This window comes from Sceloporus occidentalis, unplaced genomic scaffold (genome assembly GCF_023333645.1).
Source record: "Sceloporus occidentalis isolate IW3139 unplaced genomic scaffold, rSceOcc1.0.p SCAF_80, whole genome shotgun sequence".
NCBI classification, from domain to species: Eukaryota; Metazoa; Chordata; class Lepidosauria; order Squamata; family Phrynosomatidae; genus Sceloporus; species Sceloporus occidentalis.
Window position 1 is genome coordinate 2,215,090 of NW_028317060.1, and position 72,089 is coordinate 2,287,178.

At 38.9% G+C, this 72,089-nt stretch overlaps 1 protein-coding gene and 1 non-coding gene across 2 annotated transcripts; both read left to right on the top strand.

The window, feature by feature from the left end:
• The first annotated feature begins 6,704 nt into the window (after positions 1-6,704).
• Positions 6,705-39,199, top strand: LOC149285336 (tetratricopeptide repeat protein 39B). Its single transcript, XM_089495499.1, has 18 exons — positions 6,705-6,736; positions 16,363-16,467; positions 16,591-16,722; positions 17,079-17,155; positions 18,372-18,439; positions 28,512-28,576; positions 28,715-28,823; positions 29,215-29,280; positions 30,028-30,136; positions 30,224-30,291; positions 30,379-30,438; positions 31,331-31,492; positions 32,802-32,893; positions 33,383-33,503; positions 33,983-34,094; positions 34,619-34,736; positions 34,884-35,000; positions 39,100-39,199. The coding sequence occupies exons 2-18, from the start codon at positions 16,373-16,375 to the stop codon at positions 39,197-39,199; spliced, it is 1,671 nt and encodes a 556-aa protein (XP_089351625.1). The 5' UTR covers positions 6,705-6,736; positions 16,363-16,372.
• Positions 39,200-46,475: 7,276 nt separating this feature from the next.
• LOC149285337 (small nucleolar RNA SNORA35) lies at positions 46,476-46,605 on the top strand. Its single transcript, XR_016277773.1, has one exon. It is a non-coding gene; the product is annotated as a small nucleolar RNA SNORA35 (small nucleolar RNA).
• Positions 46,606-72,089: the final 25,484 nt, after the last annotated feature.

Below are 72,089 nucleotides of genomic sequence, written 5' to 3' on the forward strand. Positions count from 1 at the left end.
CATGGTATACTGCCATGGTTGAATCATAACAATAAGCACGACTGATTGCATTTGTTGAAAAAGTTTCAACTAGAGTGGGGTCCTTTTTTTTAAAATTAGATTTTGTCCATGTTTCATAATTTTTTTTTTTTCCCGAGACTTTGAATTGCACGTGTTCCCTGCCCTTGGGACAACCCTGACATACTTTGTACTCTTTGATTGAACTATTTTATTTTATCTGTAAGCAACTCTGCAAATTTCATATAAGATATGTTTCATTAATGTTTAATTGTTAAAAAGTTTATTTTAACAAAAAATTTCCTCATGGCATTGATAAACAATATAAATCATTTAAAACTGTTCCTAAATTGATATGTATGTTCCTGGAATTACTTTAGTAAGTTGCAGTTCATATCTCCGTAACTCGGCACAATAACTCTTATCGGTCTCACCCTACTGAGTTATAAACCAATCAAAGCATCTGATAAAAAGTGACCTAATTATGTTGCTAACAACATCCTACAGTGATCGCTGCACGCAAATATTTGACTTTACACCCTCAACCTTGAGATTGAAAGGCATATCTTTATGCTGAAAATAAAAATAATAAACCAATTACTGATAGACATTGGGTAAATGGTCACCTTGACATGTATCAGATCAGTGCCCTAATGTCATCCCTAAGGCGGATGCAGGGCTGCCTGCCTCCTCCTCCTCCTTTGGTGGAAATCATCTAATTGAGCGCTGAGAAACCAATTGGAGCAACTGTTGTTGCTTCTTATTGGCAGGTCCTCATTCTCTAGCCAATCAGGGCAGATTCCCTCACACCTGATTTGCGGCTTTACCCCTCGTGCCTTATTCCATTCCTGTGTCACATGATGATACAGAAATACTTTATATTTCCCTTTTTAGGCACCCAAACAAGGAGACACTTTTGCTGTAACTCTGGGTGCACTTTGTATATGACCTTTGTTACATTTGCAGACTTCCTTTTTCCTCTGGTTTTGACATCTCCGCTGCTACTATCATTTTGACCCAGGCTATCTTTGACTACGAGTAGTCTTGAACCCGCATAGGCAGTAAAGTTCTGGTGTTAGCGGAATACTCAGAGGTTCAACTGGATGGGAAAGGGGACTGTCTCATATGTGAATACCTTACCATTAGCAACAGATTGGAGACCTTGACCATGTGCACTTTGAGGCTTAACCTATAAACTTTACATCAATACATTAGTGAATGATTTCCTATTTAATCGGGTTTTGATTATACTTTTTCAAATCCTCTTGGTAAAGTCAGATTTTTATATTTTCTGTGGAGCCCAAATTTAACCTGCATAACACTGTAACCTATGCCGATTGGGGCAAGGTAACGAAGCTTCCTAATAGTTTTAGGAAATCACCACTGGTTTCAACAATGCCTCCGCTGTTGTGCGGGACCAGGGCACTTGTGGGCACCTTGGGGAACTTTGAAGTCTATGTGGGTTGACTGAACAAACCCCATATTAACATTCATTTGCTTGGCTATTTGAATACAAGCTAAAACAATTACTTTATGTGAACGTTTCCAGTTTGAAATCAAACATTAAAACCTTCCTAAGGTATGCTCTATGCATGTAGCAGCTAATGTACAATCTTGATAGGTAGTGATTGATGTTTCCACCTGATGTTTTTGGAACATGCTGTAACACAAGATCCCTTGTTGTTCCATTCTAAAACTTGTTAGGGTAGAACTTTGAAAGTGGTGTTATTACCATTACAACTGGTGGAAAGTTCCTGGTGACTGGACCATACCACTGGCTGCATTGAAAATAAGACCTCTTCTCAAACCTTGCACTAGAATTGCTTTTTATAACAACCCATTTACATAACATAGCTATATTTTTTAACTTGTCATAAGTTAATGAACCTAAACTTGTATATACATAGGTCTTTTTTCAACCTTATGAACTAAGTCCATCAAGTTAAACCCTTCTACCTAACCTTCCTATTCTTGATCCAAAAGAAAGCAAAAAAAACCCTAATTAAGCTACTTCGAATTCTGCCATCAGGGGAAAAAAATTCCTTCTTGACTCCAAGAGGCAGATTTCTCCTTGGATCAAGAAGCTCAAAAATATTAATGTTATTCTATTTATATCCCTGTATGTCATGCCTTTTTTAAAGAAAATATCGAGACCCCTTTTGAAGGTATCTAATGTAGGGCTGCAACTAACGATTATTTTAATAATAGATTAGTTGGCCGATAATTTTTTCGATTAATCAGATAAAAAAAAATGCAATTTTTTTTTTTTTTAAATTTAAAATAATGTAATAAAAAAACTTACAATTTACACTTTCACCTCTTTATCGCAATGGCCTCTCTATTCACCTTCTTATTTTACTGACATAATAAAAGCTGCAAGAACCCAAACAGTGTTTCTCAAACTAAGTTTTAATACATAGTTATTAGTAAATATTAATTCATATGTTAACTATTTTTCATATTTAATAAAAATTGAGAAAAAACCCTTGTTTATATTTTCTTTTATTTACCAAACTGCCTCCAGTTATGCACATCTGACCCCCAGCTTGCCACTCTGCCCCCAGATATGCCTTATACCTCCTATATGCCAGAGATTCCACTGTGCCCCCTCATATGCCACTGTGCACCCGATATGCCTTATACTCCTTATATGCCAGTGATATGCAACTGAGCCCCCTGATATACCTTTTACCCCCAGATATGTCTTATGCCCCCCTGATATGTCTAATATCGATATGCCTTATACCCCCTACATGCCTTATAACTTCCAATATGCCACTCGCCCCATTTATGCCTTATACCTCCCTTTATGCCACTGTGTACCCTGATATGCCACTCCGCCTCCCATAAATGCCCTGCACCATCTTGAAATTCATTATACTCCCGGATTCACCACTCTGCCTCCCCCAGATATGCCACTCTTAAATTCATTATGCTACCCATACACCACTCTACCTCCCCCTATACACCATTCTAACTCCCCCAGAAATGCCACTCTGCCTCCCTGAAATTCATTACACCCCCATACACCACTCTGCTACCCTGAAATTCATTATACCTCCATACACCACTATAACTCACCCATACACCCCTCTGCCTCCTCCCCCTGCCATACACTACTCTGCCTCCTGTCAGCAATGGAGGTTCACAAGACACCAGGGAGTCGGGTAGAGAGGCAGAGTGGCTTATGGGAGGGGGAGGAGCCAGAGTGGTGTATGGGAGCCACCCTCAACTCTGCCTCTTCCCCCCCCCCCCCATACACCGCTCACAAGCCTCAGCGTAAGTGAAGGGCAGTAACGGAGGCTGTCTGTGCACATCGTGCAGACCCCCACCAGCGGACAGAGAGGATGATCCTCTGCAGGAGACCTCGATTCTCTGTCAGCTGGTGGGGGTCTGCATGATGTGCACAGACAGCCTCCGTTACTCACCTTCACTTCCGCTGGGGCTTCTACATCATGTGATGCTGCCATTGCATCGTAAGAGCGGAAGTGGAGGGGAGAGGCGGAAGTTGTCTGTGCGCATCGCACGGACACCCACCGGCTGACAGTGAGGGGAATCCAGGTCCTCTGCAGTGTTGTGGGGGATCTGGATTCTAGTGTTATAATCCGATCTCTGTTTGAGGTCGGATTATATAAGGAGAGGAGTTTTTCGGAGCATTTGCTCTGGAAAAAAACCTCTTTTTATAATCGATAAAAATCGATTCGACTAATCTATTTTATCGATTAGTTGTTTCAGCCCTAATCTAATGTATTGGATAACACTACCTCCCTTGGAATTGAATTCCATACCTTTATTGTCCTCACTGTAAAGAATCCCTTCCTTTGTCGTCTATGAAACCTGCGCTCTTCCAGTCTCTTGTTCTTGGTATATTTCTGTTAATGAGCAGGTCACTGAAGAGCTCTTTACATTGGCCCTGCATATATTTATATAATGTTATCATATCACCTCTGAGACGCCGTTTTTCTAGCATATATAATTTTTTACTTTTTTAGTCTCTCTTCATAACTAGTATCTCCCTATCCCCTTATTAATTGCGTAGCCCTCCTTTGCACTTTTTGTAATTCCATAATGTCCTTTTTAAGGACTGGTGCCCAGAATTGTATCACGTATTCAAGGTGAGGTCTTAACAATGACCTGTAAAGAGGCAAGATAATATCCTCCTCCCTTTAATCAATAACTCTTTTTATGCATTCCAAAGCCTTATTGGCCCTCGCAGATGCTTGCTGGCATTGCGCACTCTTGTCAAGTCTGTTGTCAACAGTTATTCGTAAGTCCTTCTCATTGGTAGTTTCCCCCAAGGATATTCCAAGAATAGGTTGCATTTTTATTATTTTTACCCTAATGCATAACTTTGCATTTCTCTATATTGAACCTTATGGCAGCATAAGTGCTAGGAGCCTGTGAAAGGCTGCTCATTATGAATGAATCCCCCTGTTCAAAAAAAAAAGACATACTAAGTTGCAAGCAGTGCGTAACTCTTAAATGTTGAAATATACATTTGAAAACGGTGCTGTATACATTTTGCATCTTGACTGGCTTTTACTAGTTCCCTAAAGTAACTGCCATGGAAAGAAGTTTAGATTTCAATCTAGTCACTAGAACAATATAGTAATTGTAACTAAAGATCTATATCCTCTTAATCATCTTGTATTAGCAAGCAATGGGTTTCTGTGTTTTTGCATTTTATGGCAATAGGAGACAGGATGTTGCGTCAGATGCTTAGTTTAGATTAACATTCTTTTGCATATTCTGCATATTATGAGGATTTGTGCAGAATGAGGAAATATATGAAAAATAATAATAGTAAATGCTATAATGAAATATTTCTTACAATTAGAGATTCTATTGAGGAGGTTGTGAGACAGGGTTAATCATGATCAGAACATTATTTTAGAATGCCTTTTCGGAGTGGAAATTTCCATGGAGGGACACATTATTTCCATTCGAGGATGGGCTGTGTGTTGTTGCATATAGGTATCCAGGGGTTTGTAAAAACGTCTTGTTTCCTCTTGTAAGACGCCAAGACATGTGAATGATTGCTAAACTCATTTGTATGCCAGCTGCATTAAAATTTATGGGAGCCAAATTATTTGCAATAATATCTATTGAGGAAGACATTGTGCCCAGAACAAGAACAATAAGGGAATTCTAAGAAAAAAAAAACTATAAATATCCTTTTTATCTGCAGACCTGCATTCAGTTGTTTCTGTCAGTCAGGATATTTTGGGTGACTTTCGTTGCTCAAACACCACACTAGACTGAGTGACTACTCATAACAAATGTATGCATTTGGGATTATCTAAACTTTTCCAGCTTTTGAGGAAAAGTGCTATGTTAACTTTTTCCATTTATCTTCCCTTTTACTTCTCGATATTAGGAAAAGTGATAAAAAATTCTCAGGTCTATGGGTACTTTGCAGTTCATACCGACTCATTGGGTAGAAAAGTATATTGATTTTGTTTTTTGCTTTGTAGCACAGGTAGCCCGAAGGAAATAAATTAGTATCCGAACAGTGTTTCTACATCACTACGCAATAACATGATTTCCATTCTCCACTGATCATGCCAAGTCTCGGAGGAATGTTCTGAGCTGTGTTGAACATGCTGTGTTAGGTTAGAATGCTAGGGCAAACACAAATGTTTCAGTACTGGAAATGTGCCTACAGCTCTTAAATACCGATCCAAAATAAACTGAACTGCACCACTGAGGAGTTATGCGGTAATGAAACACCAGTCACTATGGTTAAAATATATAATTACCATATGATGTTTTTAACTAACGCACTGTATAGAGCATCTTTTCTAATGTGGTCTCGATTAAATTTTGTCTAAAAATAGGGGTTTGATCATCCCAATCTTCTTGACTTTCAGTGCAGATGTAAATGACATCTGGGAATATTTCTTTTGATTGTTCTAGCCATATTACAGGGTGAGTGTGTATATAACACTTTGTTTTAGAGTAATAATTTAGGCTTCTGTCTAACTAGATGCCGTGCTGTATGCTCATTTGTGGACTCCTTTGTGTACATTGTATACTGTCATGGCATAAAGTACACTGTAGGTGACTACGCCATCACAGGTTGGAGTGGTCCATTATCTGCCTGGTTATAGTACCTGGCTTTGGACCTTACCTTTCTGAGAGGATGATTGGGGCCTGGTTTTAATGAGCTGTAGATCTGTTATGGTGACACTAAGCCTTCCATGGGGCATGCATGGATGTGATCCAGGTTTTTTTACATTACATGTGTTATTGGGGGGCCTGGCCCTCCAAAGCTGCATCGACCTTGATGAAGGCCCAGGCCCCGTTGAGTAATTATTAGTCGTATTAGTAGTCGTGCTTCTGTAAATGTTAAGAGTATGTCATATGATTGATGAAAGTGTTGGGCAAAACAGAATAAATTATTTTGCCGAATGTGGAATTTTTCTGCTATTTCTTCAAATCCATACGTAAAATTGCAGACTAGCTTCAATATGTCTTGAGTGTTTATGTCCCTTTCAAATTATGCTGTTATGATTTACTAATGAAAGCATCAGTTATATCATATTTTCAGTTCAGAAGTATGTTCTTTGGTGTAATAAACTAAGACGTATAGACTAAAGAGAATCTAGAATGATTACCCTTTGACAATCTGGTTTGCGCTTTGTAATGTTTCCTACCACTCAGACATTTGTAAATATGAATATTGTGTTTTTTATTTATTACAGGAAAATTTTGAAGATGCTTTTGAAAATATCCCAGTGTGAGTATAACTTGACATCCTTATGCTTTATATTGTGTAAACATTAGTTTAGTTTTTTCAGGTTTTTAATCTGTTTCAAATATCTTTTAGTTACTTTTTTTTTTTTTAATTTAACCTTAGTTGGTTTTCACATGCAGAAGGATAATTAAGTTTATAATCTAATGGATCACAGTTGCTGCAGTAAATCCATGCAGGTGCCATGTGTCCTAGCTGCATAGCTATTCTTATTGTTTGAGACACAGAAGAGTGTATTCACTAATACCAGACTTCAACACGAGCTACGCTAGTGAAAACTCACTTTAAACTCACGGGAAGGGAGGAATGTTTGGCAAGTATGGATATCAACTCGGCTGTAAAATGCTTGGAGTACAGTTATGGTTACCGTTACTGTCACCCTTGAATATTTTGTATGTCATGTAAAATATCTTCAGAAGTAATTGTAAATATACATACTTTGTATTACGAGAAGCTAAGCTGGGGAAAACTCACTTTAAACTCCTGGAAAGGGATGTATGCTTGGCAAGTATTGATATAAACTCAGTTGTACTATTAAACTGTTGCCTCTGGCCTGCATTGCTAAACAGCTCTACTCTGATTTCAATTGTCCATAAAACATTTCCCAGAACCCTTTGTCTTTTCACTAGGTAAGTTTTGTCAAAAATCAGTTATGCCTTCTTATGGAGTGGGTCATAAAGCTCTTGTTGGTTTAGGGTGTAACATATGGCATGTGTTGCAGCCTGTGTGGCTGTCTTCTGTTTTGTTTCTTCCATAGAGCACCAAGCTTAGAAGACTTCACTGATCAATTTTCTTTTGCTGTTATGCTCCAAGAGGTTCTTTAGAATTTAATAAGCAAACTTTTTTTTTCTTCCCAAGTTAATTTTAATTCTTCAAGAGTGTGCCAATAATCATGCCATAGCAATGTTTACATTTTTATACTTTTTAAAAATTCTTCCATTTCCCTTTAATTGGTTTATACTGTGATGTTCTATATCAATTGTATGAATGCATATAGAACAAAGCTGTTTCATTACACGCTTTTTTTCCCCACAAGATATTGTACATGAGGGTCCAATAATGCCTAGAGTTTGCCTTTAGGATAGATTATACAATGGTAACACAGCACAATAAACCCTTTTTTTAGGCATGTCAATTAGCTACAGAAACCTATTCTATATATTAACTGTTGTAGGCCTCCAGTTTCCAAGCACTGGGATTAACCAAAATTTGTAGATTTTTTATTTACCGTGTTGGCCTGATTATAGGCTGCACTTTTTTCCCCCACTTTAAAAACTGAGGGCCTTTAATCGGGGTTTAGCGCAGGGATTTTTTTTTCTGTATCATTTAGACCTGCAGCAGGGTTAGGATCCAGATCCCCTGCAGATCACGATACAGACATCCCTGCTGCTGCCGGCATTTCCGGCGGGGCTTCTATGACCTTCCGGTGGTCCACCATAGAAGCCCTGTGGAAGTACCGGACAGCAGTAGCGGAGGCTGTCTGAGTGCATGGTGCAGACGTTCACCGCCTCCCAGAGAGGAGGATTCCCTGCAGCGCTGCAGGAAACCTGTATCTCCCTCTCTGGCAGCCGGTGAACGTCTGTGCGATGCATGCAGCCAGCCAGGGCGGAAGTGGCAAACGGCAGCAGAGGTTGTCTGCGCAAATCACCGGGGGATTCATTGGAAGTGGGGGTCGTACAGTGGCATATCTAGGTGGCAGGGGGGCATATGTTTAAGTAAGGTGCGTTATGAATTAAGGGGGGGGCTTAAAATGGCTATTGGTTTTCCAAATTTCTCTTTGTGTATATATACCCTATGCTGACTAACTGCATGATAGATACCAAAAATAAAATGCATGTATTCCTGTTCATTAGATAAAATACTGTTTTACCATTCCACCATTCTCGGCTCGGCTACCTGGAACCTTCCATTGCATGATGTGGCCAGGACTGCACGCTGACGTCGGCGGGCGGTCCCGCTGACAGCAGCGGGGAACGCCCCCATTTAAAGGGAAAAAATGGGCGGGGAGCAGGTCGTGTCAAGACCGCGCTCGCCCGGCAATCTCCGGGTCAAACCCGGAGAGTTCCCAGGTATGAGCATGCCTTAACATATGTTAAGGTGTTTGTCAATTATAAGATCATGCAGGTGCTCTGCAAGTAAAATGGAATGTATTGTATTACGTAAGAATACAAGGCATGTCATTTTTTTCACTTTTTACCGACTGTTACATGGTTTCCCTCATCTGCTGCTTTGTATAAAGCTGGGAGCATAGCGTATGGTAGGTCATGCATGAGCCACATGCAGCTATTTTCTTATCCAGGGATAGACAAAGTGACCTTGTAAAGACACCAGTGTCTGTGGCAAGGTTTGTGATGGTCCATACAACATCATTAAACCTACTTCCACAGACCCCATTAAATGTCGACCATGACCAATGTTCACAACATCCATAATAGGTACTGGTGAAATACTAAATTTAAGGGTGTTGTTCCATGTAGATATTTCCTTGACATCACAGAAGGGGCTCTTGTAAGACCGCTCATCCCTATCACACGGAACACCCCACGCAATCACCCTCACTGGCTATCACTGTACAAATGTGAATATCTAAAGCTTTGTAACATGCAGGAAAATGAACTGGCAGGTGGGAGTTGCTGTAGGCAGTCAGACTGCTCTGATATAATACATATGGGAGGGCTTTGGGGGAATGACAGGGCTCTGTTTCTAGGCAACTGTAGTATTTGAATAAACTTTTAAACTATTTTTAATTAGAAAAACAAAATACCACCTATCTTACGTACCTATCTTATGTAAACATACACCCACAGTCAAAAATGAGAAGGCTATGTGGCAGAAATGCAGGTAATGGTTATTCAAATGGCGAAATGTATGTATGTATCCAAATGAATGGGAGCATACAGGGAGTTTAAAATGCCAATCCACAAAGTTTTTTATTAGCACATACAGAATCTACGTTTCAGACATCTAAGGGTCATGTGTATATAAAATATATATATATATATATATATATATATATATATATATATATATATATATATATATATCTCATACTGAGAAAAACAGTCATGATAATAAATATTCTTTTTAGGTCATATTCATGCCTTTGCTTTTCTCAGCATTGTATGTGTGTGTGTGTGTATATATATATATATGATATTTCTGTCCTATAGCCTTCCCCTTTTTGGCTGTGGGTGTATATTTATGTGAGTTTTCAACTAGTTAACAGCCTGTTTGCAGAACTTATCTGGGGATGTTTTAAGAGCCCCCCCTATGTGGACCAGCTCCTTTAAGTCAGTATGTGTAATTTAAAAAGAAATGAACTTTGTACGTTGCTAATTCTCTACAGAGACCACCACTTATTTTAGCTCTTGCTAATCTCAGTCCTGTGAATACTCTAGTGGCTGTGAATTTGGGCATTGATCTGTATTAATTCACCTAACTATTTATAACCACGTGATTCACTGTACAACTGGCATTTACTTCAAAAAGAAAATCTTAAAATAGAAATTCTCAAAATTACATTTATACTTTTCAGAGAATTATTTCCAAATACTTCCTGTTTACCTTGAAAATGACATGTACATCTTAGTTTAAGATTACCCTGCATTTAATTTCTCATTTTTCTTGTCACATTGTGTGGCCAATTGTGTTCTGCTCTCTAGTGGCAAAATGTGGGAAGTACAATTGAGGAAAGGTTACCACATTGCAGCACAGCTTTGACGAAATTCAGTTGTGGTTCATATCCTAATCTATTTTATAGTCCTCTTAAATTGTTACAGACTAAATTGTAAAGATAAAATTATGAAATAATGTGTTTTGGCAACAATGAGGTATTCACTGATAACCACATTGGCACATCAACACAGTGTTTCAACATTGACCAGAATAGGCAAAGTCTGAATATCACAATACAAGAACTGTATATTGAGAGGGATTTCACGATGTTAACCTATATCAATACAATCAATAAGCTCTCAGATCTCCAGTTAACACATAATCTTATTAACACACTTGTATCGGCTTCGTTACGTTTTGAAAATGGAGCCTATTTAATGAATTTTCTGTACTTTTTATATTTTATCTTGTAAAGTATTTCCGCCTTTTGTTAAAGCAGCTGGTCCACCCATGGTATCATCGGTATGATGCTGAAATAGGGGACATCTCTAAAATTGTGTAACTATAGCTGCAGCGGTCTTTCATGTAAACACAGTAAGTGTTGCGCATCTGAACCATTGTTAGTGGGCATGTACTGTACTGTGTAGCAGTATTATTATTGTATATAGTGCCATCATATTCCATAGTGGTGTATAATCGGTAGACAGGACAGAACAAGTAGTATATAGCATAACAATTTGACTTACAAAAACAGATGAGGAGGGCCCTGCTCAAATGCGCTTACAATCTATACGGAGTTAGGGTGTATTACACAAGAGGTAAAAGTGCCAGTTGGGGATGGACCAGCCACACATTCAAGAGGATAGGGGTAGCCCTTGAGAAACCTTGGAAGTGTGCGCGAGAGCCAGAAATCTGAGGAGAGGACAGAAGGGGATGATTGAATGAGTAGAGGGACTGGTTAGGAGGGTATTTAGAGATGAGTAGTCAGATGTAAGTAGGAGAACTGCAATAAAGGGCTTTTACAATGAATCCTGAAGTGCATAGGCAGCCAGTGGAGAGACTGACAGAGGGCAGAGGTGTTAGTAAAGTGATGTGAGATTCATGGTGGATTGTAGAGGGGCAAGATGGGCAGGAGGGAGACCAGCTAAGACAGGGTTACAGATAATGAGGGTATGGACAAGAGCCCTGGTGGCATCTTGTGTTAGGAAGGGACAGATGCAGTCAATGTTTTTAAGATGGAGATGGCAAGGGAGGGTAGGTAGAGCTGTGTGTCATCAGCATACAGGTGCATAATCTAGTGTCCGAATTGCTTGGCTTCTAATATACACTGTATTCTCTAATATTAAGTAACACACATAGAGGGCAATATTATGGATGGAGAGAAAAGATGGGGAAGTGCAGTAGGGTTTTTTTAGTATGTTTTAGGGCTAGGAGTAAGTGGGTCTCTGGCCTGGAGAGTGAGAGAGGTTTGGACCTATGAATAACTTTTTATATAGTGTATAGAAATATAAAATATAGGGTATGGGACACATGGTAGATCTGCTTTAAATCTTCATGTTTTGCGAGTTAGAAGTTAGAATACTGACAAATATAGGTAACAAATCTATTGAATAATTAGAAGATACTTTTATTTAGGGAAAAGGAGCATCTGTGTTTTTCTTATTAGTATATGACAGCATTGCCTACTCTAGTACATGTGACTGATATTCTGACGAATAATGGTTAAAATAAAAAATTATTAAAACCATTACGTACCACAATTAGCCGATTGCTATAATACAGTCTTTGTGATTGACTATTCAGTGTGTTATATGCGAAGAAGCTAAGAATGAGGCTTGCAGAAAAATTCTCTGGTATGATTATTTGACTATGTACTATATTGCATAATTGCCTCCTTAATACTGCTCACGTTGTACCAAACAGAAAGTCTGGCGGTAATAAAGATAAAATGTATTAACCACCAGTTAAGGAATGTACTGTCTGCACAGGAGGGGTTTCATGCGTGGCTCACTAAAAAAGAGCATAGGACAGGGTGCTAGGGCAAAGGGCCACGACTTGGAATGTGGGACATTTGGCGGGGATGATTAGATGAATGAGCCTTGCATTACAGACTAGTATTCAAAGGGTTAATGAGTGCGTTGCTGCATAGAGAAGAAAGGAAGGGATTCCTTTTTAATGGCACCCCCAGTCTTTTCATTGTGTGATTGTTAATACGCAGGACCGTTCTTTCCATAATAGCCATTGGTCAGCATCTCAGCATGTGTACCAAAGTGAAACCTTCTCTCCACTGCATTGCTGTGTTTTCATTGTGTTGAGATGCAATACAGTGTGTGTCAGCTTGCAGTGTAATTGATGGGATTTTCACTGCATCCCAGATTAGTTACAAATCTCCCAGCATCCTCCTGAAGCAGAGACTAGAAACGCATTTAGAGGACCAGCATCGACCTGCTGCTAATATAGTTGACATTTCCTTTAAATGGGGAGCCCCTGCCAAGCCATCTGTCACCCTGCGAACTTTGCGTCTTGCTCTTCTTTCTTGATGATTAATTAATAGCAGCCTGATGGGTCACCAGACAAAACGGTACCCTGATGCAATATACCGTCTGTAAAAATACAAATCCCGTTGTCTCTGACTCCCTGTTAGCCTTTCGCAAAGTGAGAAGGTGAGCAGACAGGATTCGTCTGCATTGTGGAAAAACATTTCTCGTCTAAAGAAGTCATCTGCCTTTCCATCCTGTGAGTATACTGCATCATCCTCGATTCCTTACCGAGCCTGCTGCTGAAAGTCAGCACTGTATACATTGATAGAAGCCAAGATCTGCAACCTCTCCATTTACCTTGGAAGCCCCTGACATAGCTCAATTCAGTGTTAAAATTCTCTTTGCCCTAATGATTCTGTGTATAGAATGTTGTGACTTGTTTTAGCGTTTCTCTGCATTATGCAGGTTTAGCTTTTTTATTTGTTAATTTTTTAGCTAATATGCACAAGAGTCAATTTTACCTGCTCTCCATTTCTCTCCCATGTCGCATATATATTCTGACTTATTGTGAGCACTGGGGTCTGCATCATAAAAGAAGCCCTGTCCGATATTGACTTGCGTACTGTGTCGTACTTCTAATACAGAGATGCAGGAAGCTTTATCCTTTTCCTTGCTGCAGGCACTTTTATAAAGAATAGGTAATCCAAATGAGCTGCAGTGCCACAGTATCCATCACATCTGCTAGCAATCGCTCACCAGGGACCTTGATTATCCTACAAGCATCAACGTGCATAGACTTGCTTGCCGGGGGAAGGGTTGATGAATTTGCCTTCAATGTCAGGCGCTAAAAATATAAACCAAAAAAGATGCAGCATTTAACGGTGTGAGACACTTGCTTAGTTTTAGATGATGTGGGAGTAAAAATTAATGTCAATCAAGATCAGACTATATGGGATTTTCTATACATTTTAACGTGCTTTCTTTTCTGTATGTAGAAAACTCGGTTAAAAAAAAAAATATATATATTATTCTGAATGTGAATGTCCTTGTAATGTCTGCAACATAGCTTGTGACGCAGTGCTTGTAAGAAAAAAACGTAGTGTACATCGGTGTCCAGAACAAGCATCTGCCTCTTAAGCATGAGCTGCCCTTAGCACAATAGGAGATGCCGCATGAATGTTCAATGCAGATTGCATAGATATTATTATTTCCACTCTCCCTCGTACATTTACTAAATAGGTGACTTTATAGGTAATGCTATAATAAGGATATTTGATGCACTTTTTCCATTGTGGATGGCCTCTTATACACAAAGAGATTAGATCTGTTATGTCATGGAATGTAAGGGATGCTTTTCTCCCTTTTGTTATCTGGTGTTTGCATCAGGGAGTTTGACATTAATCTGCTTTACGTTGAGTGCTGCATATGTTTTGCATCTGTGTTTTCATAACATCAAGAAAAACAAGACAGGGTTCACTTCTTCCCTGGCGTTTCACTTATGCATTGAGGTGTTCTGGGGCAAACATAGTATCCTTGCCAAAAATCTTAAATTCCCATGGTATTAAAGTTGATGGAAAGGAGTAGGCTGTCTTCTATGTTGGATCTGCTCTCCATGCTTTAACTTTGTGTGTGTTATATTGCACTATATTTTTATTTTTTTTGGTAGAAAACTGAATTTGTACACTTGCTCTACTTCAGGTTTCCCAAACATGTTCTCTCCAATTCAGCACTCTAATATAATGCCATCAAAACCTCCATATCTGTTCCTTCTTTTTCACATATCTTTCAATTTAATGTTCTAGTCATCTATATTGAATATTATCTGCCACTGATATCTTCCACCCTACTCCATTTTTTCTCTTTATCTCAATTTCTTCTCAGTTCTCCCCTGCCCCTTCACATTTGCTGTTCTTCCCCTGCCTCCTCTTCTTATGTATGGGTTACACAGGAGGTGGTGGTCAAGAACACAACTGGTCAAGGGCAGTGGGGGTTAGGCTGGGCAGCACTGTCAGTACTAACTGTAGTTGAGTTATAAAACCTCTTCTCCATTTCAGGCAGAGGTTATGACAGACTCCTGAGAAACTGGGGTTCAAGTAATTTATATACGCAGCTGCCGATTAGGCTTCAGTTCAGTGTGGTGTTTTGAGCAGGGAAAGTTACCCAAAATACAGCTAGACTGAGAACAATGAAAGTCTCCAGGTATACCAATAAAGGAAGTTTATTGGAGCAAAATGAAATAAAAACAATTTTTTATTGGTGTTAACCCTCATTACTGTATACAGCACTTTTCATCCGACTTAAAATCTTTATAATGATGTAGAAATGGTTAAATTTAATTTTATAATAACATGTATATTTATGTAAAACTAAAAAGCCTAACCAAAATATTTATTGGCTGATTAAACGTGTTTCTATTTTAGCTCTGCCTGTGTAGCCTTGTATTGAAAGGGACACTTATTAACTTTAGATTAACATGTTTATGTAAATCTAGAAAGACCCCTTAATTCTCATTCCAGATTTACGTAGTGTATGTGTGTATATAACATTGAAATTGCTCTACATAAAACATCTGACATCACTGTTCATTATTTCTGTTTGAAACGGATGTTGGATTAATTACTGGTAACTGGAGTGTCCTGTTTTTGCCCAAGCAGCTAATGCACTATTCGCTCTTAAACCGCAAATCATGAAGTGCTAATCTGCTGAAACTTTCATTAACAAAGGAGAATTTACTCTGTCCAGCAGTTCAAATTAGAGACTTAGTTCATTAACCTTCATATGAGTTCAGTTGCTATTTTTGTTTTAAAGAACACCCCAGTGCTTCAGGCAGTCCCTTATACAAAGAATGCACAATTAAGTACTTTCTACAAAAAAATCAATTACTTACCTTAAGGAGACTTTGCAGCTCCTCAACCTTCTGTTGGGCAGTTTGCTTCACTGATTGGTTGTTTAAAGCAAATGTATATGAAGCATTCTTCAGAATAAACCTCATGCATTCGCAAGGGGGCACTGGTTAATGATGGCTGGAGAATCCCTTTAAAGATGTTCCCCTTAGTTGGAAGCCTTAAACCCTCTTTAAAAAAGGAATATTCTCTGGTTATTGATATTTGTATAATCTCAGAAATATCAGATGGTATGGTTGGAGGTGTGCAATTTGCATCATTCATAATTTTAGCTGGGAAAACTGAATTGACTCAAGTTGTTTTGTTGATGCAACTAAACCTTTATCACAAATAATAAAATGACTGATGTGCTACAGTTTTTATTTGCTTAACAGATGAGATGATTTTATGGAAGAACCATGGTAGTGTAGGATGCCCTAGTGCTGGACCAATGCCCATACGTGAAGCTTACAGATATGAGTGTAGTGGAATAGCAAAAAAAATAGCTTTTCATTTCTGGATACCATTTCTATTTCTGTGTTAGTCCTTTTTAATTGCATGCTTATACTCCATGTAGTCTTTTAAACTCTTATTGACATCATATAATTTAATTATTTTTTATAATGTATTTTAGGGCGTCCAAAATGAATCTCAGGAATTCTTTGGAGGAATGTACCATGGCCCTAAACCTATTCCTAAACAACAAGTTTTCTGAAGCACTGGAGTTACTCCGTCCATGGTGAGGATTTCAAACACCACTTGTGTCTTTTATTAAATAATGTGATTTATTTGTAAGGTAGTGTGTTTGATTTTTGTTTTTCTTCAATGTTAAATTGGTTAATGTAATTCCTTCTCTATCTAGGGCTAAGGACAGTATGTATCATGCACTCGGATACAGTACCATCTTAGTTATGCAGGCAGCAATGACATTTGAGCCACAGGATATCCAAATGGGAATTGGCACAATGAAGGAGGCATTACAGACATGTCAAAGGTGAGTGCCAATTATGATCTATTTTGGCTCATATTGTTTAGTTAATTTAGCTGATATGTCCAACCAACTACAAAGGGAGTAGATGTGAACAAAAACGGTGTGCAATTGCGATGTGGTTTGAGTCTACACCTATGGATAAAATGATTAGTTGGGGAAAAAGTACCTACTTACTATTTACTAATATACTTCTGTCTGCAGATCAAATCTAAAAGTACTTTTCTGTCCAATGGGATGACATTATCTTTACTTGCTATGAGATTTGTCTTAACCTAATAAAACATTTTAAATGCCATTTTCAGTCAATGTGCATGTTTGTTTTCCAGTAAGATGAAGATTTAATTAATTTTGTTTTGCAGATTTAGGAAAAGAAACACGGTTGTTGAATCTCTATCCAATCTTGTGTCCAAGCAGTCAGGAGAGCACCTTTCGGAAGGTAATGAGATTAACTGTGAAGGCATGATTCACAGGCTAAATAGAAGGTTATCTATTTCCATTGTAACCCATATTAGGGGGCTTTGTACCAAAATTAATCATACCTGTAAACTCTTCTGGGTTTGACCCGGAGATTGCCGGGTGAGCGCTGCTCCTCTGGTTCTCCGGGTCAAGACCCGAATCCTCCGGGTCGCGTAAGCGGGGTCCTGACGCTCCCCGCCCATTTTTCCTATAAATGGGGGTGTTTCCTGCTGCCGTCAGTGGGGCCGCCCTCCAACGTCAGTGTGCAGTCCTGGCCACGCCCCGCAAGGGAAGGCTTCGGGAGCCGGAGCCCAGAAGTTCCCAGGTATGCTCATTACCCATAAACCTCCATAGTGATTCTTGGCCTACTGGGTCACTTGTGTTGTATTAATTAGGCGATGAGCAAGTAGCACTAATGGCTCTAATGGCCACGATATAAAGGCCATTATAAAGTATATCTAAATCTATAAAATAAACTACTGTCCAAAAGTCTAGCTCTTGCTGTAGCTATGTTGCATCTAAATTATCTAGTCCTCACAAACTGGTAAATTAACCATTTACCAGTATTTACACTACCTTATTTGATGATGCCAAGAATTTGTTTTTACTTTTTTTTTTTTTTTTTTTTTTTTAGGAAAACACTGGCCACTTTTACAGCTTTGCCTCCATAATTGCATGCCTTGTCATCCATAATTGCATGCCTTGTTTTCAAAGTCTAGTTTAAGTGTTTTGTGTCGTTTAAATATGGTTGTGGTGGAATATTTCTGGTGGAGTTTTTGAGTCTTTAACAAACATGCAGAAATGCCTCAGTACACCAGTTTGTTATACATTTTTAGACATTTGAAGAGTGTTGCTTGTATTGGAATATGAAAATATTAACTAGGTATCCCACAGACTAAAAGTTTTTGAAATATCCAGTATTATAATCATGCAGATTAGTATAAAATCAAATCACAAACAGTTTGTAGGAAACTTCTTGATAATCTGGTTTAATTTCCCAGGTATATATTTTTAATCAGAACAGTAATCCATTTAATCCTCAATTTAAATTATTCACTTGATCCGCGGCCTCCAGCATGCTGTAGAGAATCAAGATATATATTGTAGCAGATGTTTTGTCCTGCTTGGATTTTATGTCTTTTTGGATTTGCACCTAACCATGTCCTTTTTTTTCTCTTCTTCATGTGTCCTTTCAGAGGAGATGCATGCTGAAATCTGTTATGCCGAGTGTCTATTACAGAAGGCTGCCCTGACATTTGTACAGGTAACAAACCTTTTAAAATACACTCTTTGTGAACAAACCGTTCGGCGGCGTGGTTCTACTGAGATGATTGAAATGTGCGTCTGTCAACTCAATAAATACTGACCTAGAATCCTCTTTGCCCACTTCCATCATTAAACAGCAGCACCTCTTGAGTCCAGAACATCAGAAGTTCAAATAATATGAAATAAACATCAACATAGTGGATGCTGTTACTTCAAAAAAGACACATAACATTACATTGTGAAGCTAGTTTATTCTGTCCACACTATAAGTAAAGTTCACAATATAGTGAATATCAGACCCAGAAACAAGAAGTGTATTGGAGAATGGTGGGAAAAAGCCATAGCACTAAAACTGTGGTGGTCTCTCCATACCTTTTTGACAGTTGCTTTAACCCCTTAACGTCCATTGCCGGGTCAGGCACGTCATGCAAAACGGTCACTTAACGACCTATGACGTGCCTGACACGTCATCAGACTTAAACAAGCTTAGAAAGTGATCAACGATCACTTTCTAAGCTTAAACGGTGTTGAATGTGGAGGCATTCAGCAACACAGAGATCGGCATGATGGGACATGTCTGGCCCCTCCCCGGGGCGTCAACATCCGCCATACATTGTATCAACGATCACCTCCTAAACTTCAATGGTGTTGCTGGAATGCCTCGATCAGGAGGCATCCAGCGACCCCAAATACTTACTGCACGCAGTCTTCGCCATCCGCAAGATGGCAGCGGCCCGGGAAAAAAAATAATAAAGTTGAAAAAGTTCGCTAGACGGTCTCCAGACCCTCTAGAGAACTCTCGCTCCACTTGCAGGTTGAATACAGGTACTGCATTCAACCATACAAGTCAATGGAGCCCAGCTTTCTAATCACTATGTGATTAGTAAAATATTTTAAAAAAGAAAAAACTTAAAAAAAACATGGTAACATTTAAAAATTATTATGCTTTAGAGGAACTATCCAGTTCCAGCAAAATGTAAAAAAAAAAAAAAAAGTCCAAAAAGAGTAAAATAAAAAAATAAAGTTTATTATTATGAGCAAGTGCTAAAATTAGCGCTGTATCTTCCCAAAAATCCTGACGTGGAAAAATTTAAATAAAAGCATTTCAAATACCCAAGGGGTGTCTAATTTAAAAAAATGAATGGTTTGATGGGGTAAATTGGAGTGGCCGGGCTCAAAGATAGGGCATAGGCTCAGACTGACCGAAATGGGGGGGGGAAAAAGCGCACTTCCAAAATGTGGCATTTTAACCCCAAACACCATACAAACCCATGTGGGGTATGACTGAACTCGGGAGATGTTGTTGAACACATATTAGGGTGTTGTTTGATAGTGACGTATACCTGGAGCTATAAATGTATACCCAAAGTACAATTTGTGTAAAAAAAAAAAAAAATACTAACACAAAGTGTGGCAAAGGCTGGTGGTAGAATCTCATGCATGGAAAGGGTTAAAATACTAGCATTTGAAATACCTTGGGTTGTCTAGTTTTCAAAAATATATGGTTTGATGGGGTAAATTCAAAGATGATCCTATTAGGAGATGGGGGCAGAATGACCAGATGTAAAAGTTCCAAGTTAAAAAATGTGCACTTCCTAAATGTGGCGTTTTACCTCCCAAACAACCCGACAAACCCATGCATGGGGGGTATGACTGTACTCAGGAGATGTTGCTGAACACATATTGGGGTGTTGTTTGAAAGTGATGTATACCAGGAGCTGTAAATCCATACCTGAAGAGCAATTTTAGCGATAAAAAACACAAAATAAATGACTACCACAAAGTTTGACAAAGACTGGTGGTAGAATTAGTGCATGGAAAGAGTTAAAATTCTAGCATTTGAAATACCTTGGGGTGTCTAGTTTTCAAAAATATATGATTTGATGGGGTAAATTGCATTGGCCGGCTTCAAAGATACCCGAAATGGCACATGGGGGGAAGAATTACCAGATTTGGAAAAAATGGTTTTGAAATAGCAAAACGCTACTTGTACTTAATGCACCATAACGTGCAGAAAAAAGCAAAACAACATAAAAACATTGGGTATTTCTAAACTCAGGACAAATAGTAGAATATATTTAGTAGGTTTTTTCATTAGCTTTTTTTGGATGAGTAAAAGATTTTTGGGGTAAAAGTCAGAAAATGTGGGTTTTTTTTCCATTTTTCATCATATTTTATTATTTTTTTATGGGAAATTAGATAATATGATTAAAATAATGGTATCTGAAGAAAGCCCTTCTTGTCCTGCAAAAACAACATATAATTTGTGTGGGTTCACTAAATGAGTGAAGAGAAAATTACATCTAAACACGAACACCGCAAAAGTGTTAAAACAGCCTCGGTCCCAATGGTACAAAAGGTAAAACACAGCCTGGTCCTTAAGGGGTTAATCGTGACCCACATTGCTGGGGAAAGCATTTCTTTATATGCTTGCTATAGAACGTGTACAGTACTTGATCTCTATGGTGATCTTTTTTTTTTTTCTTCTTCATGGAAGCAGCAGAAGATCAATTATTAAAGCAAATAAACAAGGCAGCAAATCACAATGAGGTGGTTATTATGGGGGACTTTAACTATCCCGACATAAACTGGGAAACAGAGACCTGTGAATCTCATAAAGGAAACCGGTTTCTGACTATAAGTAAGGATAATTATCTGTCCCAAATGGTACAGGACCCGACCAGAGGGGGCGCCCTACTGGACTTAATATTAACCAACAGACCTGACAGAGTAACTAATGTGCAGGTCAGGGGGCATCTAGGAAATAGTGATCACAATATGATACATTATAACTTGTCCTTCAATAAGGGAACTCTTAGAGGAGCCACAAGAACTATGAACTTTAGGAAGGCAAAGTTTGATCAACTAAGAGAAGCCCTTAACACTGTAAATTGGGAAAATCTCCTCAAAAACAAGAGTACAGACACTCAATGGGAGATTTTTAAGGATATCTTAAATTCTCACTGTGAAAGGTACATACCGTACAATAAAAATGTAAAGGGGGTAATAAATGGCAAAAAAAGGCATTTAAGCTACTAAAACAGGAAGGCAGTGAGGAAGCACTAAAAAGCTATCGGGAAAAAAATAAAATATGTAAAAATCAGATAAAAGCAGCAAAAGTGGAGACAGAAAGACTCATTGCCAAAGAGAGTAAGACAAACCCCAAAATGTTCTTTAACTATATAAATAGTAAAAAGGTTAAAAATGAAAGCGTTGGCCCCTTAAAAAGTAATGAGGGAGAAGTTATAGACGGGGATCAGGAAAAAGCTAATCTATTAAATATATTCTTCTCTGCTGTATTCACAGAGGAAAATGAAATGCCAGGTAATATACAGCAGGATGAGATAAATGCCCCAGTACATGTCGCCTGTCTAACGCAGGAAGAAGTGCAGTGCCGTCTAAAAAAAATCAAAATAGACAAATCACCAGGTCCAGATGGCATTCACCCCCGCGTTCTAAGGGAGTTAAGCAATGTAATAGACAGACCCCTATTTCTAATATTCAAGGACTCTATAGTGACAGGGTCTGTTCCCCAGGACTGGCGCATAGCAAATGTTGTGCCAATATTCAAAAAGGGGACAAAAAGTGACCCGGGGAATTATAGGCCTGTTAGTTTAACTTCTGTTGTGTGTAAACTGTTTGAGGGTTTCCTAAGAGATGCTATTTTGGAGTATCTCAATGAAAATAAGTGTATGACTCCATATCAGCATGGGTTTACAAGGGATCGGTCCTGTCAAACTAACCTGATCAGCTTTTATGAGGAGGTGAGCTCAAGACTGGATCGGGGTGAATCGCTGGATGTCGTATATCTTGATTTTTCCAAAGCATTTGATACGGTGCCACATAAAAGGCTGGTACATAAAATGAGAATGCTTGGGCTGGGGGAGAATGTGTGTATGTGGGTAAGTAACTGGCTCAGTGATAGGAAACAGAGGGTGGTTATTAATGGTACATACTCTGAGTGGGTTACTGTTGCTAGTGGGGTACCACAGGGGTCAGTTTTGGGTCCTATTCTTTTTAATATATTTATTAATGACCTTGTAGAGGGATTGTATAGTAAAGTATCAATCTTTGCAGACGATACTAAGCTCTGTAACGTGGTTAACACAATAGAGGACAGTGCACGATTACAAATGGATCTGCATAGGTTGGAGGCTTGGGCTGGGATGTGGCAGATGAGGTTCAACACAGATAAATGTAAGGTTATGCACATGGGGAAGAAAAATCCAGGCTGGGAATATGTATTAAATGGGAAAACACTGGGGACGACTGACATGGAAAAGGACTTAGGAGTTTTAGTTAACAGTAAATTTACCTGTAGCGACCAGTGTCAGGCAGCTGCTGCTAAGGCAAATAAAATCATGGGGTGCATCAAAAGGGGCATAGATGCCCACGACAAGGAAATAATTCTACCACTGTACAAGTCACTAGTCAGACCACACATGGAATACTGTGTACAGTACTGGGCACCAGTGTACAAGAAAGATATAGTGGAGCTGGAGAGGGTTCAAAGACGGGCAACCAGAGTAATAAGGGGAATGGGAGGACTACAGTACCCAGAAAGATTATCAGAATTAGGGTTATTTAGTTTGGAAAAAAGACGGTTTAGGGGGGATTTAATAACTATGTATAAATATATAAGGGGACAGTACAGAGATCACTCCCAGGACCTATTTATACCCAGGACTGTATCTATAACAAGGGGACATCCTCTACGGTTGGAGGAAAGAAGGTTTCTACACCAGCACAGACGGGGGTTCTTTACAGTAAGAGCGGTGAGATTATGGAACTCTCTGCCAGAGGAAGTGGTAATGGTAAACTCAATAAAAGAGTTCAAAAGGAGCCTGGACGTGTTTCTTGAAAGCAATAATATTACAAGTTATGGATATTAGATTAATAGGGACAGAACGTTGATCCAGGGATTTATTCTGATTGCCATATTTGGAGTCGGGAAGGAATTTTCCCCCTGGTATGGGGCAATTGGCATCTGCTTCATAAGGGTTTTTTTGCCTTCCTCTGGATCAACACAGTAGGGACACAATATGTATATAGGTTGAACTTGATGGACTTTGGTCTTTTTTCAACCTTATGAACTATGTTACTATGTTTTCCATATAAAACATATAATATTTTATTGAAATTCTGGGTTTATAGAATACAAATCTACTTGGGATTCAAAATAACAATAAGCCCTTTGTAGATATTATTTAGTCATTAAATTGCCACTGCAATACTGCATGCTTTTTTAATCATTTTTATTTCTTTTTTTAGTGGGTGCTAGTGTGCACTATTTTGTTACTGTATTAGCGTCTTTGCTTTTGATATACAGATATCATTGTAATTATACAAAGTGCAGCACAAAATCCGGTGCTGCCCGGTGATCCTATACATCAGCTGTCTATTTAACATATAAGAGGAGCTGTGGAACTGTCCGTACTGTAGTATAGAATGCAGGAATGATATAATTCACTTAGTGTTATGCCATATACAGTGCTGTAAAAAAGTATTTGCCCCTTCCTGAATTTTTTGTGTTTTTGCATATTTGTCCCACTTAAATGTTTCAGATCATCCAACTAATTTGAATATTAGACAAAGATAACCTGTGTTAAAAAAAATGCTATTTGTAAATGATGATTTCACATATAGAAGAAAAAAGCTATCTTACCCTACCTGGCCATATGTGAGAAAGTAATTATGACTACTACTACTACCGCTTAGCTACTAAATCAACCAGTTAACAAAACGAATTAATAATTGCATTCAATTTCACTAGACAAACCCAGGCATGATTACTGCCAGCCCTGTTGAATCTAAACATCAAGTTGAATAGAAATTTTCTTGCAAAGTGATGTAGGCTAAACAGTCTCAAAAAGCCTCAAGTGATTCTGCAATCTAAAGAAATTCTAGGACGATGAGAGTCATTGACATCTTTCAGTCTGGAAAGGGTTACAAAGCCGTTTCTAGGGCTCCTAGACTCCAGCGAACCACGAAGAGAGACGTTCTCTACAAATAGAAAACAGTACAGTAGTGGACCTTCCCAGAAGTGGCTGCGCCACCAAGATTCCTCCAAGAGCACATTGCTGGCTTATTAAGGAGGTCACAAAAGAACCCTGACTAACATGTAAGAACTGCAGGCCTCACTCAAAAAACACTGCTGACCAAAAAGAACACATTCTGATCTATAAGATCATACCAACAGTCAGACATGGTGGGGTAGTGTGATGGTCTGGGGCTGCTTTGCTGCATCAGAACCTGGAAGACTTGCTGTAATTGATGGAACCATAAATTCTGCTCTCAACCAGAGAGCTCAAGTGCAGTTGGGTTATGCAGCAGGACAATAATCCGAAACACACAAGCAAGTCTGGGGGGTTTTTATACCGTAACTACTGGAGCTATTTTAGTATTGGTTTAAACCTTTTTCCCATGTAAGTGATATATTGTGTTTTTAAAGAGAGAGAGCTTTATTTTGATACTATATTTACGTGTTTAGTCAAACATTTAGTATGAGTAATTTTGTAAAAACTAGAGAAAAATAGAAAAAAAAATCTAATCACATGTCAATCTTCTCTAAGTTGTTTTGAACTTTTTTTTTTTCTATTTTTCCAAACACATACCCCAATAAAACTATATCTTTCTGTAAATCAGACAACCCAAGGTGTGTCGCTAGGAGTTTGTGGAGACTTGTCATGCAGCTGTCATGTCATGTGGCCTCGGTCACTGCCACATTAGTCGTAGCAATAGTTTCCTGGGATTTTTTTCCCACCAAACCTTCTATGTTGTAAAGGGTTTTTAGAGAAAACCAGCCAAAATTGCTCGACTGTTTCTCTGGATTATGGAAATACCCCACGTGCATAGTTTTTTGAGGTTCTGGGCACTTGTTATGTAGTTGTTTGGCTACCAATCACTGCAAAACCCTACCTGTAGCATTAATTTCATTCACTTTTTTTTCCACCAACATTTCTTTGTTGCTTATGATTTTTTGCACAGGTTAAATGTTATGGCAGAGCAATTCAGGCAAACATTTTGAGCTGCATCTACAGATTAAGAAATTACCCCATATGCTTTTTTTTCCCTTTTAAATTTGCATGGAAAAAAACCTCCTAATACCTTTTTGTAACTGACTGCATCATTTTCTGAGCCTTTAGTTTGGCAACAGTGGGTGGGATTTAGCAAGGAAAATGCCTACCAGTTAGATATGGGACATTTTCATCTTGCAGATTTGGAGTGGACTCCATTTTTTGAGTCACCTTCAGGGGGGATGTTGGGAATTATCGTTGAAATGCAGGACTCTTAGCAGGAACAAATATCTGGTACTGGTCATATGTGAAAAGGGAAGGTTGATAAAACAGAGTCTGTGCTCCAACAGAAGTGTATGGTGTTCTTACAATACTCATCACTAGGGTCAAGGCCCCAAACTTTCCAATTTCAAATTAGCCAGTGGGATACCAGGTTTGACATCTGTTCCCTTGGTCAGCGGTCAGACATGGCTAAAAAAAAAAGAATGGAGGGAAAAACATTTAAAAATTGGCTTACTGGAATCAATATCACGTGATTTCAGGGGTCGCAATAAAAAGTGGGATTTCAGGCTCCAACATATTGGGGGGGGGGGTTCACAACAATGATCAGGCACAGGCTCCATATACATAATTTTGTTGGAACCTGGGCATCACCCTCATCTGATATAACACTAGACAAGTCTTCTTAGAAGCATTCCATTTAAACACCACCAAATACCGGGGAGACGGTTTACACAGAGATCCGTGGGGATTTTACAGCAAAACACTTAGTGCTGCAAGTTGCTCTAGATGTCAATTGCTTTTTTTTTTTAATTTGCTACTTTTCAAAGATAGCGTTATTACAGAGTTCATAATGTCCAATATGTCAGTATTATCCAAAGCTTAACGGACACACAGGCTCAAATTGGTGTATGGCTTTCAGCGAAAGGCCTACAGAATGAGGTCAGGGAACAGTCCTTAGGCTCCCTGGGAATCTGAGCGAATATGGTCTATAACAATATTCAAGCTGGCATAATGTTATGAAACGGCCTACTTTCACAGCTGGAACTCTAAATATATCATACAAAATCTCTCATGCAATATAATTTGTGTGAATAATGCTGTCTCTCTTGGTGTAAATAAATCATGATGGAGTATATCTGAGTTTTCTCATTCCAAAACGTAGCAGCAATGTACTGGGACACTACCTGTATAAATGGTATATTTTTTATAACATATGCACTTACCTGCTTTACAGTTTAGCGTACAATATATGACCAACAGCATGTGGATACCCCTCCTAATTATTGAGTTTGGGTATTCCAACCACATCAATGACTAACAGGAGAGGGTGCACTAAGAAAGCACTTTGAGTCCCACTGGGAGAAAGGCGCTCTATTAATACTAGTTATTTTTAAATCTTGTGGAAAGACTTCAAGGAAGAGTGGACGCTGTTATAGCCACAAAGGGGAGTGGGCAACCTCGGTTTTGGAATAGGATGTCCACAAGCTCATATAGGTGTGATGGTCAGCTGTCAATATTTATGGTCATATAGTGTATAATGAGTAATTATAGAGCCATATATAGGGGTACATTAAATATACATACATCAGGATAGATGCTTCATACAGTTTACTGTCTGGTTAATGTAAATGCTATAAATGATTTCCTTCTCCAACAAAATGGGTCCTGTTGGCATCCGTACTCGCTGTCGGCATCCGTACTCGCTGTCGGATCCTTTCTTCTGGCAGAACCTCATAGACGCTGTCAGAGCCCATACTGTCAGAAGAAGAAAGACGGCATTAAGCAATTTTCAGTTTGGAAAATCTAGTTTTTACTGAAATGCTCAAGATATCAATTGAACATATGTTTACTTTTCATATAAGTATGGTTTGCTTAACTGTTTTCTTAAATTTAAAAATGGTTTGCTGTTTAATTGAAAAAAAATTACACACAGCTTATCTTTCATGCCAGGAGGACACCAAATGACGTCACACAGAGCATTAGTAATATATATATATATGTAAGATGGAGATATGGCAGGCAGGCTTAATGCAACATAGGGGAGGGCAGTTTCTCAGATGATGTGTGTAAAATAAATTAAAGACATGGAAGCCAAGGATGGAGGGTCATTTGTTTCTGAGCTAGTTTTGGATGACTGAACAATTTTTGGTTACATTTCAAACTTGAAGCATCTCCCTGAGCTCTCCCTGAATTCTTTACACAAGTCAGATTTGTTTACATCAAAGCAATATGACGACAAACTTAAGTGCTCTAGCTGGGATATTTAAAAATCATGGCCACAAGGACTAGAGCAGCACTGTAGTTTGGGCAAACAGGCATTGTATTTTCTTGTTGGTGAAACAGAACAGTTTAAGGAGTTGATTTCATGGGTCAAATTAGTATTAAAAATAAAAAGTATAACACAGGCTCAAATTGGCCATTCTAGGAGAATAAACATGCTAGGATGGTTAAGGTATTTCAGTTTCTGGTCTAGATAAAAAAAAAATATCATGCAGGCAGCGGTACTTTCACCTGAGAGATCATTTCTTAATAATGCACAGCCCTTTAGTCATTCAGTGTGGAACCATTGCCCTCCACTAGCATCATTCTGCTTTTCCCAATAGATTGCCTTTATAGTAACATTTCAAGATTGTTTTGGAGTAGGGGGAATTTTCTTCAAAATGTAGGCGCCCCCCCCCCCCTCAATTCTCTTTTATTCACGTGAAAACAAAATCTGGGCAACTTTTACAGATAACCCTGAGAATGTGATGTTTTATCTCATAGGACAATTGCAACACACTCTTAGTTAGACATATACAGTATATTCAGAGAATTCACTTTTCCCACATTGAATTTTAATTAGATTTCGTCACAATTTATTATAGAAAGGTGCGTTTTTAAGTAGGTCTATTGAATGAACTGTACTAAAATCAGCAGACCAAGTACAGGTACCCTGCGTTTCTTATAGAGAAGGAGACACTTCATTTAGATTTGTTGGCAAAATCAAGATAAAATTAAAATTAACTTTTTTGGTTTAACCCCAATGAACAAAATGGATTGGGTTTCTTCCAGGATGAAAACATGATCAACTTTATCAAAGGTGGGCTCAAAATCAGGACAAGTTACCAAATATACAAGTATGTTTGTTTTTGGGGTTTTTTTTTAGCAATTTTGTTTTGTTTTTGTTTCAGTTTTTTTTTAAATTGTGTAATTTTTAAATAGTCAAGTGTTCTTACTTGGTACGTAAAAAATATGAATTGTATTTGTTCTTAAAGAGAATGCCATCAGCTCTTGCTGTCAGGATTGACCGCGGACAAAAACTCTAGTGAAACTCACCATCAGTTTGAAGGAGGTGTAAAGCTTGGTATTGGAGCCTTTAACTTGGTGAGATTTTTTTTTTCCTTTTATATGCTGACAGAGGACCGTATAAGCAAATTATGTGTCATTCTTCACATTGGGACTCCTAATGGTCCCTTGATGGTAGATAACAACCATGTTCCCAGCTGTCAAATCCTCAAACTTGGTCTGTCTCATAGCCGTATGTCTATCCCAAAGAAGGTTTAGATCCCATCACCGTAATGTCCTCTACAAGGGAAATGGGCTAGGCATAAGGACACAATGGCTTGTGAGGAACATAGTGAAGACACATGTGAACTCATATATTTGCATATTTAAAATGTGTTTTTATAAAGATAAGAGTTGCTTTTTTTTATTGTTTTTATCCTCCTTTTTCTTTGTGGTAAGTTAACAGCTTTGCTTTGTGTTTTGTCCATAGATGCTTTCTCTTTTGCCTTCAAGGATTCTGAGACTCCTGGAATTTATTGGCTTTTCCGGCAACAGGGTGACTTGCCTTCTTATAAAGTTATTCTCTGCAGAAGTGACTTAGCATAATTCATTGTACTTTAATATTAGTTTTATTTGTAGCCCATAAGATTTGACCCCTTAACTATTAAACATGCTTATTGATGTGAGATCTAAGCTAATGGGTTTTGTAAACGAATACTCTCTAAATGCAATTTTTCTCATTTCAGTGGATATGTAGTGTTAAATAGCAATGTCTTCCTTACTAGCCCAAACTACTAAGAAAGGTAGTCCAATGACACCATGAAGCATATGAAAATGAGTGTTGACTTCAAGTGCCAATTATCATTATAGCACTAGCTAAAGCTGTCTTTTGAAGCTATGTGCATAAAATAACCCTGTGTTCATCCGCTAGATAAAACAGATAGACATGTAAAAACAAAATGTTCACGTATATTTCGATCATATGTATGTCAAACTGGAAAACTAATAAAAGGCTAACGTCCCAGCTACCAGCCTCAGATCTTCCACTTTATAGTTATCTTGGTATTTGCAAGTCACTGTCTAGATTTGCATACTCTGGTGTTATAGTGCCTAAACTTTAGTTAAAATTCGCACCCATAGATACAAAAAAACCCTAAATATTTGAACTAGAAATTAGCACCAAGATATTTTAAATTGCTACAGTTGCTACATAAACTATGATGATCTGTATTGGGAGTTAAAGGAAACTTACTGGGTACTGGATGTTTTTATAAGATGGCTTTAATCTTCTTGGGTTTTTCAGGATCTGGGACTTCTCCAGCTGCGAGAGGGAGCCTCAGGAACCAGTTTGAGAGCAATTTTATGTGTCCTCACTCTTCTGTTCTACCATACCTATGTTTCTTTAATTCTTGGTAAGATGCATCTTTCCAACATGGGTTTTTCACCAAATTTTATTTGTTTTAAGTAACAGAATTAAGACAAATGCAACTCTATTTCAGGAACCGGGGAAGGTAATCTAGAAGAAGCAGATGCGCTCCTGGAGCCGTATCTTGATAAATTCCCAAATGTATGTATGGGTTTTTTCTGTGTACAAAAGCTGATTTTTTTTTAATTTTTAAGATTTCAATTTTTATTATTCTTTCTCCACATCCAGGGCTCAATCATTCTATTTTATGCTGCTAGGATTGATATCCTTAAAGGAAATTTTGAACAGGTAATACTTTTAGAACGGTTTGCTTTTACTATAGCTGTGGAATCTGTTTTAGTTATGTATGAGTTGTTTACGTTCATTGAAACAGATATTTGTATTATATGTATGTTAAACTTGAGAAAGTATTTCTATAAACGCCAAAACCTAATGCAACCTAATGCGATCTGACGAAGCTCGTTGCAGCGAAACGTATGTTGGGGTTGGTACGTTTGGACTTGGCACCATTCATCACCAGGCTTTTTTGCTGTTTTCAGCCTTGTTTCTAGGTTTGGTTATTTACTTTTGAGCACTGATGTACCATTGCTGTATGTTATTTCATTTGTTCCTTTTTACTTTATTGCTGTGGTCATCCTTGTGTTTCTTATTTGTGCCTTCATATACATACGTATTTCCATCCTAGTTCCTGTAGTCCTGTGCCCTTGTTCATATGTACCTTCCTATATGTGTCTTGGTGCCGAGATGTTTTTTTATTATATATATTTTTTTATATGTATTTAAATCATATTGTCTAATAAATATTTACTTTGTATATACCTTTTTTCCTTACGTGCTCTCCTTGCATTAGGTTTTGGTGTTTATATATGTACAGTATCTCTACCATTATTGGTAGTTTGTTCGTTTTTGGTGATTAAAGTATTTCTATGCAGATTTCTAATATAAGTTTTGAACAAGTCTGCTTTTGATTTACAAAATGAAATTCTCACAGCAGATTAGGAAGCTCATTATCTAATCATTGTTTTCAGATATTTTTAGTCATTACCTCACAATTGAGTCTTAATCCATCTTTTAACGGTTTATGTATCCAAGTATTTTTTTTTTTATTTTTTTTTCTTTCTTTCATATAATGTGCACCTGTCCAATCATGGCCCTGTGTCTCCATTTGTACATTTTGCAGGCACAAATGACCTTCCAGAAATGTATAGTCTCACAGCAAGAATGGAAACAGATCCACCATCTCTGCTATTGGGAGCTGATGTGGTGCTTTTCTTTCCAGCAAGACTGGCTCCAAGCATATCGCTATGCTGATTTACTGTGCAAGGAAAGCAAGTGGTCAAAGGTAGCTTTTGGATAACTGCTTGAAAATACATGAAACTTATTGCAAGATCCCTACATATTTTACAAAATCTGAATTCGATCCATATTTAGCAGATGCATGCTTTTAATGTTGAGCATGGGTTACTGCAGCCTAACCCATAATAAACTAGGTTTAAATGGTCATTTGGTCAGTTTGAATTACAAACACACTTGAAGTGTACATATACTTGTGTGATGTCATATAGATGACACAGATAGATGTCCCATACTGGGGCCACTGTAATCCTGTTTTAAAAGCTAGCAGTTTTTTAAAGGAAAAATAAATTTAAAAAAAAAATATATCATGTTTTTTTCTTTACTTTCGGTGCACATCCTGAGCTTTAAGAAAAGTCTATGCCAGGTCTCTTCTCAATCAAATGCAAAAGTGGTAACAAATATAGGAGTGCTTGTGAAGCTGAGAAGAAGTTTCAGAACTTTATTTTACAATATAGGGGGTTTATGTGATTTATCATGGCTCTATAAAGCCAGCTATCCTACTTGGACTCATATAATGCTAAATATTTAACCCGATAAAGCTGACATGTTTAGCTTCTCCAGTGGCTTTGAATTGCACTAACCACGTTGAAGCTATTGCACATAGTTCACTAGGTGAACAAGAGTAAAATGGTATCTGGGGCCAGTGCTACCATATAGCTCATCCTTATTGTGCTGGGTTGGTGGCAGGATCTCTTCTATGTTATGAAATAGAGGGTGCCAGAGACCTAGTTTGCCTAAGGTGCTGGAAACCATAGGGCCAGTATTGAAGGTGTGGACATATTGTTTTAGAAAAGTCTGTGAAATGTCACATCCAGTTAAGGAAGAAATAGCTTGGAGAGTATTTCACAATCAAAAAGGAGTCTGCAAAGGAGAATTCATTGTAATTCCCTAAAATAGAAATTATGCACTTTAATTATGAAATTACTTTTTTTTTTTTTTTTTTTTTATAAGAACGCTGAAATGTAAACCTTCTTTTATATACAAATGGCTGATTTCTGAAATAAGACATTGCTAGGTTTCCTTTCCAAAGAGTCGAATCCCTGCAGTTTAATGGATGTTTTACACAATAACTTGCAGTGACCAAGGGCATTTTGGTTATCCTTTGGCGTTTAATGTTCTCCAACAGAGCTCTTTGTCTTTTGCTGACTTAATGGCCTTTTAAGCTAGCCAATTTGTATCCATTTCTTGTTAGGTCATTGTATGCTTAATCTGTTCATTGGTGCTCTGTCTATGCTCTTTTTTTTTTTTTTTTTCTTTTTGCTGTACTCCCCAATAAATGAATTCTACATATTTAGGCAATATATGTCTTTCAAAAAGCTGCCATCCTGAGCATGCTTCCTGAAGATGTTGCAAAGTCGACAGGAGAAGATATAGTTGCCTTGTTCAGGTATGAATTTAACAGTTAATTTACAACACAGTCCCCTATAACCCATAATCCATGCGGTGTCTTCCACAAAGTCTGTTCTTCTAGTTTTGTACCACTGGGCATGCAGCCAATCTGAAGTGCTCGATTACATCTGATATATGTAGCAAAGCACAGTTAAATGTTTATTCCTAGTATAGGACAAGCGCTAAAGAAATATCCATTGCGTGCTTGAACCTCCTTATGTGTCTGCTTTGAACATTGAGTGATGAGAGCATTATATATGACTTTTGGATGTAATAAGATATACAAAGCTGATGTTGCACTTCAACAGTGAGAAACAAATTCTATGTTGGCCAATTGTGTTCTCGCTGTCACAAGTATCTAGCTACAATAGCGCAAATTGGCTTGCCTAGATCACAATGCAGCAACGCTCTTTGGTATTGTGATGTGTATATAATATCAGTTGTCAATGTCTTTATTCAATGTGGACTTTTATTATCTCTGTTGCAGGCAAGTGGAGAGTTTAAAGCAAAGAATCGCAGGAAAGTCCATCCCCACGGAAAAGTTTGCTGTCAGAAAATCCCGGCGTTATGCCTCATCTAACCCGGTCAAACTGATTTTGCCAGCTCTGGTAAATTAACTTGTCTAGGACTTGAGGTGATATTATTTATGTTGTACGCCAGTGAAATGAATACTCTTTTGGCTAGGCTTGCTGTTTATGACTGCGACAGCGCAGGTATTATAAAACCCAGCATGGACACCGCTAGGTAGACTTTGTGAATCAATGTACATACATTAAAATGTACCATGCTTTAAAAAAAATCTCTTTATATTAATAAATTTGGGGGGGAAAAACTACAGATGGTTTGCATTTTTTGCAAACCGTTTTTCCTGGAATCAGTGTTGCTTGAACTAAATATAATCTGTCATTTAAAATAATAGAGACCTTTGGAAAAGCCATTATTGATAAATAAACCAACATGGCTGCTGTTTGTGGTCTTATCTTGGAAGTCTTAGCATGTGAATTATGGGAATGTATGCACGGTGCGAGTTTAAAGTGACATTTTAAGATTAGCTTTCATTGAGCCTTCACTTACTGTCCCTTTGCAGGAAATGATGTACGTATGGAATGGCTTTACAATTGTGGGTAAAAGATCCGATCTCACAGAAAGTTTGCTCGTTACCGTTGAAAATGCAGAAACTGCTTTGCAGAACGAAAAAGGTAAGTACACCCCGTTCAGAACCAAAGCGTCACTAAATGTCACAAAGTAATAGGCAGACTTTATTTTCATTAAAAGTCAACTATTTACACCCATCGTAGTTCTACATCTCTAAATCTTCAAATGTAATGTGAGCTTAACAGTTGGACTCCATTAAATCGTTGCCATGGTAACTTGCTGGGGTCGACAGGTTGGACGGCGGTGTTCTAGAGTAGCGTTGCCCAACCTTTTCTTGTAAACATTTTAAACATTATGCTAGATACCCCCACAGGCAAGGGCTAGAAAACAACCTAACTAATAGTTCATTAGGGAACACCGATCTAGATCACTCAGAATACTTATTGGCTGATACATCATGACATGTGTGGGATGCAAATGACTGGGAGGAACAACGAGGGTAGAGTCAGACTGGCTGAAGAGGCACAAACCATGTTGGTGGTTACCTTAACGATAACCTTTACATCCTGAGCTAAATGCACTGAAAGGAAGGGATGTGTTCCTGATACATGTGTTTTTAATCTTTCAGACCAGACAGAGTACTTTACTGACGACCAGTGCCTAGTTCAGCTGCTCAAAGGCCTTTGTTTGAAACACCTGGGTCGATTACTGCAGGCAGAACTTTGCTTCAATCAGGTCATACAAAGGTACAAACACGAAATAAAGATTAAACCGAGAATCTTTCGCTTGAACGTTCTTTTGAACGCAATGTGAATATGTGTAACCATATACATATATGTACAAATCGTACGCATTATCCCAAACATCACGGACAATATTGCTTTGTTTTGCAGTGAAAAGAGGGTGAAATATGACCACTATTTACTTCCATTTACCTATTACGAGTTGGGACTACTATACAAACAGCAAGGAGACAAAGATAAAGCTATTAAGTTTATTGAAACTGCTAAGTAAGTTACCTCATTTCTTTTATTTCCTTTTTTTCTTTTTGTTTTCCTCTTGTATTGCATGTTTACAAAGAGGATACATGTACTGATTTAACCATTTTGCAGAATGCTGCATATTTTATTCTGCCTTAATTTATTATGTGGTGTGTGACTAGTCTGGCTGGTGCTTGTCATTATGTGGGCCGAATGAAATGCTTATGTTTACTGCTGTCTAGGTTGTCTTGCCATAGCAATACATTGGGAGTTAAGTATAAAACTGTATTAAATCAAAACGAAAATGCATAAAAAATGCTTTTCTGGCAAAAAATTGCATAGAAACAGGAAAGAATTCGACTCATCTACTCTGCTAATTTTCAACTTTTAATTGTACAGACACCAACCTTTGATCAGTCCTTGGTTTTGTCATAGATTCAGGATAGCTTTATGCCTATCCCACGCACACTTAAATTCCCTCACTGCCTTAGCCCCTACCATTTCTGCTGGGAGGCTGTTCCATTCATCTATCACCCTCTCCATAAAGTAAATGCCAAAAATGCAATTTTGTGAATGAAAGTGCACATAATTGTATTACCGTATTGGCTCGGATATAGGCCGCCCCCGTGTAAAGGCCCCACCCTAAAAGTTTGGTGATTTTTTTTAAAGAAAAACATTTTTTAATAGACATGCTGCCACTCTGTCTCCCCCCCCGAGATATGCTGCCACTCTCCCCCACCCGAGATATGCTGCCACCGCCCCCCCCCCCGAGATATGCTGCCACTGTCGTCCTCCTCCTCCTCCCCCCTGAGATATGCTGCCACTCTGCCCCCCCCCCCCGACTTACCAGAGCAGACTCCCGGGTGTCTTGCGGGGCCGGCGGGGGACATCTACGCAATACGCGTATACAACTTCCGGTGCCGGGACTCAGGGGATGTGCCGGCACCGGAAGTTGTATACGCGTATTGCGTAGGTGTCCCTGCCGGCCCCGCAAGACACCGGGGAGTCTGCTCTGGTAAGTCTTGGGGGAGAGGTAAAACGCATCATGCGCTTAGACAATCTCCCGTGCCGGCACCCCCCCCCCCCCCGTGGGAAGTGCTGGCAGGGGAGGCTATCTGAGCGTATCAGAGAGTAGGATACGGGTCCCCTGCACCGCTGCGGGGGATCTGTATCCTAAGCCTACTGCCTGCCCGGCGCCCGGAACTGCATGTCCCGGGCATCGGGCGCTAGACCCCGAATATAGGCCGCACCCCCACTTTAAAGACTTAAAGTGGGGGGAAAAAGTGCGGCCTATATTCGAGCCAATACGGTATGCGATTTGATGCATCAGATGTATACATATTAGTATGCTTTTGCACCAATAATTCAAGTGGTGGAATTGCATCACCAACAGTGTTGGTATGTATAAAGTCTTTGTATACATACCGTGATGCCTCAAATGCCTGTTTGTGCTTGTGAGCCCCTTTTTATGTGTTTTCTTCCTCTATACTTGCTTTATAAATGGACTTGAGAAGTTGCAATGTTAGTACTTTTTCACCTTTCATGTGTAAACCTTTGAAAACTTTACTGTTTTGTGTTCTTGTTCGGTGTATGTTCAGGGTGAATTTGCATCTTACAATGCTAGGTGTGCTGGTGTCATCTCCATTATATGAGACCAGGTTTTGGTTCTTTGAAAACATTACACAGTGCTATACGCTACAGGAAGTGTCATCATGGGAACTACCGAAGAATATTTTCCCCAATGGACATTGTGTTTGGAGACACGAGCAGCAATAAACTGCTGGGACAGACGTGCTAGAAAGGTCTTTTGCATGTGTTGACGCGTGATCATGCTTAAGAGCACATGATAAGCAGTCATCATCTGTCTTCTTAAGGGTTTGAATGCATTCTTGTGAGTTGCCTGCAGTCTATTATCTTGTAGTTTTCATTAGTGCTACGTTCCATTTGTCATTGGATTCCTGAAATCCTGTGCCCTCCTTGGGATGGTCAGTAATGAAATTAATCTTATGAAATGGCAGTTAAAGCTACAATGAATGGTTGGTTTGAGCGTGATTTCCTCTGCTCAAGAATGTTAATGGCAATGTGACAGCCATGAACAATTTGGCAAATCAATGGAAATGGGGTTTTTTGTAAATGAAACTTAGGTTGGTTGGCATACCTTCTCTAACACATAGGAGAAGCCAAACAATGTGGCTAGTTGGATTTTCCAGTTTTTAGCCAACAACGCCTCTCTTCTCTCAAGCTTCGGATCACCTTGTTTCTCCTCGTTGGATTCTTAACTCCTGTATTATAATGAATGAGGGAATGTTTATCTTAAATGCACTACATAGTTTCCTTTTTTTTTAACCAGAAGATTAATTTCAATCTGTAAATGTTCATGAGCAGCAATTACCTAAATATCAAAACTTCACTATAATTTATAAGGATGGAGAAAAAAGGCTCACACCGTGCAAGCTGTGTTTAGCCATCAGCTATTCTAAATAGGATAAGCCTGCATCTACAACTGGTTTTGAACTTGGATATGTGTACCTTCTTGAATTTATCCGAACAATTTGCTTGTTTTATTGTTTTTAATCCCCTTTTTTGGTGCATTGGAAACAAATATGTGCACTGATTCAATTTTTTTTTTACGATCCTCCTTTTAACTATTTTTCACCTTGATTTCTATGTGTTCTTTGTAATTTCGTAAACCATGGACTAAATGGAATAGGCAGACATGAAATATTTTCTTCATGATCCTGATAGGCTGTGGATGCTATTGTTAGCTGGGCAAGTACACAACAGCTGACTAAGCAACACTTCCAATAGCGCCTTCCACTAACTCTTGTGTTTACACACTCCTTATAAACAGCTGAGAATTAGGATAATTGTACTTCTGGCAAGATGGAAAATATACCTCCTCTATGGAATAGATATTCTACATTAGAACATAATCAAATTTGTGTTGATTGTATGTGTGTGTCTTTCATTTTTGTAAGTTCTTACTTCTCTAGTGGCAACCCACTTTGGGCATGTCTTTTTTTTGTCTTGTCTGACTCTTCTGTCTCACAAGCACCTGTATTTATTCATTTCTTACAACGCACCTACAGGACCACTGAATTACCTACAAAAATGTGGGTCAGAAGGTTGTCAAACATCTGATTATATATTCTTTACTCCACAAACTCTCTGGAACTTTTGTTTTTTCTCCTGGAATCCTGGCTCTTTGAATCTTCCTCTCTGTCCTTGCTATCCTGTGGTGTAACCGTCAACGGCGCAATAATCTGGCAGAAGGATATGAGGCTAATAAGTTACTATGTCATTACAGAAAAAACTACAAAGACTACTCTTTGGAGTCCAGACTGCACTTCAGGATCCATGCAGCACTGATCAATCTAAAAGGTTCCACAGCCTCAACATCTCCTTGGTAATTTAGAAGTGCCGACTAAAAAAGGGCTTTGCACTTGCTCACTGCTAGTCAAATGATTCACAGCTTTTGGAAGTTACTGCACTCAAGTTGCTAGTTTCATTTGGTTTAAGATGAATCACAATCTGATCACTGTACATACCCTACTAGTATTATAGCCAGCCATATTTTTTTAGAATGTGATGTGAACCCTATTGTGAGCCCCCCCCCTCCCCCCAAGTCTATCATCCTTAAGGGAGTTTCAACAAAAGAAAAACTGAGAAAGAGGCGAAGGAAGGAAGGAAACCAAGGGATGTAGACTAATACAAGAAGAATGAAATATGTTGAGCAAATATCTTGGTGACCACTTTAAGCAGACTTGTTTATGCATTTTCACCGTATCTGTAAAGAGTGATTGATGCAAAGTGCTGGCCTGTTCCAAAGTATATTTCCTTTCACTAAACCTCAAATTTAACTACCAACACCTTTTAGTAAAGTCTACCAGGAATGTAAACTGCATCATATTTGTTAATCCTCAAGGTTAATAGCTGGTTATTGACTTTATCATTAGTAGTTTTTGACTATAGGGTACATTTCAGGACTGGACCTTTTGAAACGTCTCATGATTTGCTCTTGTGTTGAGTATTTCACATAAAAAATTGCATTCTCTTTTATCTGATTCTTGGAATCATTTGGGAAACGTCTATAAATTAATATATTAATATATGTTTGTTATTATTACAGATACAATTACAAAGACTATTCAATGGAGTCCAGATTGCATTTCAGGATACATGCAGCACTCAGCAGTCTGAAGGATTCACCAGTATCAACACCTCAATGACCTGTTGAATGAAGGCTACTGGATATATGGACATTTCAACTACTGGAACCTAGAGTGACCTGCCGAAAAGATGAAATAACATACATTTTAATTATGACTGTTAACCTTTGTGACCTGACCTGATCTGTTGTCCCATGTAGCAATTATTTTCTATGGTAATTGTACTATATCTATATATAGAGAGAACTATATACATATTCTATGTTCTATACTTTGAAAGACAACACACCACAAGGAAAAAAAAAGTTGATATATATTTTGTTGAGAGATAATTTATGTCTACCTTGACTTGAAAGAGAATGTTGGGGGGAAAATACTGCTGATACAGTAAATTACATTACAAAGGACCTTATTTTGTGTGATGGTTGTCTTAATTATAAGAAACATCGTTTATGTATTCAAAAACATTACCGAACATTAGAAGACAGGAACAATAAAATAATTTAGTATTTGTACGTTTTCTGAAATATTGTTAAGTGAATAGTTTTTGGTGTAGTGCAGGTGTGCTATGCTCCAATTCAGATCATAGGACTTAAATGCAGTTAACGTGTGAAACATATTCAGTTACCTTATAAAAATGCTACAGTCCTTACCATCTTCAGTGGCATGAATGTACTATCTGATACTTTCTATCAGCTGGCAGGATTCAATTATTTGTACACTATCAACACATAAGGTGTAAAGCTTGCATTGCTTTTTGACGTACAAAGACAAAACATAGGTACTTGCCAATGTAGGTTGCATGAGTTTGGACTGTTAACCCTAAGACCCTACCACGTAAAGAGAGCCAAGTGTTCAGTTAAAAATAATTCAAGATGCCGTACTTCCATCTTTAGAAAGAAGGACAGACTGCAGGATAAAGACTGTAAAAAATGAAATTAAAAAAAATACGTTGCTTATGCAGGTGAGGAAGTATTGTGGAGGTGTTTACAAATACACTGGCAAGTGTCTCCTGGAAGAAGGGCTAAGTTGACCCAGAATGTTAGGGAGACAGAACTTCCATGAAAGACAAATGGCAACAGGGCAAGCGGTCAGAATTAAATTACATTAGGAGCAATGTATCGTATCTCAGTTACGCATGCACAATTATTTTTTAGTTGTCTGTAGACAAACTAATGCCCTGGACACTTAAGCCACTGCAAGATTATATCTGTATTTATCTGTTAAAGTAAAAGAGCATCCTAGCAAAAGCCTACATAGTTACAAAATTAAGCATCCCATGCATTGTATAATATTTTAGCAATGACAGGATTTTTTTAAATCGCATTCTATCACACACTCGATAGTAACTTTCTCATGCGTTATCCACTCTGACACTGTCAGGGTGAACACTTTAGCAATAGTACTTGAATGTGAAGCAAACACCTCAAACAGCTTATCTGTGCCATCGGTTGCCTCCCTGTAATATACGCTCACATGTAAACACACACAAATTTACACATGCTTACACACATACTTACACATTCATGCCCTCACACATTTATACATTCATGCTCACATGATTTAAAGCTCAGCGGTGCAACAGCAACAAAGGTGCTTCTGTGACAAGACCCGGAGTCACCACGAGGTCCAGCAGATCTACATACCATGTAAACTCTGGATGAGGTGTTTTATCTATGCACTCTAGTTGTCTTAAGTGTATTCTGTATTGTATTTTGATATATTTCGTCCATTTGGTCACCATTACCTTCCTTACCAAATCATTTGTTTGATGGAAATACGCAATCGGGTGTTTAACAGCTGTTAACATGATGCGTACTATGTTTCGGCCTCAAGATGGCAGATGTGTTATTTTAACAGTAAATGGTATAACCAGAAAACCCAGCTTTGAAATGAGCAGCGAAAACAAAAAAAGATATAGTTGAAAAGATATTAAAGTTAGAAAACATCCCTAAAACGTTTGACCAGTTAATATTTAAAATAAAATGAAAAACTCTATGTTCAAAAGTATTAAAACAAGCATTTTATCCTCTGCTTTATAAGTGGTTGGTGGGAACATGACTGCATGAAAGTGGTAGAGCGTAGGTAATCTCCAATTCAGGAACATACACTCATCTAGCGCAGTTTTGGAATCTGTGAGAGATGCAGCCCCAGCATACCAAATTTTAAAATATTATAGTTTATAAAAAGTGACGCACCTTTCAATACCATTGAATACATATAAAGAATCACTTAAAACCACAGGAGTATGAGGTGATTCCAAATTCAATACTCAAACTCAATGTACGGGCTCAAAATGCATAGTTTTCAATGGGTTTAGGGACCGCCCATTGTCCTTAAGGGGTTAACCCCTTCAATCCCAGGGGTTTTTGGTACCTCAAAGCCCAGAGCAATTTTGCCATTTTTGGGGTATGTCAGTTTAGCTATATATTGTTTTTTCAAGGAGAGATAGAGCTTTCGTTTGATACCATAGTTGGATGATTAGCTGAAAATTTAGAATGAGTAATTTAGTAAAAACTAGCGAAGATTAGAAAATTAAACTAATTTTTTTTTTACATTTTCCCTCTGAATCCTCACAAAATTAGGTAAAGTGATGGAAAATCCCCTCCAAGTTTATCAATTCAGGTGTCCTGATTTCAGAAATACCTAATTTATATAGATTTAACAGACTTTCCCAGCACCAGGGAGCATACTATAAGGCAGGGGTGGGCAATTAATTTTCCCATGGGGCCACATGAGAAATTGGAATGGTTTTAGAGGGCCAGACCAACATACGAAGGCTCCATGCACATTGCCGTAATGGGGCCGTATTCCAGCCGCCCGATTTGCGGCCAGAATACGGCCGCCATTGAAAATGAATGGCGCTGTAATACGGCGCGGTGAGCAACCGGTGTTTTACGGCGCGGCCCCCGTGTCTGCCAATGGAGAGGGGAGCGGTAAGGAGCACTCCCATCTCCTCTCCGCAGCAGCACGCCGTAGTTTCGCCTGGGTTACGGCCCGGGCGAAACTACAGCAGTGTGCATGAGCCCTTAACTTCATTCTACCAATACCTGTATACTGCATACATATACTATCCCTTCTTAAAAAAATGGTAAATGACGAGCGTGGAACGATTGTCCTGGCACTCCCCAAGGTCCGCAACGAGCATCCTGGCACTCAGAAGTTACAGTGGCATCACTTACTCAGCATCGGGAAGCAGTGAAACTACAAACTCCGAAGCCTTGTCCATTTTGTTAACTTATGTGCTGTTTAATAAAGTTATTCAAGCCTACGTCATTGGTAGAGGTGCTTGAATAAGTAAGGCCTGAATAACTATTAGCACAGCACAGAAGTGAACAAAATGAACAAGGCTTCGGAGTGCATAGTTTCGCTGCTTCCCGTTGCTGACACCGGACTCATTGGTGAGTCACCAGGACACTCTTTGCGGGCCGGTCCGAGCTATTCAGCGGGCCGGATGTGGCCCGCGGGCCGTGCTTTGCCCAGGTCTGCTATAAGGTGTATAATTTTTATGCCTATGGCTTAACGGGTTTGGGGGTTGTGAACGGGGGCAGAAGGGTTATACTGGCTAGATGTTATGCTAGGGCAATGGGAAGTAAGGTTTTTTAATATTTTTTTTATTATCTTTTTTTATATATTTTTTTTTTATTTTAATTTTTTTAAAATTTTTTATATATTATTTTTACACAGAAATGGTTAGAGGTCCTCCTGAACATGCCACTGATGTCACAATGACATCACAGCTCACATTATAATTTTCTTTTGTATTATATATATATTATTATTTTAATGATTTATTTAATATTATTTTTTAAATGAATTAACTTTTTTTCTGCTTTTCTCTTTCAGGACGGGAGGGGGAGTGAGAGAGATGGTTTCTCACTCCCCTCCCCGCGATCCCCCTGCACCGATCACACTGTGATCTCTATGCAGGTCCTCACAGACCTGCATAGAGATCGCTGCGTCTCTGTGCCTCATCCTCCGATGACCTTGCTGACGTAACCCGGAAGGGAATGCCCGATCGCGCGTTTGCAACTGCGATGCCGGCTTCTGCCAGGGCGGTCAAACGACAGCCTGGTCTCCCGTGCAGCGGCAGGGATGTGTCCCTGACGCTGCACGAAGGGCTGGACGTACCGGGACGTCCATAGGGGTTTCTTTGTGGGCGTTTTTTGGACGTCCCGGTACGTCTATAGGGGATTGAAGGGGTTAAAAAATGTATTTGCTTTAGCTGTGATTAAACAATGTCTAAATATGTTTGTTTCACCTCCAGTTTTACATTGTAACCCCTTAAGGACAATGGGTGGTCCCTAAACCCATTGATTAGGGCTTTGTCATTAAGGGGTTAATTTACTGTATATAGAAAATTAGTAGCTGTCTTACTGTCCGTGACACAGTGGAAAAATATATAGTGTCCTTATGGGGTTAAGTCAAGTGGTATCTAGAAAGTAAACCGGCCACAAATCAGTGATTGGAACCACCTGCCCTGGGACTTGGGGCATCAAAAATCAACAACTTGGTTACTGTGGGTTACTACAGGATTTGAGAGCTGGAAAATGTATGCATTTCTATTTTAGTATGTCACTGTGTCACAGTCACATATTTTTGCCAATAAATATATGTTTAACCCCTTCGTGACAATTGCCGGTCCGGGCACGTCACTGAAAATCGTGACGATTATGACAATTGACGTGCCAGGACCGGCACGTCTTTAAACGGGTGAAAAAATCGATCCGTGATCGATTTTTTCACTCAAACGGTGTTGCTCTAATGCCTCGACATCGAGGCATTGAGCAACACCAAAAAAAACATTCCCGCCCCCCCCCGATCGCTCCTAGGAGCAAAAAAAAAAACATGTTTGAAAGACTGCACGTCTTTCAAACATGGCGGCGCCCGCCGCCGAAAAACGGGTTTAGGAAGCGATCGCGAGTCGCTTCCTTTGCTTAGCTGGTGTTGCTAAGATGCCTCAGTATCGAGGCATCTTTGCAACACCTGTTTAGCAAAGGAAGCGACTCGCGATCGCTTCCTAAATGCTCAACTTACCTTCCCGGTGCCGGTGTCTTCGAAACACACGCGGTGTTTCAAGATGGCGGCGCCCATCAAGCCGGGGGGCGGAGCCTGCTGACATCATCGGGGGGGTGTTGCTGGATGTCATGGACATCCAGTGAATAACACCCCTAGTGGTCAGATCACTCATAAGAGTGATCATGATTTGATAAATCAAAGGCAATGTTTTCTAAACATTGCCTTTGATCAGTATTGGATCTGCCCCCCTCCTTCACTTGCTTCTAGTGAGGGAGAGAGACAGATCGGTGTGTTCCCTAATAAAAATATATATATATTGATCCAAAGGCTCTTATAAGAGCCACCCATATAATATTAACCCCTTCATTGCCATTGATCACTGCATAAACAGTGATCTTGCATAGTGGCAATTGTTTTTGGGTTTTTTGTTTTTTTTACATGTTTTTTTACTTTTTTTAGGTTTTTTTACTTTTTTTTAGGTTTTGTTTTTTTTTTATTATAGCCATTAACCCTTTTCTTCCCCACTATTTTTGCTGCAATTCTTACCATGCAGCGGTATACGGCTGAGGAGGCGTATGCCTTTTTGGCCACAGATTCTGAGGCCACTGATACAGCGTCAGATTTTGACGTTGGTCAGTTCACAGATACATCTAGTGATGTATCTGTGGCTGTTAGGACGCCTACCACACGTAGTCGTGGCAGTGCACCAGAGGCATGGGTAGCGCCTAATAGGTACAAGCCAGCTATCCCTCCTTTTTCTGGAATTCCTGGCATCAATATTGATGTTACAGGATTTACTCCACTGCAATTTGTGCAGGTTTTTTTGGGAGACGATGTCTTGGGAGACATTGTCACACAAACAAACATTTATGCCCAGCAGCACCGTGCTGCTAGCCCTAATTCTTTTTGGGCAAAACAGCCATGGACTCCCATTGACGTGCCAGAATTTCTTAAATTCTGGGCACTCACAATGTTAATGGGCATTATAAAAAAGCCCTCCATCCGCTCCTACTGGAGCACCAGCCCCATCTTTAGTACCCCCATTTTTGCCCAAACTATAACTAGGCAAAGGTATGAAATGATTCTTCGTTTCATGCATTTTAGCGACAACAGCCTGTGCCCCCCTAAGGAGGACCCCCAGTTTGATAGGCTGTACAAAATCCACCCCCTGATTACCCATCTCGCTGCCAGGTTTCCAGAGGTTTATACACCTGGAAAGAATATCTGCGTGGATGAATCCCTAATGAAATATAAAGGAAGGTTGGGATTCAAGCAGTATATTCCTTCCAAGCGCTCCAGGTATGGAGTGAAGGTGTATAAGCTCTGCGAGAGCGAGACAGGATATACTCATGCCTTCCGGGTATACGAGGGTAAGGATAGCTACCTTGACCCTCCAGGTTGCCCAGATCATCTGGGCACCAGTGCCAAGATTGTTTGGGACCTAATATTCCCCCTTATGAACAAAGGCTACCACTTGTATGTAGATAACTTCTATACAAGCGTCCCTTTGTTCAAGCTGCTGTATTGTTTCGATACGGTAGCTTGCGGTTCTATAAAAAAGAACCGCTTGGGTTTCCCACAACGCCTGGTACGAACCCGGCTAGGAAAGGGGGAGACCTCAGCTCTACGCCAAGAGGAGCTTTTGGCATTGAAGTTCAAGGACAGAAAAGAGGTGTGCATGCTGAGCACCATCCACGATGAGAGAACCGTGGAGGTTTCTGTCCGTGGCAGAGCTGGGGTCACTACAAAGCCAGTGTGCATCAGGGCCTATAACAAGCACATGGGTGGAGTTGATCTGTCAGATCAACTCCTACAGCCCTACCTCATTATGAGGAAGACAAAGGCCTGGTACAAGAAGGTTGCAATTTATCTAATGCAAATTGCAACCTATAACGCTTTTTTGCTGCACAAAAAAGCAGACACTGGGCTGAAGCTGTCTTTTTTGCAGTTTCAGCTCGAAGTAATTTCAGGTATCTTGTACCGTGATGCACCTGGTCCCCAAGTAGTGATGGGAACCAACAGAATTGGGGCTACCCATTTTATTTTTAAAATCCCCCCTACAGCAAAGAAGCAGAATCCCCAAAAGAGATGCAGGGTATGCTACAGCAGGGGCAAAGAAAGGACACCACATTTTACTGTCCAGATTGCCCTGGAAAACCTGCACTCTGTGTCGGTGACTGCTTCAAGCTGTATCACACAGTTTCCCATTTTTAATTTTTTTTTTGTTCCTGCTCCATTTTTGTATTTTTTTTTTATTTTTTGTTACATTTACTGTTTTTTAGCTTTTATTTGCTCCACCATTTTTAAGCGTTTTTATTTGCACTGTCAAGTGACCCCTGTGTCCATTCCGTGGCATGAGGGACCACTTAAGGTGCTAGATCAAATCCCTTCTTGGAGATAGGCCAGGCTTTCTTGTAACCTGTCCCTACTGATAGTTGGGTACAAGCATTTTTCTTTACCCAGATGTAAAATTCCTACTGAATTTGAATTGCTCATGTTCCAAATGTGGCCCTTTTGCCCCCAAACAATCTGACAAACCCATGCATGTGGGGTATCAATGTACTCAGGAGATGTTGCTGAACACATATCGGGGTGTTGTGGGACAGTGACATATACCAGGAGCTGTAATTTCACACCTGAAGTACAAAGTATGTGAAAAAAACACCAAAAACAATTACTATCCCAAACTTTGACAAGGGTTGGTGGTAGGATTAGTGCATGGAAAGGGTTAAACTATCAGCATCTAAAATACCCTGGGGTGTCTAGTTTTCAAAAATATATGGTTTGGTGGGGTAAATTTAATTTGCTGGCTTCAAAGATGCCCCAAATACCACATAGAGACAGAATTACCAGATTCAGAGAAAAATGGTTTTGAATTAGCAAAACTCTACTTGTACTTATTGCCCCATAACGTGTAGAAGAAAGCAAAAAAACATAAAAACATTGGGTATTTCTAAACTCGGGACAAATAGTAGAATCTATTTAGCAGGTTTTTTCAGTAGTTTTTTATGATGAATAAAAGATTTTTCAAATAAAAGTGAGAAAATGTGTTTTTTTTTCAATTTTTCGTCATATTTTATTATTTTTATTATAGGAAATTACATCATATGAAAAAAATTTTGGTGTCTGAAGAAAGCCCTTCTTGTCCTGAAAAAAACAATATATAACTTGTGTGGGTTTAGTAAATGGGTTAAGAGAAAATTACAGCTAAACACAAACACCGCAGAATTGATAAAACAGCCATTGTCACGAAGGGTACAAAAAGTAAAATCAGCCTTTGTCACGAAGGGGTTAAAGGAGTATTTTCACAGAAATGCATCTATTGAATTAATAGGACTCATTATCTATTTTGTCTAAGCTTTGAGAACTTTTGAAGTCATGCTTCACAGCACAACCAGAATTTAAAACAAAAATAAAGTAATTGATTGAAGGGCTGCCAGTGCTCTGCAGTTGGGAGATGATGTATTTACTATTTAGCCATTTTAATGGTGGTTTGAGTTCCAACTACATGAGACTTAGGAAGCTGGCAAAATTATCCTAAAATGTCAGCCATGTGAACATCATTTCAATGGCTTTTTGTAGAATCCTGCTATAAAAAAAAAACAGTACACCAACGTCAAAGCTTATAAGAATCACATATATATATATATATATATATATATATATATATATATATATATATATATACTGTATTTGCTCGATTATAAGACGACCCCCCAAAATCTAAATATTAATTTAGGAACAAACAAAAAGCCTGAATATAAGACTACCCTATAGGAAAAAAAGTTTTACTAGTAAATATTAATTCATGTATACAATTTTTTCATATTTAATAAAAGCTATGATTGAGAAAAATATATATTTTTTTATTTCCTTTTATTTGCCAACCTGCCCCCCCAGTTATGCACATCTGCCCCCAGGGTTGCCACTCTGGCCCCAGAAATGCCTTATACCCCCTATTTGCCACTCTGCCCCATGATGTACCTTTTAACCCTGTATATGCCAGAGTGGCATATAGGGGGTTAAAAGGCATATCATGGGGCAGAGTGGCATATAGGGGGTTAAAAGGCAATCACACTCCTATCAAGCCAAGGCAGCCAGTACATGCTGGAACCTGGGGATGATAGGAGTGTGAGTACAGCCTCCCTATGCCATGCTACCACCACCCCCCCCTTACACATCCATGCTATCACACACACACTAATTCACAAACATTTAAATACTCATTCATTCCATTAATCACACATACTTCTCACATTAATCACAAAAAACCCCTCCCCCACCCCCTTACCTGAACTGCAGATCTCTCACGCGAAGACATCTGCAGGGGCCCGGCTGTGCAAGCAACTTCTCTGGCCCCGCCCCCAGAGGAAGGAGGGGGAGGCAGAATTATGTGACACTCTGCTAGCTTCTTGTTCTCCTGCTGCTAATAGCAGAGACGCTGCTCGTGACCAAAGCACCGGTAAGCAGCCTGGCCCCAGCGAACATTTTTTTGAGGTCTGATTAGAAGACGACCTCAATTATAAGACGAGGTCTGAAAAAAACCTCGTCTTATAATCGAGCCAATACGGTGTGTATATATATATATATACACACATAGGTCTGTGTGTATCAAGGTGCATTGTATGCCCAATGACCACTTCACAGTTGCAAGAAAGGTGCAGCAGGTTCACTGCGCTCACGCAACCAGCTATCTCTGTACCAGTTATACCAAAGGTGTTTGATGGGGTTGAAGTCAGAGCTATGTGTGGGACAGTCAAGTTCTTCCACACCAAACTCATCCAACCATGCCTTTATGGACCTTGCTTTGTGCACGGGGGTGTAGTCATGCTGCTGGAATAGAAAAGGGTCTTCCCCAAACTGTTCCCATAAAGTTCTAAGCATAGCAGTGTCTAAATTGTCTTGGCACATTGAAGGGGACAATGCTGATGAGTTTGGTGTGGAAGAACTTGGCCTGCAGATAGCCCTGACCTCAACCAAATTGAGCACCTTTTGGATGAACTAGAATGGAGATTGCGAGCCAGGCTTTCTCGTCCAACATCAGTGCCTGACCTCACAAATGCTCTGCTGGATGAATGCTCGGAAATTCCCACAGAAACACTCCAAAATCTTGCGGAAAGCCTTCTCAGAAGAGTGAAAGCTGTTATAGCTGCAAAGGGGGACCAACTACATATTAATGTCCATGTATGTGATTTCATAAAAGTCCCTGTTGGTGTAATGTATAGTATAGAGTGTGTGTGTGTATATATATATAGATATAGATATATGTAAGCGTGTGGTGGTAGACTGAGTGTGTGTATATGTAAATCTCCAGTGTTAGAGTGTATGGTGTTACCGTGTGTTAGTATATGGTGTTAAAGTGCATGTTTGTTTGTGTATGGTGTTAACATGTGTATATGTGAGGATATGATCTTAACATTGTTACAGGCCTCAGTAAAAGTATTGTCAAGGATTCAACTATGTCAAACAAGTACTTTTCCGGTACATAAAATGTTTTTTTATTTTTTTTATTTATTATGGCATAAGATTATAATGTGTTGGTTATTCTATGAAAACAATTCAGCAACCTGGCCTTGGTGGTAATTATACTCTCCTTACTTTTCTTCTGACCATTAACAACAATTTTTGGAGTGTTACACAGGTCTAGTTATTTTGTTTACAACATTGGGGCAGACTGAGATACTGAAACTAGACTTCATATTGAGATTGGCTGGTATGTTTATTTTTCATGCATATAAGCTTTAATAGGCATTCTGTACTACACTCTGCTTAATTTTGGATTTATGTCATTTTTGTGATCTTTAATAAATAACTATAATGAATTCTCAGTCCTTTCTTTTAATTGTGCTCACGACCTCATTTATTGAATATGAGACCTATTCACATGTATAAAATTGAGATTTGATAACTCATCTCTTAAGACATTAGAAGGGGGGAAAGGTATGAAGCCATCACAACATGACTGTGAGATGTGTAGGAGATAGTGTTCAGGCCATATCCAAACAACATGTTAACACTTCCTCTAAAGATTCAACAGTTCGCGGATAAGAAGATCAAGATTCTGCAAAAGTCTAGAATAACTAGTGATGTCCGGATCATGAACGAATCGTTCATTTGATCCGGTTCTTTTTAGTGATCTGGATGAATCGGTTCAGTAGACTGAACGATTCATTTGTAGCGGTTCAGTCTGTGAATCATGCAGCTGTAACCTGATCCTAGAGCTGTGAGTCATCTGCAGAGCACTCAGACACAGACTCTGGGGTCAGGTTACAGCTCATTAATTCACAGAGGAACGATGACTCATAGAGTCAGAGAGTCCTTCAAAGAGTCGAATGATCCGAAGATTCAAATGATTCGAATCTTACAGAGATTCGAATCATTCAGAGAATATTACTGATACCATACTTTTATAAATAAATACATTAATAATGTTCACACTGCCCCCAGGATTTAGATTCCCCTGAGTTTGCCCCCCTTTACCTATAACTGCACCTACAGTTAACTTTATTAAATTAATTAAATTAACCCTCAGTCATCAGCATAAAATTAACCCTTATACCCCATCAACCATAACTGCCCCTGAAATTAACCGTAAAGATTCCATTAACCATAACGGCCCCTGAAATTAACCCTAAAGACCCCATTAACCATAACGGCCCCTGAAATTAACCCTAAATACTCCATTAACCATAACTGCCCCTAAATTAATTACATGTACTCCAGATAAATTACCTAATAAATTGGTATGGTTGATGGGGTCTTTAGTGTTAATTTAGGGGCAGTTATGCTTAATGGAGTGTTTAGGGATAATTTAGGGGCAGTTATGCTTAATGAGGTGTTTAGGGTTAATTTGGGGGCAGTTATGCTTAATGGGGTGTTTTTACGGTTAATTTGGGGGCAGCTATGCTTAATGGGGTGTTTAGGGTTAATTTGGGGCCAGTTATGCTTAACGGGGTGTTTAGGGTTAATTTAGGGGCAGTTATGTTTAATGGGGTCTTCAGTGTTAATTTAGGGGCAGTTATGCTTAATGGGGTCTTTAGTGTTAATTTGTGGACAGTTATGCTTAATGGGGTGTTTAGGGTTAATTTGGGGGCAGTCATGGTTGATGGGGTGTTAAGGGTTAATTTTAGGGGCAGACATGGTTGATGAGGTGTTTAGGGTTAATTTAATTAATTTAATAAAGTTAGCTTAAGGTGCAGTTGCAGGTAAAGGGGAATGTAAATCCTGGGGGCAATGATTATTAATGTATTATTTATAACAGTATGGTGATATTCTCTGAATGATTAGAATCCCAATGAAGGCAGAGAGTCGTTCAAAGATCCGGATCTTACAATGATCCGGATCTTACAGTGATCCGGATCTTACAGGGATCCGGATCCCTGTAAGATTCAGATCCCTGTAAGATCCGAATCTTTGAACGGCTCTCTGCCTTCATTGACATCACTGGAGGCAGGGGGGAGGATTCATAATGAAAGGGGCGGGGCCAATCGTTAGTGTGCCTGCACGGAGTTACTGGAAAACAGTAACTCCTGTGAGTCACACTGAGTGATCCGAAGATTCGGATCATGAATCGGATCATTTCAGTGAACGAATCGAAATGATCCGATTCACTTTAATGATCCGAACTTCCCATCACTAAGAATAACAGATGGGTGCTTAAGATTCCTGAATACCCTTACTAGGTATACTACTAATATCTATCTAGTTCAGAGTGTGAGACACTTAATGAAACAGGACTTGGTCCATTCATGTATTTTCCTGTCTTAGGATAATTGCGAGTCTATGTCGAGGAGTAGTTATTATATATAATGTTCGTACTAAATATTTGCACTTTGTAGACATTCTTTTTTTTATTATTCCACAGTATGCTTTTACTTGGCACCCTCCTACATTAAGTCTAAATAGTTCTTTGACAGCTTCCTTTGATTTAAACTATATGTTGTAACCCTCTACCAGATTTGTTATTTAAAAGGCATCCAAACAAATGTGTGCATTTCTTTAATTAGTGGTTAGAAGAGACATGTGGTTTATGTTTATTGCACAGCTAAATTCCTCAATTTGGATGAAATTTAAGACAAGTGTAAGTACTGGGAAATGTGCCAGTTTAAAATTATGGTAGAGCAGTTGATTTGGCCAAATAATTTTCCTTTTATTCTGTTTACAGGCCATCATTTTAAATACGTCCTGTCCTTTTTGGTTATTTATTTTTCTATGACCACAGATAATTAGACACACCAAATTTGTCAAGTGATTTATGGGATATAGTTAGTGATCGGGAACTTTGGCCATAGAGTTCACATAGTGGTTGGAATTGTTTTGAAACTTGCCTTATGGGCATATAAACAAGGGAAGTATAGCCAGAAACAACCTAAACAGCTTTTGTCTACCCAAATGGCACGGTGTTGAAAAAAAAAAACCATGGATAATTTAGAAAAACTGTAAGGTAACATGAACCTTGAACCCAGCTGTGGTATATATATATGACATATAGCATACACGCCAACAGTCCCGAATTTCCTGGTTCAGTCATGTTGGAGCTGTGATTGGTGCACACGGACAATGCCTGAAAATCCAGACTGTACTGTGCAAAAAGGATGTATGTGCCATAAAGCCTACCCGTGAAAGGCTGGCTGCAAGAAGAGCAGAGTCGACCCAGCACTGCTATTATAGGAGATAGAAAGCTGTGTCACTGGAACTCACATACAACTATTTGTTTATTAAATAATCCTGTCTTTTTTTTAAACAAAGACAGCATAATGCTCAGTCTTGCAGCTATTGAACATCGCACTATGTTTTAAAAGAGTTTGGTTATCCGTATCAGATGCCAAAGATTATCCATTTACCTTTACCCTTAAATGAGTCATGAAATGCTCTCTGTTATTCATCACGATATGCTAGTTTAAAATCTATTGTTCGCTATGAATACACAGGGGAATATAAAATGTATAAACACCTATTTTATTTCTCATGAAGGGTGGTAAGTTCATTCTTGTACTTGGAAAAAAAAAGGAATTTTGCTATGGAATTTATACTAGCTCATTACCAGAGTACAAATCTGTTTGATATTCTGAAACTGCAATTTAGGGTACCTGGTATATAATTAACAGGCTACTCATAACACAAAACCTTTTCCAGAAGAACCAAATTAACACAGTTAATGTACATTTATGTCGTTGTCTGAAAACCTTTTTATGTTCTTTTAGACATATTTTAACAGTGAATTAGTTGCGCTATCTAACACTGTCTTAGTTTCTTCTTTGTTTTCTGCAGCTGTTGAACAAAGCTTTTATTGTATATTCAATAACTACCAACATGACTGTTTTATCTGGAGTAAAAATAAACCAAACCATAGATTAAGTGATTAGATAAAGAAATATTTTAAAAAGCCCAGGTCAGCACAAAAGGCCATAGCAACAGACTTCTTCTAAATCCTACATTTTGCAGTTCAGTAAACTTACTATATGTATATAATGGTGTCTGCAGATTTAAATGAGGAATTATTAATGGATGCTGCATATCTGAAAGTATGAGCATTGTTTTTCACACATTGAATAACTGTGGACCTGTGGTGTCACAATTATTCCTCTGCATTAAAATAGTTTGTCTCCTTTAATACAATAAAAAAATTTATAAGTTGATTGAATAACTAAATTTAAAGCTCTGTACTGTTTACTGTTTAATTGTAAGCACTGAGTGCACTAAAATCTTTTATCCAGTATGGCTATTTTGAAAATGATGCATTATGTGCATAGAAAAAATACTAAGATGATGGATAAAGTAGATAATTACTTCGACATACTGGTGATTAAGAGGCAGCCCTGGCACTTTAAGGCTGACCGCTGCGTGATTACATAATGTGGCCAACGGCTTGATATGTGGTGAAACCGAGGCTGATCGCACACTGTGTGCGATGTGTGCGTGAACATGGATGTCTACGTGTGTGTGATTATGGTTCTATACTTGTGCGTGTGAGCATAAATGTGTACTTTTGTATGTGTGAGCATGGATGTGTACTAGTGTTTGTCAGCATGGATGCGTACTTTCGTGTGTATTAGCATGGATGTGTACCCATGTGTATTTGTGAGCATGGATGTGTACCCATGTGTGTGTGAGCAGGGATGTGTACTTGTGTGCGTGAGCATGGATGTGTACTTGTGTGCGTATTAGCATGGATGTGTACCCATGTGTGTGTGTGTGAGCATGGACGTGTAATTGTGTGCAATTTTCCATACAGTTTAAGATGTCTCCTTACCGCTTTCTTCCTGACTGGACCAATGTGGGTTACATTATTTTCCTGCTAATAGAAATGCCCCGGTGCTCAATAACTATTCTGACTGTGGTTGCTCTTCAACAGGTGTTTGCAGGGCAGAACTCAAATCTTGATTCTTGATCCCTTGATCTTTGTGGGGCTTATAACCGCATTAGAATTCTTATAGGAGACGAGTGGAAACCGACTTTACCATACAATCAGGGCACTATGATGGGCAATATGAATACTGTGATGGCGTTCATGCTCTGCAGTGCACCATCAGTTTTCCAGGAGTTTGCTAATGAGCGTTTCGGAAACTATTTACACAAATGTGTTACTTTTTACCTGGATGACATCCTGATACATTCTCTTGATCTTCCACATCACCATGAACATGTTAAAAAGGTCTTGCAATACCTTAGAGTAGGGGTGTCCAACCTGCAGCCCTTCAGCTGCTGTGGGACTACATCTCCCATACTCCTCACCCAGGCCCTTAGCTGAAAGAGCATTATGGGAGATGTAGTCCTGCAGCAGCTGGAGGGCTGCAGGTTGGACAGCCATGAAGAAGGGACCAGACACCCATAATTGGACTACTGCTTGTTAATCCTCACATTTTGGTACCCATTGTCTTAGAAGTGGATGCCTCTGAGAAAGAAACCGGTGTAGTCCATTTATTCATTATTTTTCATACTTTTCCCATATAAATCATACTACCACTTTTTATTTTTTATATAGATTATTTTTTTTTTTTCTTCAAGCATTTTTAAAAGAAGACTCATCTACAGACTCAACAAACTGGGGATTTCACTTAACATAGTATATTACCTTTACACATTGTATTTTCATTACATCCCTGTGCTTACTTTTCTAAAACATTTTCTACCACAGCCCGAAAGTACAGGTAGTCAGACAAGCCAGTTATGATGCAGAGGTAGGAAAAACAGGCACAGACTAACTAGGTGGAATAGTAGTCAGGCAAGCCAATACGTGAGTCCAACACAGCAAACACAATAAGCAGGACCACACTAGGGTGTTCAGCAGTTGAGGACCTTTAAATCCAGCATCTGATCTGCCCCCCTCCAGTCTGGCGTCAGAGCCGTGCCTTCAGCAGAATCTACCCCACTAGACTGCCGCTTCAGTCTGCTGTAGGATTGGCCAGTCTGCTGCCAGTTGGATCTGCAACTGGTCCAATCTCCATTTCAGAGTTCAGTATTCTGCAGACCTGTTACAAGCATACTTTAGAACTCTCAAGATGTGCCCTATAGTTTCCTGGTAAAGCCCTGCTTTCCTGAATCTCTGGGTCAGTTTCTTATTTTTCTCAGTGTAGAGGAGCAATGTTTGCCCATGCCCACTTCCTGCATTCTACCTGCTTACTACTTTACTATTAAACATTATGTTTTTACTTTACTGTATGTTTATTGTTAATGAACTCTGCAAAGAAATCAGATTGAAGAGGGTCAAGTTAGGAGTTTGAATTAAGAAACTTAGTAAAATGGGTATAAGCAATTCTGTCAAGAAGCTTGGAGGCGAGAGAAAGTAGAGATATGAGGCAGTAATTGGAAAGATCAGTTGTGCACAGGGAGGGCTATATCAGCCTAGGAGTTATAGCAGCATGCTTAAAGAAGGATGAGACAGATTCAGTGGAGAGGGAGAGGTTGAAGTTTTGAGCTAGAGTAGAAAAAGAGTAGATGAAAGAGACTTGGTAAGAAAAGTAGGGATCAGGTGAAGGAGACATGTGAAGGATAAAAGAAGAAGAGCATCAGCCTCCTGATCAGTGACAGAAGGTAATCGGTTTTATGACGAGAAGGAGCAAGAGTTCAGTAGATGGAAGGATGCAAAGTCAAAGGGAGGGCAAGGGCAGGGGCAGAACTGTGCATCTATTTCATATCTGAAATAGTTACGTGGCAAAGTCAGAGGCATTAAGGTTAGTGGAAGGGGTAGTTGTGGTAGGTCGCAGATGGGAATTGAAGGTATTGAAGAGGCGTTTAGTGTTATGAGATAAGGAGGAGAAGATGGAGGTGAAGTAGATTTCCTTAGCAAGGTTAAGAGCAGAGTAGTAGGAACATAGCATGAATTTATAGTGCAGAAAGTCAGACATGGAATGAGACTTTCGCCAACTATGTTCAGCAGTGTGGGAGTAACATCAAAGGTGTTGAGTTACAGTCGATTGCCAGGTTTGGAAACATGCACGTCGTGAAGAGTGTGTAGTAGCTGGGACTACATCCTCAAGAGCAGATTTGGGAGTGGAGTTATAGAGAGAGGTAGCTTTGTTAAAGTACAACATGTTTGAGACTACATCAGCTGAGGTTAATTGAAGGTTAGTAGAGCTAAGGTCTCTGATTAGGCAAAGTTTTGGGAGGCTAGGCAAGAAGAAGAAGCAAGGTGAGAGAGCAGGATAGGAATTGGTGGTCAGAGAGGGAGAAGGAGGAATTAGAGCAGTTAATGAGAGAGAACATGCTACAAAAATAAGGTCCAGGGTGTGACCATCAAAAGAATGAGACAAAATGTATAACCCATCCAACTGGAATAATTAGCAGCATAATGATGCACATAATTGGATGTTGTTTTCAATGTATCTTTGAAAGCCCAAACTTTGAAAATCTACAAAACATTTTTTAAGTTAACATAAGATCACCTCCTCCACATTCCCTGATGTTGAGATTGGAAACAAAGCAGTTATGGAAGAATGCTGATAGCTAAATACCAACACAGGAGAAAGGTATCTCTGTCCTATGACATGATGTAAATCGCGCCAATGTTTAAGTGCAAAGAATGTTGGTTCCTGGCTGTTCACTGTTACATGGTAAAACATAAAAAAAACTAACACAGAGGAACATTTTTTTACATCTTTAGGATAAATTATTAACATTAATGTCATAACAAGTTAATCCTAGATTAAGTTATCTGGCAAGTGAATGATTTTGTTTTTTTAACCTTTGTTAAGGCAGGCCAGGATCTTTGCCCACAGACAGCAACAGTGCTCCTTCAGTTTGAAGTGGTGTATATATATATATATATATACCGTATTGGCCCGAATATAGGCCGCACTTTTTCCCCCCACTTTAAGTCTTTAAAGTGGGGGTGCAGCCTATATTCGGGGTCTAGCGCCCGACGCCCGGGACATGCAGTGCCGGGGCACCGGGCAGGCAGAGGGTTAGGATACAGATCCCCCGCAGCAGTGCAGGGGACCTGCATCCTACTCTCCGATGCGCTCTGACAGCCTCCCCTGTCGGCACTTTCCACGAGGGGAGTACCGGCAAGGGAGATTGTTAAAGCACATCGTGCAGACATGCCGGCAGCGGAGGTCGTTTATGCGCATCGCCGCAGCCGGTGAACGTCTGCACGATGCGCTTAGACAATCTCCCGTGCAGGCAGAAGTGCCGGCACCGGAAGTTGTCTACGCGTATTGCGTAGGTGTCCCCTGCCGGCCCCGCAAGACACAAGGGAGTCTGCTTTGGTAAGTCGTTGGGGGGGCATATCTTGGGGGCAGAGTGGCAGCATATCTCGGGGGGGCAGAGTGGCAGTATATATCAGGTGGAGGGCAGAGTGGCTGTATATATCGGTTGGAGGGCAGAGTGGCAGCATATCTATTCTATGTTTTTTTTTAACTAAGAAAACATTTTCCTTAAAAAAGCACCTAACTTTAAGGGTGCGGCCTATATTCGGGTACGGCCTATATCCGAGCCAATACGGTATATATATATATATATATATATATATATATATATATAATCCTCTAAGGTGCAACATCTGGCCTTTTTTGCATAGCTTGTTTGGATATTTTTTCCCCCACACAGGGTCACCTATGCCCATCATGTGTTAAGAGAACCGAAAAAATGTTTGATCAAATACACTGCTGATTTTGGTAAAGTTAACTTAGTACAGCTGAAGAAATTGAGGACCTTAATTTAGATGGTCATTTGTTATTATGTTAATACGTCCCATATAAGTAGACCAGGTGTTAATCACTTTTCTAATTCATTGGCATGCATGTAAAAACAAAAGGAAGCACATCACATTTCTGATGTTATCAATATAATAAAATTTTCAGTCTTTGGCAGCATAAGTAATGGAACCCATCCAAAATAATAATAAAAAAACCCACTATTTCAAGACGACCTACTTGGCAGTAAAGAATAAAGTACTATACAACATTCCAAAGTCTGCACTGAAATTGATATGAAACTTTATGGAAGATGGGTCATGTTTTGGATTAACATTAAAACAATCTTTACCAGTTAGTCTGTTAGGAAGGTGACTCAACAACATATACTCTTCTGTGTTTATATCAGCAATTGTCCTCAAATATTAATTTAATGGCCTTATTGGACATTGTTTTCTTTGATGTCATCTTATTTAGTGTAATCTATGTTTTCAGTGTGGAAAAAAGACAAAAACTTCATTTTCCTGTTTACCAATTTAGAAGAATCCAGCATTTCAAGATGGCTTCCCTGGATGGGCCCACCTTACCTTATATAGGAAATGTTACAAATTATTAGGAACAATCCTCAGTCTCAGTACAAACGTACTGGACACATGTATTGGAAATGTCTCCAAGTAATATTTTTATTGTCTTTGGTTCTGTCCAGTATTTACAGATTACTGGATACAAATAATAATTATAATAATAATTTGCAATTTTTACAGTCCTTTTCTCCCTGTGAGACTCAAAGCACTTTACAAATATATAAACAGATATATAAATTAAGGGCTTCTGATGGTCAGATGAGATGTCTGAAGAGAGGGGGATGGAGGTTTTAGGTACTGTGGCCTTGATTATTTTAGGCTTTCAAGGTCGGCAGACCAATTTTAAAGTATGTTTGACATTTAATTGGAAGTCAATGCAGGAAGTGGAGAACAGGTGTTTTTGCTAAACAATTTAATTTAACAATTTAATTTACATTTCGGTATATTGACAGCTGAAAAAACCTTCTTTCCACTCTGACAGCAAGGACCAAAAAACTATTCTTTCTCAATGGATTTACCCCTAAGGACCCATACTAGATTTGACCACCTAGATATTCAAATTAGATTGGATAAAATCATCCTTTTTTCCACAGGTATACCCATAAAGCATTGTATAGGTTGTATAGATGTTTCTTTTATTTACGAGCAGTATCATTTTTCAGAGGAAATTAATTTGCCCTGTTTTGTCTATTTTTAAGTACAAATGTGGAATCACATCAGTGTATCTTTTAAGAAAATACAAAAAATATAAAGAATTTGTTCAAATAGCCTAGAGGGGGAAAAAAGTACAAAACATATTTGTTTAAGAGAAGACTTTCATCCTCAGTGCTTCTCCCATATAGTCACTGTCTGCTCTGTCAGCAAGATAATTATGTCAGCAAGATAATTTTTCCTTTGGCAGGAAAGTTGAAACATACCACCAACTCAAATATCCTTCTTTAATTTCCTAGAGAATCAATGGTGGTTTTGTTTTGATGAAGTATTGTTTAGTCTATTAGTGAAACAACCAGTCATCCAATTAGTTATATGGAGTGGGCAAATAAAACAAGTTTCTATAGGATAGATGCAAATCAACTTCAACTCAAGTGCAGTTGTGTAGGGAGAGAGTTACTCTTTGGGACCCACAGTTCTCTGTCCTTCCCTCATGGCTCTCTTTTCCAGTGGCTCAGAATGTTTGCTAGGCTAAAATACAGTCTTTGAGAAAGAATAGAAAAAAAAGAATGAAAGAAAAACCCTAATTTTACTCCATTACACAATAGATGCTGAAGTAGACCCAGATACATATGAGTTTCTGGAATAAAATCTATACATTATGATTTATTTTCTAACTTGATCTATATGTATGTTTTTAGTTATTAAACACTATTATTATATGCACAATAAATAAGTATTTTACATATTCATAAATCTATCCACATCTAGAAATCACCCCTGTATTTTAACACAACCTTCTTGATCCTTAAATATTTTTAAGCAATAGTTTACCATGTGAAAGATCAAACAGATGCATCAAAGAACAGAGAGGCAAGGAAAAACATTTTCAAGGTAAGAGAGCACTGAAATTGCAGAAAACAATACAAAAAATTCTTTAAAAGACTTTAAAAAGATAAAGATAATCCTTATCAGTTTAAAACTCACCGGATATAAACATGTCCTTTTGAAGTTCAAAGCACTGAAACCAATTGTAATGCCTGACACAATTTCCAAGTTTGTAAAAAGCTATACAACTGTGACAAATAGGTAAAGGGTTCATACCTGTTATAAATCAGATTTTGGCATACAACTTTTTAGTTACTATAGTTTATTATTACGAAGGTGAGTGAACCTTTTCACTTACTTTTATTTACTTTATATATTAGTCCAAAGGGTAGCAAGTCAACTAAGGAAACCCTAGCCGTTACATACAAAATAAGATTGTTCTCAATACAATTTTTAGAACAGCCTGTATAGGTGTAATGGGCCAGAGACCTCCAAGGCTTGTAGGGAGAAACCAAGCTGGAGTTTTCTGCACAAAGAATAAATGCTAAACATAGGCATGTGCAGAGAAAGGTGGCAGAACATGTTAGTGGGCAATATCAAATGCCACACACCTGGAAACGAAAAGCCAGAGCGTCAAAAGTTCTCATAGCAAGTTGGACTAGAAAGGATAGGTCTGCAGAGGCGCCAGAATGACCATCTCTGCATACACTGTGTCTTGGATAACTTCATAACTTGATTTAACAACCAAATCCATCTAGTACTAAATTGTAAGCATGTGAGAGTTGGAGCTGTGAAGGCTAAAGTCCATAGATCTTAAAACAATTTATTAAGGAATATGCTCTATTTCAAATCTGCTAACATAAAATGGTGGGAGTACTTAGGAAGCCATACTGCATATTCTTTTCTAATCATGCTTATAGACACATTAACTAGTCAGTTGGCATCTACTAAAGTTGACCATTAAAATATATAACTTGATTGCAGATGTCAAAAATATCCAGTTTACTTTATTCTTTTTGCCTCCAGGCCACTACAATTTCTAACATTTGTGTGAAAGGGGTTGTAATTAGTGGAAATTCAAACAAGTCTTACTTACTAATTAAAAGAAGAATCAAAAACATTTACATACACGACTTAGAAACCATGCAAGATATGAAAAGGGGCCTCGAAGTAGTAGAGCACATGCTTGCTATAAATGTTATCCTAGTTTTTACAATAAAAGTGAATAATATTTCATACTAGTTGTAAATGTTAAAAAGACACAAGACAGTGGAACTGCCAAAAATCGTGCTTATCCCACAATGGAATTTATAAATGGAACTACCAGATCTATACATAAATAGACAGAAGACATGAATGTAGCATAAACCAGGGTTTAACAAACCCCGGCACCAGGTTGCCATGTGTAAGAAATGAAGGGTGCCTTTAAAATGGGACATTACATTTATTGCATAATGTTTTGGGGACGATTTGGGTTTCTATAAGGTGAGATATCTGGTTTTACAATGTAAGGTAACTTGCATAGTAATGCATTACAAAGGGTTTGGAACAAAGGCTCCAACAGAGGTGGGATACCCCACAGGGGGTCAGACAACTGAATCCGATGTATATTAACATAACTGTGTGCATGTTTGCATAGACTACCTGTCTCCTCCGTAATTGGGTCATACAGGAAATCTCTGGAAAGAGGGGTTGGGTGAACCACTTTCTGGGAGGTACAAGGAATTCTGGGATGACTAGTTAGGGGCTGCAGGAGAAAGAGCAGTCTGAGAAAAGGAGAGTCTGAGAGAAAGAAGAGTCGGAGAAAGAAGAGTAAGAGAGAAAGGAGAGTCGGAGAAAGAAGAGACAGAGAAAGAGCGCAGTGAACAGAAGTGTCCTGGGTCAGGAGACTCAGAACAAAGCTGCGCAAGATGGCGTTCGGGAGAAGCCTGTGAGCTGAGAGAGGTTTCCCAAGAATGTGCTTAAGTATCCCTTTTGTTTTGTATTTTTATCAAACGTTTTCTGTATGTTATATGTTTTATAACCGGTAACAGTGGCCTAATTCAATATCAATATACATTTTTCTATACGTTTGTATTTGTGCTTTATTCGTCACACATTCCCTAAAAGAATAACCTTGTAAGAGGGTCAACATTTCTTACATATTGGCGAGCCAGCCAGGAGGGATTTAGTGTGATTTATGAGTATATTTATAAGTGTATATATTGTGTATTGGATTGGGATAATGTTCAGGTTTTGCATATACAAATTTGAGTGAATTCTGCTTTGTTAATGATGGAGGGTTTATTGAAAAAAGTTGCTAGGGCCACAAACCCTGATGGTATTATTAAGTATATAGTAGGAACCTCAGATCCATGGTTCCAAGCTCAGGAGTATGTGGCCAAGGCAATTTATGAAAATAAATTATCCAAATCAAAGGGGAAAACGGCTCTGAATTTTGCTGCCCGTTGGATAGCGGAGCAGTACAAATCAATGAAAGAGCAAAAAGAACTTTTGGAAGCAAAAGTTCTAGGTTTAAACATTGAACTTGAAAAGTGTAAGATTTTTGCACAGAATGCTGCAGCTTTATGTGTAAGCAGCCAGCAGACTTTGCAGGAAAATGAGGAATTGCGTAGTGCAAATGAGCGGCTTACTCAGAGGCTAAGGGATGCAGAGGGGGAGATTAGGACCCTGGCAGCTTGCAGTAAGAGGGAGGCTGATCCTGTGCATTGCACAGCTAATGGTAACACCTTAAATGTACAGCTACAGAAAAGAAATGATGTTGTGGCTGCAGTCAAAGTGTTAAAAAATGATGATGTGAATGAAATAGATGGGCAAGGTTTAGATGAGAAGCACAATAATGCTAATCATAAAGTCATCCGAAATCACAGCAAAATGATTGCAAAGCCTGTGTCTGTATTAAGCCCCTCGCTTCAGAGACAGTTATATCAAATCAGGCTCCAAAAGAATCAAGGACCCATAGGTAAAAGGGAACCCTTTAAATGTTTTGCTTGTGGTAAAGTAGGGCATTTTGCCAGAAATTGCCACTCTCGCTCTGCCAAAGAACACCATGTTCAGGAAAGAGCCATGGTTGATAATTGGAGGCAGGGAGATAAGATTTGTTTTAATTATACTAGGTGGGGATCTCAGGGAAGAGGTAATGGTGTTAGAAAAGACTACATGAAGCCCTGGGTTCCTTACAAGGTTATTAAGGCACACAAAGAAAGAGTAGAAAAAGAGAAAAATGAGCTACAGTGTAAAGTAACAGAGTATATGAAGGAACTGGACACTGTAAAGACAGAAGTGTCCAGAATAAAAGAAATGCTAGGAAACAAAAAGATAGCTAAATCAGAAGAAAACTAGTGTGCTCTTCTAGATTTGTTGTAACATATGATGCTAACTTATTTGTTTAAAGTTTTGTTTTTCAGACAAAGAGACGATACTAAATGAAAAAGGAAAAAAGAAAGGAGACAAACCTGTGAGGAGATCGGGACATTAACACGTGTGATTTCTTGCAGGAAATTCAAAATATTAATAGAGGACCTTAATATCTATTTTTATTTTTCTTAAGGATAAGCCTCTAAATTCGTTCAGTGCAGTCAGGTGGGCAAAATTTCAAATTATTTTTGTTTTATTAGTTTAGGACGCCTGCACTGCCAGCTAAAGATACCTTAATTTTTGTTTGTTGCTGGATTAAATACATTTAAAATCATAGATTAGGTGAATTGTTGCCAATATGGGGTTTATGTTTTGATCACAGTGGAGAGATGTGATTATGTAACATTATTGTTGGTCTTCAGCAGTATATATTTTTGCTGCTCTAGATTTTTGTTTTGTTTTAATTTTTGTTACAAACAAAATATAGCCTCAATCTGAATGGCAACAGACTTTTTATATTTTATTTTATATAGATTGCATCCTGCCAAGACATTGTGAATGTAATGGTAACATTCAATCTCCTTTTTGTTCTCTCTCCATCTTCATAGAGATTGTTTAAAATTAACATTCTCAAAGTGGATGCTGAAGATACCACATGGTTACTGTTGTTGTGAGGAAGTCTTAGTATTTTAGTATCTGTTATGTACTGTATGTACTGTATGTTTTGTGTATTTTATGTGTTTACAATGTTTTAGATCTGTAAAGCCAGATATTAATGCTGAGACAAGAAGGATAAGAGAACCACTAGTAATTTGGGCAAGATAACAATACACACTTTCTGTGTAGATTATCTTTTAATTTCCAGAAGCCATGGGCGAATTAACAAATTATCAAACACCTTCAAGGGCTGAAGCACAAACCCACTCCAGTTATACAGGTTTCAGTAAACGTGCGCAAACACCTTCACGAGTATCACCTCTACACGCATTCAATAAACCGAGTTTCTCTCTGGTGTGGTCTCTTCAATACACTGTGTAAGTGAACAGCAAAGGGAATGCTGTTGGTGTGAAAATACACCAGATGTCACGGTGGGCAGAGGTCAGAGGCCTAGAACAAGGCATGCAATTTGAGGGTTAAAGGAAGCTATGGTGGGAGCAGCGTTGGTGGCACAGGTACCTGAGAGTGATGGGAGTGAACACAAATGGTTGCAGTGATGCCAAGTCTGTGAGGGTAATGGAAAGTTAAAGATATGGCTGAAGGAATTCAAACTATTAGTGAAAAATGATAACTGTGAGTGCCTCTATGATTTGGATAAAATATGCCTTACAGTACCCTAAATTTTAAATATCTGTGGTTGTCAGGTCACTCGTGTCTCAGTGAAAACATACAATCTTCAAAGCACACGTGGTAAATGTACTCATTTATTTATTTGAGAGGGCTCATTTTCTATGTGAGTCATTCGCCCTCTAGGTGGGGACTGTAAGAAATGAAGGGTGCCTTTAAAATGGGACATTACATTTATTGCATAATGTTTTGGGGACGATTTGGGTTTCTATAAGGTGAGATATCTGGTTTTACAATGTAAGGTAACTTGCATAGTAATGCATTACAAAGGGTTTGGAACAAAGGCTCCAACAGAGGTGGGATACCCCACAGGGGGTCAGACAACTGAATCCGATGTATATTAACATAACTGTGTGCATGTTTGCATAGACTACCTGTCTCCTCCGTAATTGGGTCATACAGGAAATCTCTGGAAAGAGGGGTTGGGTGAACCACTTTCTGGGAGGTACAAGGAATTCTGGGATGACTAGTTAGGGGCTGCAGGAGAAAGAGCAGTCTGAGAAAAGGAGAGTCTGAGAGAAAGAAGAGTCGGAGAAAGAAGAGTAAGAGAGAAAGGAGAGTCGGAGAAAGAAGAGACAGAGAAAGAGCGCAGTGAACAGAAGTGTCCTGGGTCAGGAGACTCAGAACAAAGCTGCGCAAGATGGCGTTCGGGAGAAGCCTGTGAGCTGAGAGAGGTTTCCCAAGAATGTGCTTAAGTATCCCTTTTGTTTTGTATTTTTATCAAACGTTTTCTGTATGTTATATGTTTTATAACCGGTAACAGTGGCCTAATTCAATATCAATATACATTTTTCTATACGTTTGTATTTGTGCTTTATTCGTCACACATTCCCTAAAAGAATAACCTTGTAAGAGGGTCAAAATTTCTTACACATGGCCACTAGAACCACAGGGTTTTGCGAGGTTTCCATCATGAATCTGGCACCCTATACTTTACTGCAGGGGTGTGGTATAATGGGTTGCCTTGAGCCTCCCAGAAGGGTCACGTAATACACCGCACTCGCCTCACTGCACATCCACAGGAAAGCATGGCAGTGGCATGGTTAGTCTCCACCAGGGGAGAGGGGGGAGGGAGGGGGAGTAGTGTATGTGAGTGTGTATATACTATAGTGTCAGTATGTATGTGTTTATATGTGCAGTGCTAGAGTCAGTTTATGTATACTGTAGTGTCAGAGTCAGTGTGTTTGTGAGTTTAACATGTTAGGGTGTGTCTGATACTGTACAGTGTTAGAGTGTGTTAATGTATGTTAGTGTAAGGCAAGGCATGATTGGGGAAGAAAAAAAAGTTGGCTCTTAATTTTTTGGGGTGGCTCCTAGATTCAAACCAAATTTGTCGACCCCTGGCATGAACTAAAAATAGATAACCCTGTTAGTCCTCCTGCTGTGGGCTATAAGTCATATTATCTTCAGACAGCCAAGACCTGTCTGAGCTTTCTGGGTGGTTGTCTAAAGCTGCTCTAGTAAACATGACATGGTAGTACTCAGGTTGCTTAGCATGTTATTATTCTGGAACTAATTTTGATTACTAGGGTTTCTAATTCATTGTTTTTAGGCACTTTGATCAGGATGCACAAAATCAGTTACATAAACAATATTTAAACTCCTACATGTCCTTTACACTGCTTTGAACTCTATTTTTCAACATTGTGGTTTTATCTTCACAGATTCCAACATCAGATAATTTTGTGTTTTCTTGGAAATTACAGGGTCTGTTATTTTATTTCATTTTTTAAGTCTTGCTCAAGTTCACACAAAGAAAACATGTATAGCCAAGTATAAGATTTCATATTTTTCTTGTTCAGTGTTTTCAATGCTCAGAATCAAGACAACTATTTAAAACTTAAACCTCATCTCCAGCTTTGGTCTTCTAGAGCTGATGAGAGAGTTGACGCACAATAAGTAGATTTTCATTCTGTCAAGTATATTGGCTAAACCCAGCCATGCAGGGGCGTAACTAGAAGCCTCAGGGCGCCGGTGCGAGAATCTGTTAAGGGCCCACAACCCCCTCACCCCAACCCCCCTAAAAACATGATTTTTTTCTCATGCTATCTACCCCCTCTTCTCACACTATCTACCCCCTCTCCCCCTTCTCACACTATCTACCCCCTCTTCTTACACTATCTACCCCCCTCTCCCCCTTCTCACACTATCTACCCATCTTCTCACACTATCTACCCCCTCTCTCCCCTTCTCATACTATCTACCCCCTCTTCTCACTATCTACCCCCTCTCCCCCTTCTCACACTATCTACCCCTTCTCACACTATCTACCCCCTCTCCTCACACTATCTACCCCTCCCTCCCTTCTTACACTATCTACCCCTCTTGACACACAAACACACACATGCTATATATTTTCATTGATATGCATTGAGTGTGAGGGAGAGAAGTCAATCTAGTGAGTGGAAGTATAAAACCTGGATCTATCTAGACTGGAAAAATGGCAGCAGTACAACTTTGTAAATCTCTTAGGCTCTGAGAAATAAAAATAAAAAACCCAACACATCAATGGTAAAACAACAACTGGGAACACTGGAGTGAATCTTACAGATTGCTGCTATACATATATAGGTAGATATGTATAGATGTTGAAAATTGAGTACTGTTCTAAATTACACATACACAACACTATATAAACCATATGTTTTATTCTACCTGAGGAAAATAGTGGGCTTTAACTCCTACCAGCATTGTATGTCATGTGACATGAGATAAAACAAAAAAAGTATCCTGTAAAAACACAATAATCCTGAGGCAGCCCACTTGAAACATAATTGACCCGTCTGACTTCCGGTGATTCAAGAACCACACAGAGCTGACTCTTTATGGCAATGCTAATGAAGTCTGTTCCTCCATAGACTTTCACTTATCTCTTTACCAAATGGCTAATACACAGCTATTCAAAAACTTTATATAATGCAAAAACTAGAAGTGTTATTTCAAGGAAAACTTTGAAACATTTTTTTAAGAAATTATTTTGAAAACCCTCTGCAAAACTGTATATTTAATTAAGTAGATCTTTCCTAAACTAAATGAATTCATTATGTTTTTTGTTTCCACTTCACTTAGTTTTCCCCATCCCTTGTGAAGACTTCACAACACTTGTTTTTGAAAGAAGCCTCAGGGGTTAGTTTGTGATAACCTTGCTCCATTACTATGTGACAGTGACCTCCAGCTGCATGGGAACCTAGGACTTTTCACATGTAATCCCAAATAAACATGTGTGGGAGTGGGAGATCCAGCTGTGTCATGAACTGCACAAGCAGGACCCTATGAGCCCCCCGATCTCTGTGTGCAGACCCTTGCAGGAAGAGCCTTGCGATCCGTGCGATCGTGGCATGCTGCCAGAGAGTAAACACTTCCAAACATGCCCTAAGTGCTGATGGGGGGGGGGGGGGGGGAGAGTCCGACAGCTTTGTCTTCTCTGGACTTTTTCAACTTCCACAACTTAAAGAGTCAGGGAGAGAGTCACTGCAAGCGTCAGGAGTAAAGGAGAAAGATTTATACAGATCTGGAAAAAGAAGCTTCCCAGAAGAAGAGATCTGTAAGTGTCTTATATTCAATGTGCATGGTTTTTAAAAAAAACATAATAATAATAATAAAAAAATAATAATAATAAAAAATAAATTATTTTAGTACTTATAGTACTTCTGATCATCTGCACTGGACCAGAGCCACTGATTTTAAGGATAATCCAACCATATACACTTTAATGTACAAAATAGCTGAGTGTTGCCTTTTAGTTAATAGTTTCTCATCCTTTGCAAATATATATATATATGTGTGTGTGTGACTATTTCATAGTATTTTGCCCATGCACTTAATTCATGATTGTCATTAAAGGTAAAAACAATGTTGATTATGCTTGTGTTTATGTGAAAACAAAGGATTGTTAAAAGCAAGTATATATATATATATATATATATATATATATATATATATATATATATATATATATATATATATATATACACACACACACACACACACAAACCACAGTACACCACAAAACATAATAAAATAATAATAAAATGTATAATCCTAAATGTAGACGCCCTGATCATGTTATACTATTATTATTATTATTATTATTATTATTTATCTATATTATCTTCCACAGCTCTGTACAATGGTTCATTTTTTTTATAAGAACAGATTGCTGTAGGGAGACTTTATTTATAGTGACTTTAATGTCTCTTTGCCCCTTTTTTCTGTCGAATGAGTGGGAGAAGTGTAGAAATTCTCATCCGCTTCCAGCATTTTATCTTATTTCAAATTATCGTTTTATGTGTACAGAAAAGGTGCTTATTTTCTATGTTTCACACACCAAACTGTCTCAACTCCTTAAAGTTTTTATTTTTAAAAACAGATTTGCAAAAATAAAAGATTGGCACGATTTTGGTGTTTTATGTTGCATACACAGTTATTAGTAAAATTTGTAATTTAACATACAATCTAAAGTCTAGACTTTTGTTTAATGTGTCGCTTCAACTTGCACAAATCTAACAATCAATTGGTAACTGCTAAAATGCACGTATGCATCGAATGAGCGTATCTTATAATTGCAATCCTGCAGGTATGGTTTCCACCATTGCCTCAAATAAGAGCAAAGGAAATGTTAGTGCATTGTGGGTTAGAGAAACATCTATTTATGGTCTAAAATGTGTATGTGAAATTGTATCCATTTAAAAGCATGATCCAGTGTCCCAAACACTACCGTTAAAAACAAATGCATATTAAGGTACTTTATGAGTACCTTACTATGCTTTAGTTAAACTTGCAAACAAAAAACAGAAATGCCTTATACCCCCCTATATGCCACTCTGCCTCCCCGATATGCTATATACCTGCCTATATGCCACTCTGCCCCATGATATGCCTTTTAACCCCCTCTATGCCACTCTGCCTCCAGAAATGCCTTATACCCCTATATGCCACTCTGCCTCCCTGATATGCCTTATACCCTCCTATATGCCACTCTGCCCCATCATATGCCTTTAACCCCCTAAATGCCACTCTGCCTCCAGAAATGCCTTATACCCCCTATATGCACTCTGCCTCCAGAAATGCCTTATGGTTAAAAGGCATATCGTGGGACAGAGTGGCATATAGGGGGTTAAAAAGCATTTATGGAGGCAGACTGGCATATAGGGGGTTAAAAGGCATATTATGGGGCACTCTGCCTCGAGAAAAGCCTTATGCCCCCAATATAACACTCCCCCCCCCCCGACTTACCAGTGCTTCTGACTCCCTGGTGTTTAGTAGGGGCAGCGGGGGGAGGCTGGGTTAGTTCCGCCAGGGCTTCTATGACTGAGCACCGGAAGGTCATGTGACACTGGTGCTCCCGTCATAGAAGCCCCAGCGTAAGTGCCATACCAGTAATAGGTCGTGACAAAATATAATACCTGTGAAGAAAAAAAAGGTATATTCTGTGAATACTAGGTGCCTGTTTGGGTTTTTTACATCTTTTATCTTCACACATACGGTAACTATTTTTTAGGGAGAATTACAGGATGAAGTAAGAACCCACACACACACAGTTTGTGGAGTTCACTAATTGCATGGGATTATTTTGTGCGGACACCTGAAATGTTGGGGGAGGGGTAAACCTTAATATCATCACCACACATAACCTTAAAATGGCCTTCCTCAACTAATGTGCCTTCTGCATCCCTGACTATTCAACCAATACCATAATATATAGCTGTTATTCCCAAGTGTTCCTTTTTATGAGGAACAGTTTCTTATTTCCTCTGATGTCCCTCTTCTCTACGAGCTCAGAATGTTTGGTGGGTATGAATGAATCAGGCGTAACATACCCACCCAATGTGTACAGAAACAACAACAAAAAAATCACTTAAATTCATTTGTGCAAGTAAAATAAATTTCACATATTTCAAGGTCAAGTTAAATGGTCTAGATAAGTCTCCCTTCCCTAGTAATTCCACTATCCATGTCTCCTAAAAGAAATCCGCCCCTCTCTGGCCATTATTGAATTATTTGGAGGTAAGAAATGCTAATCCTTATAATAATGCCCATAAATGTGTCCTTTCTTTAGAGTTTGGGATTTTAGTCATTAGTTTTATGACGAGGCTGATTTTTTTTTCTGGTTAGCGCAATCACTACCTTATAATTTTTAAAACTATGTACATATTATTACGTTGACGTTAACTATGTTATCAAACTTCAAACAACATAAATGAAAAACGAGAACAGAAGTTTTCATGTTTTATTTTATGACACCTTTGATGTTCTCAGACACAGATGTAATAAAAGTTGTTTATCTGTAGAAACAGAACAAACAGTAGACACTAGCCCACACGCTATTGTTCCATGCTTTCTCCAGTCAAGGACTGAATAGTTCAGCACCTTGAAACCTGGGATCTGCACAAAAGAATTAAGATTTCCATTACACTGAGGAATGAACACATTCTAACTACTCACAAAGCTATAGCAAGAGGTCCAGGTCATTTTATAGATGGAAATTGCCTGCACTGGGTGGACTCTACTGAAAACAAGGAGCACGCATTGGTATGGTTCTTGCACATGCTTAGCAGAAATCCAAGACTATATGAACAGTGATGTTTTGTTAGCGTACATGCAGTTGGTTGCTGATACTCCCTCTAATTTCAGTTGGAGCTTTATTGAACATGTGCAAAATGTGTACCTACTGTAATAATGCTCTGTAGGATTGTTCCTGTAAAAGAACACTTCAAAGATGGGTCCAAGAAGCACTGCTTTACCTGAAGAGCCACCTCGCTCCCCTCAGCTACTGGGCGTTGCAAGGTGGCCACATGGGAGCTGTGATAGAGGTGTATGGTTCAGCAGTAAAGACCTCAATTTATGTTACAGCTCCAAGGGCCGGTCAGGGCAGACGAAGTGTCCCATCAAAGTGAGACAGGCAGCTACCTGCGACAGTGACCGAAAATCATTATGGTGCTGTGAAAACTGCTACACTTAGGAGGTAGGTTCCCTTTAAACAAACGTAGTTTTCAAACCCTGAGAAAATTATTCCGTGGATTTAATATCCTTTCT

Excerpts from the sequence above, each read along its gene's own strand:
- LOC149285336 (XM_089495499.1), top strand. The coding sequence starts at position 16,373 with ATGAATCTCAGGAATTCTTTGGAGGAATGTACCATGGCCCTAAACCTA. Across the intron at positions 16,468-16,590 it reads CTGGAGTTACTCCGTCCATG|GGCTAAGGACAGTATGTATC; the intron begins GTGAGGATTTCA and ends TTCTCTATCTAG. Across the intron at positions 34,737-34,883 it reads TTCAATCAGGTCATACAAAG|TGAAAAGAGGGTGAAATATG; the intron begins GTACAAACACGA and ends TTTGTTTTGCAG.